The sequence below is a fragment of the Ischnura elegans genome, chromosome 3, assembly GCF_921293095.1.
Source record: "Ischnura elegans chromosome 3, ioIscEleg1.1, whole genome shotgun sequence".
Taxonomy (NCBI): domain Eukaryota; kingdom Metazoa; phylum Arthropoda; class Insecta; order Odonata; family Coenagrionidae; genus Ischnura; species Ischnura elegans.
The window spans coordinates 57,839,026-57,911,114 of record NC_060248.1 but is presented as its reverse complement, the minus strand read 5'-3'; the positions used below and the strand labels follow the sequence as shown (position 1 = coordinate 57,911,114).

The following is a 72,089-nucleotide window of genomic DNA, read 5'->3' as shown; positions in this document are numbered from 1 at the left end:
AATGGGTTTAAAATTAGCATAAATGCAGTGTCTCACCTTTGGGGGATCTTAAAGGAACTGGGGTTCAGTTTTCTTTTAACTAGAAGGCTTAACCTAGATGCCCCAGAGAACTACTTCAGCTCCCTAAGAAAAGTAAGTGGCAATGCTAGGAACCCAACACCAATCCAGGTGCAGCGGGGATTTAAAAAGCTGTTTGTTCTTTGCTTTTTTGAACAAATTCAAAACTCAAATTGTGAACCAGATATGGACACCTTATTGCAGCAAATAGATAGCTCATCCAGTGCCAAATTCCAATGTAACCTAGAAATGAAGGGAAAAGCAAATGCTCCTTTACTCGTGACGACCACCTCCTATAAAACTGAATTGCCTTCAGTTAATATTCTTAATTACGTAAGTGGTTACTTGGCAAAGGCATGCCTTACACACCACTGTTGCGATCAGTGGAAAAAGATGCTTAAGACTGAGAGTGAGTTGAATGATTACTTCTTGTTCACACATTTTAAGGCGTATAAAAATAGGCGTGGTGATGTCTATGGTAATTTGAAGGTACCTCATGTTCATTTTTAAAATTTTATATCCGCTTTAGAGGATTCTTTTGTGGATAATTTCGTAAAAATTAGTTTTGACACCATCAGTGGGGATGTCATTGGTGAATTTAATGACCAAAGAAATCTCTTTCTCAGTACCTTGTTCAAGTTTTGATGTTTTATTCCTTATAAAACTATTTGTAAGAATGAGGATTTTTTATACAATAAAATATGACAACAGAGACCTTCGCAGTTCTAGAGACCTTCGCAGTTCTCTGACTGTTAAAACTCAGAAACTGACATTTGTACAGACGTACAAAAATTCTGATTACTAGTAATGAATCGAAATTTTACCTTACTCACCCATTCCAAACCGTACGTATTGTTTGCATTCGGCTGGTTTACTGACGAATTTATGGAAAATTGAATGTATTTGTGTTGTTTGACTTTCTTTTCGTGTACCTCATGTTCATTTTTTTAAATTTTATATCCGCTTTAGAGGATTCTTTAGTGGATAATTTCGTAAAAATTAGTTTTGACACCATCAGTGGGGATGTCATTGGTGAATTTATTGGCCAAAGAAATCTCTTTCTCAGTACCTTGTTCAAGTTTTGGTGTTTTATTCCTTATAAAACTATTTGTAAGAATGAGGATTTTTTATACAATAAAATATGCCAACAGAGACCTTCGCAGTTCTCTGACTGTTAAAACTCAGAAACTGACATTTGTACAGACGTACAACAATTCTGATTACTAGTAATGAATCGAAATTTTACCTTACTCTCCCATTCCAAACCGTACGTATTGTTTGCATTCGGCTGGTTTACTGACGAATTTATGGAAAATTGAATGTATTTGTGTTGTTTGACTTTCTTTTCGTGTTGCCAGAGGATGCAATGAAAGTGGCGAAAGAGATGAGAACAGCGTTAACCAATCCTCGAAGAAGAAATATACTTTAGGTTCGAAGTGTAATTTCCTATACGTCGCATTGAGTACTCGAAATAATTTCTTGCTGTTATTTTCCGTCATTATTCATCATGAATGGGACGAAACGTGAAAATTATGAATGTGAGGAATGTTGATAAAAACATTATGAGATGCAAAAATGAGAAAACTGCCCAAGAAAGCAGCCTTTATGAGCCAAGACAAACTATTTTCGGTCAATGAGCTATCTATTAGTCGTCTGCTTTACTGTACCGGAATACGGCGGTCATAGTTCCTCCTCCACTCACTATGTGGAATCTTGGCCACATCAGTTTACGTATTATTTTCCGTAAGTGACCATTCTGATTCCGTAGGTCCCAAATCTGTGGCCATATCATGGTTCGGAAAAATGATGTCTAGAGATTGTTTTCAATTGCTCCTTAGATTTTTTTATCCCACTGACAATTCCAAACTTGTTTCACCTGGGAATGAAAAGTATTACCCTTGTGCTACAATTGTTGACCATGCTAATCGCTTATTTCGCCATTATTATGCACCACATGAACATCTTTGTATTGATGAAACTTTATTTGTTACCCAAAAGCCATTCACAGTTACCGCAATATTTACGACGTAAACATCATCACAAATGGGGCACCAAATTCTGGATGCTCTGCGATTCGGTAGCGAACTATTGTCTGGCATACTAAAGCTATCGTGGTGCGAAGAATAATAAAGATAGGAAAGAATTACAGGAACATGTACTGAGTTTTGTGGTTATGAAAAAGCTGTTGACTATAGGTAACTATCTTATGAAAGGCTACCATGTTGTTGTGGACAACTTCTTTTCGAGTGTTGACCAGGCTCGTGAATTATATAAAAATCAAACATATTTGACAGGGACATTGCGAAGAAATCGAAAGAATATTCCAATAGAATTGAAGGAAAAGTTTGGCGTTGGGGTAAAAAATATGTTACAAGTGACGCGATTCTTTTATTAGGGCAAAGGGAAAAAAATCCCCAAAAAATCCTGTTTCACTGATTTCCACGAAAGTTACAGCAAAAAGCACTAATACAAGTAAGAAGAGGCACGGCTATGTGGGTGCCATCAACACACCCTAAAACATCAGGCATCCCTGAATTTTGGTAGTTCCTGTAAATGTGGAAACCTTTTCATTGATGAATGCTCTTTTATCTTTTCAGGATAAAACAGCTTCTTGGGAAATAGATTACTTATTTTAACGTATCATTTGCTGAGGCAAGCACGCATTATTAATTTTAACGTATCATTTGCTCAAGTAAGCACTCATTATTTATTTTAACGTATCATTTGCTGAGGTAAGCAAGCATTATTTATTTTAACTTATTATTTGCTGATTAAAGCAAGTCTTTCTTAGTTTTAAAGTAATGTTTGCCAAAGTAAGCTAGTCATTTTTTCTTTTAAAGTAATATATGCTAAAATAAGCTAGTGAAATGAAATCAGGGAGGAGACTTGAGAATCAGTGTGCTGCTATTTGCTGATGACATAGCACTCATATACGAGACAGAGAAGGATTTGAAGAAGACTTTGACGAATATGGAAAGGAAACCTTTAAAAATTTTTAAATATTTAATCCATCAGGGGTAACCGGAGAGAAGAAGTCGTGATCAAACGCCTGAGGATAGGGCACAATACCCTCACACACTCATACCTCTTCACTGAAGAGAAGAACCCACCTTGGTGTGAAGAATGCGATTCACATTTGAGTGTGATGCACATCCTGACGGAGTGTGATAAATACCGATCCCCTCGAGACAAGCACAAAGTGAGCGGTACCCTAAATCGTAACCTCGGTGATTCTCCGGAACGTTTGTCACGAGTAAATTCCTTTTTGAAGGAAATCAACGTTTTCAACAAAATATAAATTGATTTAAAGAGATGCACGTAATTTTTTTATATTTAATACTAATTCCCTTGATAATGTGTATTAAACACTTAAAATTTGTTTTACATAAGGACTGTTGTGGTGCAAAATGACCTTTGCTGTCGACGCTACCAAAAAAACTAACCAACTAACAGACAAAAAAGCGGGAGATCGTCGGTAGGCGACACCATAACAACGACACCAAAAAGATGTCGGTACGGCCACCGACTTGCGGGTTTCATGAATTCCACCTTGCGCATTATACGTGTTTTTTTTATTTTCCACTCAACACCACTTGTCAACACTTCACGCATCTCGTCATTCACTAGCTGAGTATTGGCGTGCTACGTGTCTCTTCTATTCTATATTTACTGGATTTTGACAATTTGACATCTGCACCTCCTGGACTATCATACATCATCGACCGACGCACTCCCTGGAAAACCACCACGAACCCTGCATTGATCTCCCACCCTTCTTGATTTCTCTCCGGGAATTGATATCTTGACCACCTCTACCTTCATTGACTTCTGGTGAGTCACATTCAGTAAAAAACTCATTTTCACAGTGAAAATTTCGTTTTAAGGATTTAGTTATCAATAAATTTGGGAAGAATCGATGTCTTATACTGAAAGGTCTAAGTATTGGGTTGACCAGATAATGTCACTCATTAAATATCCAGTATATATCAACTTGGATCTTCCATCATAATAATTATGAGAATGTGGTACTTTCTGAGAATGATAAGAGATTTATTCAACGTTGTGCGTGGTTGACAACCAAAACTTTAGCCTGATGGACCCTGTGGGCGCTTTACGCGAAGAATCTCCGCAGATGGAGGAGAGAAAGGCGCCTTAGGCTTCTGAAGGATGTCCGCATCAACCTTAGGCACCTGCGGGATACCTCCGACCCTTTCCAAACTAGTGTGGAACTTTTTCGCAAATTATACCGCCTAACTCAGGACATGGCAAGAGTCCTCATTGAAGAATTGCGACCAGTCCTTGCTGCTGGTCAACGTGTGACCCATATCCCATTGGAAACCAAGGTAATATCATTTTATAGGTTATATAATTATTTAAGTTGGAAATATGCTACATTAATGCTAAATTACATTTATAGGTCCTGCGTGCCGTACATTTCTATGGGCAAGGCAGCTACCAGCGTTCAACTGGAAGCGATAGGAATGTATCCCAGAGCCAGCCAAGTGTAAGCACGGCAATTAAAGAAGTCACAGAATGGCTCAATTCCCCACGAATTCTGGGGAAATGGATTGTTTTCCCAAAGGGACCGAATGAGAGAACAGAGGCAATCCTAAGATAAAGAACTAACTACAGTAATAATATTAATAACTTTATTTCTTCTTATGCCAGCAAATAAGTGCTGGATAGTGCAAGTCAAATTACAATAAAATTTCAATTTATCCTTGTTCTATATCTATTTTCATTTATGTTGATATATATCTCAGGTAACTTGGCTATTGGCAACTGTTTTGTTTGTTATTCATCTGATTGTTATGCCAAGGAGGTTGATTTGTGTGTCATAATTAATATTTATACACAGTTGTAATTTAAAAATATGGAGTTGTCTCCATTACAGTAACTCAGATTCCTTGATATACAACAATCCTCAACTGATATTCTGAGAAATTCCTCAATTGAATATTACAGTTTGTACTATAGAAATTCTTTAGTCTTATTTTTAAAAGAAGTACTGAAATAACTTTGAATTTTGCGGGGGTTGGTTAAAAAGCCTCACACCAATTTGGTAAGGCCCTTCTGCAGTCCTTTTTACGAAGTAATAAAGATGAATATCATTTATACTTCTATTATCTTATTCTTTGAAATGAAAATTTTCGAACAATTTATCCATTTTTAACTAATTAGAGCAATGATAATGGCCCTTTTGAGGACCGACAGAACAACAGTAATTCATCAAATCCGACTCAAAAATCCAAAATACCTCCGATTTTTTCCAAAAGATCCGACACAATGGTCGATTAAACACAGCGCCATGTTCTCCGTGTGCAATAGCCCTCCTATAAGCCACTCTACTGGATCTCAGGTACGCATTCAGCCTCAATCTGCCGACTACAGAGCTTTAGTGCGTCTTTTCAGCGACAAAAGCTGGGAATTCTATTCCTATCAGTTACCCGACGATAGGGAGACTTATTTGATCATTCGTGGCTTATTTCACGATACAACTACTGAAGAAATCCGCGAATCTCTACGACAGGAAAAACTTAATGTTGACGACATCGTGCAACTTAAAACAATACGGCCCTTGAAATCCGAGCGTGAGCGTAGAGCGTACACTTGCAGAAAATCCTGATGCTACTCTTGATCCCCTGCCAACGCATCTGCTGCCGCTATTCTAAATCAAGCTTTCCTGCTCTGCCGACAAGGAAAATTTTCTTTGCGTTACTCATGTCTGCGGCCTTGCCGTGAAGATTGAAGTTTTCAAGCCATCTGCCGGACCACCCCAATGTACAAAATGCCAACGCTACGGCCACATAAATAAAAGCTGCGGCATGATGACAAGATGCGTACGCTGTGGAGGACCGCATTCACATACGGAATGCCAGCTGTTTAAACCCGAATTCGCTAAGTGCGCTAACTACTCTGGCTGCCACCCAGCAAATTACCGTAAGGGCCCCCGCGCACTGGCAACTTTAATCACCGGCAACTAAACAATTTAATCACCCAAGAGTTGCTCGCTACCGCGCACTGGCGATTAAATAGTTGCCTCTCAGCTCAGTTTACAATGGATCTCGTGGAAGCTAGTTGTGTTGTCGCGCTCATTCTGAGACAGCGAAAAAATAAGCAAAGGAACAAAAGGTTTTGGGTGCATCCAATAATTAGTTCCAGACTTCTTGATGAACAATTTTATAAGCTGTTTGACAGATTGAGAGAACACCCAAATAAGTTCTTTAATTATTTTCGAATGAGCATAGAAACTTTTGATCGACTGCTGATTAGCCTTGTACCTCGAATAACTTACCAAAATACATCATTTAGACAGGCTGTACCACCTCAAGAAAGATTGGCGGTGACTCTAAGGTAAAGACATTTTTAAATTAAAAACAATAAATAGTTCAAATATTTTAATGCCTAAGAAATGGAAATGCAACGCTTTTATTGATTTTTAATAGTAGTTTCTGAAGTAAAATAATTAATTTAAGTTCAAAATTGAGGACTTGTCGACGTATTTTCCCATACATTTTTGAGAAGTGATTGCAGCTGGTGGCAGAAGCTCTTGAAATTGCCCTCTTGGTACAAATGTTGAAAAATATTGAGATGTTGATGCCTGAGAATTGGTTTGCTCTAATACATACGGAGTCTGTATTTGATTTTGGCTCCCTGATTGTCGGACTCTCCTCATTATGTTCATGATTTCTGTCCGTGCATAAAATGTTTGGTCGTCATTAAATCGTCTGAAAGCTGGAAGCAGTGACAACAGAAAATACTTGTCTTCGTCAATGTCTTTTTCTTCGTCCCTCTTATCTTGTAGAATTTGCAGCCAAAGACTCTTCGAAACTTCTGCTTGTAGAATGTTTTCGACTATTCCTTGTCGAACCAGGTTTAGGAGGGCAGTCAGCTTTAGGTGAAGGCTCTACGTCATTGGGTGCATCCAGGGGGAGTGATCGCTCCCTGATCAGTGAGCGGACTGTGACGTCAGCGCTCACTGAGCGATCACATTCCCCCTGGATGGTGAATGCTCAGTGAGCGCTTTGGTGGGGAACTTGAAATGCAAAACATTCAATATGGCGCCCAGCGCTTGTGCATACTTTCGTGTAGCGGCTGCGAAATATCCTTTAATTCCTGTGATAAGTTCACACCTTGTGACTCTGTCCCGAATATATATCACTCTTAATGTACGGGCCTTAAGGATTTATCGCTAACAGTTCTTTACGAGTCGAGTGATATTTATTGGAAATGCCTTTTGTGTCAATCGTCCAAATATTTCGTTGGGAATCTGGCGCCTGACATTGAAGTCTTGAAAAAAGAGGTCTTTGCACTAAAATGGATGTCTTTCCCATGTTTAGAAAGCAATAGTTTCACATTTGCTAATTCCGTGAAATCCGCTTCGTCTTATAGTTTCTTGAATGAGATTTAATAATTGATCAAGGACGTCAGTAGACGTTGTTATTATTATCACAATAAACTGTTTGTGAACATCGGGTGACTAATGATGAAGTTATATTTCAGCATTACGGGACGTAGTGTGGCGGATGTTTTGAGGAAATGCTGGTAAACCGGTCAAATTAAAAAAAATGCCGGTGTTATCGTACTAACCAAATCTGACATTACTTTTGAAGTGAGCTATGTGTCACATGAGCTTCTAATTGAGGAATGGACTTGAATGTGCTCGGGTTAATGTTCATGTTCCTGCTGATGACAAACAAATTTTTGTTATATCTTCTTGTCGTTCGCCAGCGAGTAGTTTTAAGGGTTTTTAAAATCGCTGAACAGCAGCAGATTTTGAAGCAGGTTCTTAAGTTCTTATGACTTGTTGGTTTTGAATTTGTGGCTTCCAAATACAATCCAGAGCTTGTTCAATAAATTTAAGTACCGCAAATAATCCCAAAAAGGTAATGGGGCCAGAGCAACATTTGCAGTAAAATTGAGAATTAGGAAGAAAGAACGGGAGGAAAAAAGTAAAATAAATGGTGGCGTCGAGTGAAGGTGTAATGCACATACCGAAGCGGGAGGATACATCAACCTACCCAATGTGGTTTTTTTTAATAGGAATCCTATTTCAAACAGCAGAAATGATTGAAATAATTGAAGGTGACGTCTTCAACGAAGAAAAAGAAATGAATCAAGATCAGAAACATAGATGAAATGCAAGAAATTCCAAGGCCCAACATTATATAGTCTCTACAATAGAGATCCGTGGTCCACCATGTAATACGCTGTGAAGCAGTGGTAGCTGGATAACCAGAAAGAAGAAGTATAGGAAAGTGAAGAAAAGAATTTCGAAGAATCTCAAGAGTATGAAGAAAATGTAATGAAAGGAATCAAATGAAGGGAAGGTAAGTAAAACATTCTGAGTTAGTTGTTTATTTACATAATGCAAGTACTTAAGTGAATTTGTAAATATATGGCTTCCAAATACAATCCAGAGCATGTTCAGTAATTAATATTACCGTAAGTAACCCCAAAACTTAAAACTATGAGACCTTTGCAAAACGCGTCCAGCAAAACACTTTCCAAGATGCGCTCCGAACAAGGGCCGTCAAGCAACTGAAAAGTTGCCAGTGCGCGGGGTTGGGTAAGCATCCACGCGATCTATTCCTGCCGGCAACAATTTAATCACCCTCAGAATAGGTCCGGACGCAATTATTTAGTTGCGGCAACTAAAAAATCGCCCGTGCGCGGGGCCGCAGTCAATTTCGTGTGTTTCATTTGAACTTCCACAAAGCAACTAAATAGTTGCTTTGAAAAAGTTGCCAGTGCGCGGGGGCCCTAACTGTCCGGCCTACAAGTCGTTCGCAGAAAAGCTTCGTAGTAACCGTGCCACTGCTGTTCCAGCGTCACCTCCTCTCTCATCATTTCCTGCTCTTCCAACCAACCAATTTCGTTCCTGCTACTCCTCAACCTGCCCCTTAAGATTAAAACCTTTATTCCGTTATTTCCTCCTTCCTGACTCCAAATATCAATAAAAACTCTCTACCTGGCCATCAAACCTTATCAAGAAACTCATTGTCCCTTCCTCCACTCCAAAAACAGAAATCATTATCACTGAATTGATTCAAGGCGCTATTACCATTCTCAGTGATGGCTAATTCAGCAGCTTCACAGCTCCGGATTCTCCAGTGGAATATTTGCGGTATCGCGGAGAAAAAAGAAGAACTCCGTCATCTGCTCTGCACTCATCAAGTTCATGTAGCGCTGATTCAAGAAACAATGCTTAAACCCGATTAGTTCTTATTCATTCCCGGCTTTAACCAATATAGACTTGATCGCGTTGACACCGAAGGAGGCGGCGTACTTCTTCAAGCAAAAACATCTCTCCCTTCTACGCAATTATCCTATCAGCGTTCTTACAATCTAGAAGCAGTCGGTGTCAAAATCCGTTGCAAGATCGGCGACGTCAACATCTGGTCCGTCGACAGACCACCTAAACCTCCAACGAAAACAGATTTCGACCACCTTAATTCATTACTTTCTAGCCGTACAATTGCTGGAGGCGACATAAACGCCAAACATACAGAATGGGGCTGAAACGTCACCAAAAAGGCTGGCTCCATGCTTCTTCGCCTTCAAAGATCCAGAAACCTAGAGATTTTGGCACCTTCCTGTCCAACGCACACTGCTACTACGGGATCAACAGACATCCTGGATATCTCCCTGGCTCTAAACCGCCGACGACTCAACCAACAACATTAGATTCGTCGGATTCTGAACATGTTCCAGTCCTTTTCACCATCAACTGCTCTCCAGATCACCGGAATTGGCTCCTGATCCCAACGGAATCTCAAATCACCTGCTAAAGAAATTTCCCAAGCCTTTAATTCAAATTCTTACAGAATTCTACAATTTTTTACTGTCAATCTCTTATTTCCCTACTTCCTGGAAGCACGCCAAAGTCATCATACTCCCGAAACCAAATAAACCACCAACGCAACCGTCAGCATATCGCCCAATTAGCCTGCTGAATACTCTGGGAAAACTATTTGAAGCCGTCATTCATTATCGCCTAAAAGTCATTCTCCACGACGAGAAAATTATTCGCCCGGAGCAGACTGGTTTTTGTCCCAAGACTTCAACAGTTCATTAAATTCTCCGCCTCACAGAAGCTATCACCACTGGATTTAATGCAAAGCATGTTTCGCATGCAGTTTTCATTGATTTGGAAGCTGCCAAACCGGGGACGATAAAATATCAACCCTGAGTCAAATAGATCATTCAGTCCGGCAACTGGCGCAGTCGCAAAGGAACAGGAAAACTTCTTCACCAGCAGTCGACTTCGATAGCAAACAGGTAGTCACAGGCGCGCAAAAGGCGGAAAGTTCCCTGAACATCTTGCGAACACGCATTGAGATTCCGATAACTCGGTTGCAGCCGAATAATGTGACGAATCACACTTCGCAATTTTTCATGACCTAGCCCACCATTCCTCCCGATTTCTCAGTCGGAGCTCTCCTTAATCATCCAACGACTGCCGATTAAGAAAACTCCAAGCCCTAACGACATTTCAAAATATCTGCTAAGGCAACTAACTCCAAACTTCTACCTATTTCTACGCCACCTCTACAACACCTACAAGTTCTCAAATTTCCCTAAACCCTGGAGGTCAGCGAAGGTTATCCACGCACCGAAGCCAGGAACCAAACAACTTAGACCCATCAGTCTGCTGTCGAAATTCGGCAAAATATAGGAGAAAACCATTCTGAACCGACTGCTTCCAGAAATTTCGGACAGCAAACTCATCTGTGAAGAACAGGCCGGATTCAAATCCAGCCACTCCACAGCGTACAAGATTACCCGGATGGTCAAAAATATACAATTCAGCTTCAACATCAAAAAATACAACGTAAAAAAGCACTGAAAGACCTCAGAGGCGAAAATATTACCTTTCCTCCATCGTTGGGTTTCGTTTCTTGTTTTTTTGTCTGAGCAGCTAGGGTGATGGTGAAAGGTTTTCCCACCGGTACCAGCTGAATTCTATGAGTTATCCAAAGAGGAGATTGTGCGACGGGTTCGTAGGAAGGAGAGCAGAAATTAAGCGAGAAATAGCGGCATGTAGCTGCAGAGCAGGGCTTTCAGAGAAGTGTAAACACGTCCGAGCTGTTTTGTGGTACCTTATTTTGTGAGTACAAATTTAATTTCCATATATATATATATATATATATATATATATAGGGGAGAGTTACCTAAATCGCACCGCTTCCCAAGTCGTACTACCATCCTAGAAACAAATCTATTAAATACATACGCCATCAAATCGCTGCATTTGGAACTTCCTCCATCACCAAGCACACCACACTTAAATTGTGGTCACCAGTGTAGGGACAAATTTGGTGCGAAGGTAATAAAAAAGAAGTATCACTTCAGCTATTGCTTTCGTCTTTTCACAAGAATATTGAAAGCAAAATAAGTTTTATTTACATAGTTTTAGCTACATATCATAGTTTTGAAGTATATTGTGTTCCATTGAGTGTTATTTACAGCGTTATATAGTGACGTGTTTAGGCAGTGGAAATGATTTCATGTAACATGGCGGTCGCTCCCAAATCGCCCTTCTCCTAATATTGTAAATGTTGTCCTCAATGGACTTAAAGTGCATCTGGGCATAAGAAAAGAGGAACAACATGAAAATGGAGCATGAGGCCAAGAGGATGAAACACTTAAGTTGCGTGAAGCAAGGAAGCGCCGACCCCGCACCATCGCTACGGGCCGAATTCTTGAAAAGGGCACATGAAATGCTGCTCAGGGCAAGTCATGGATCTGCATTTCAGATATACAAGTAAGTATTTATTACATGTAACTAAATATTTGTTACCTATGTATCATCGCTATCATGCATGCTATCAAAGAGAAAAACCCGACGACATCATTGAACACAAAATTGAAGCCCCGGTGAACTTATGTGATATACTTCTCACTGGTGACTTTTGGCTCGATGATGTGTCTATAGGTAAATGTCAGGGTGCTGTTTCCATACTCAATTAAAACATTTTTGACAGACGTATTTCTGGTATTCAATGTGTTTTCCGTGTTTGGAGTGCATAATTCTGAATTTTTATCCTAATCCAAGAGCTGTTACTAGGCAACATCCCAGGAGCATTCTTTTATCCAGCTCAAAACCTCCGGAAACGAACCCCCTCCCCTTGGGTTGCAAAAATTTACGGTAGTTCTTCACTGCATACAGTAAAACCTTGGCGTTACTGACGGATAAAGGTTTCGTAATCTACTTGCAATCGTTCTTCGACTCCCTTTTGTCTAGATGACAGACAAATTAAAAAAGGCTCCAAGATATACATCACATTGTCGCTTGAAACAAATATTTCAGTTTCGAGTTGATCATGGTGTTACAATGTGGTGTTACACTGTGTCGTAACACCAAATTGTAACACCACACCACGTCGTATATTGTGTTTAACGAACATGCCGAGAACATGCAGCAATTCGATAGATATATTCTGCTACATATGTGGGCATTTGATTTTCAAGGAAAAAGTAGGCCATTGTTCACCGCTTCTGAAGACAGCCTACCATCTCTACTTCGGGTGTAAAATTGGCGACCAGGATCGCTTTTGGGCTCCGAAACAAAGTTGTAACTCTTTTTCGCGTTCTCTCACAAGATGGTTGAAAAGCACACATAAATCGATGCCGTTCGGCGTACCTATGGTTTGGCGCGAGCCCCGTGATCATGTTTCAGGCTGTTACTTCTGCCTGACTAATATAAAAGGTTTCTCAAAAAACATGAAGAATAAAATATGTTATCCTAACTTGGATTCCGCGAAGAGACCTGTAAAATATGATTTTTGTCAGCCTGTACCCGTACCACCAGACTCATACACCCTGCGAGGTGTTTCATCCGATGAAGAACCTGCTGCTTGTGAGGATGTCACACAATCTTCGAGGGCACAGTCAGACCCCAATTACGTTCCAGTGCCTGACATTCATGAACAACATGTGATAAGTCAGGAAGAGCTGAATGATCTGATCAGAGACTTAGACCTTCCCAAGTCTAAGGCTCTGTTGCTTGCATCACGACTTCAACAATGAAATCTACTAAATCAAAATGTCAATATATCGATGTACAGGAAAAGAGAGGTGAGCCTAGTTCCTAATTTTACGAAAGATGGATATTTGGTGTATTGCAGTGGCATTCCTTCGCCTATGGGACAACTGAAGTTGAACTACAACACTGAAGATTGAAGGCTATTCACAGATTCCTCTAGGATAAGTCTCAAGGCAGTGTTACTACACAATGGCAATGAAAAGCCATCCATCCCTATCGCTCATGCTGTACATATGGAAGAAACATACGAGAACATGCGAAACCTATTGCAGGCAATAAAGTACGAACAGTTCCAGTGGTCTGTATGCGCTGACCTCAAGGTTATTGCAATCCTCGCCGGTTTACAAGGTTACACAAAGCACTGCTGTTTCCTGTGTCACTGGGATAGTCGAGCCAAAGATCAGTACACCATCACAAAATGGCAACTGGTCCCAGGAGAGATGAACGTGGCAAATGAACGTCTTGTGGATCTAGAGAAAATATTCTTACCACCCCTTCACATCAAATAAGGGCTCATGAATGTCTTCGTTAAGGCCCTGAACTGGGATGGTGAAGCATCTAATTATCTCAGAAAACTATTCCCAAGACTCAGCGAGGTCAAGGTGAAAGAAGGTGTTATTACGGGACCTAAAATCAGAGACGTGTGTAAGGATACCACATTTGCTCCTAAGCTTAATGGAGTGGAAAGTGAGGCTTGAGAGGCCTTTCGAGAAGTGTACAGTAACTTTCTAGGGAATCATGTCACCTGATTACAAAAACATTGTGGACAGGTTAATTACTTCATTTCGTCATATGGGATGTAATATGACCCTTAAGTTACACTTGCCGCATTGCCACCTGGACTTCTTCCCTGGAATATACAGCTTGGGGGAGGCCTCTGACGAACACGGAGAAAGGTTTCACCAGCAAATAGCTACCACGGAGAGGCGCTATAGTGGTAAATGGAGTGAGAATATGTTGGCAGACTTCTGTTGGAATGTGACACGCGAGATACCCTGTAGTAATTACAAGAGGAGTAGGAACACCAAGTGACACGTAAGTTTTAAACTTTAACTTATTATGTAATTTTATTTGCATAATTTATATTGATTTTCCATTATAACATAAAAATTATAATGGATGGAGAATAGCATCTTTGGGCGGATATCGAAACACCCCCACCCTCCTCCCTGCAAACTGGTAAGTCCTGGAGAAAAACGGGTTACGGATTAAACTCAGGAGCTCGAAACCTATAGGAATCACCTATTTTCGTTCGTGAGAGCGAAAAAAAGTTTCATTTTGCCGACCAGGGTTATGCTTAGTTTTTCAAGTGCGACACGGGTTGTTTTTTATGTCGTAATAAACGTGTTCCGTTTATATTCAAAGCTCGGTTATTTTGCTCAACAAGATAACCTGTACACCTGGTAGACTCGAAAAGTTCTAAGATCAACGAATATATCATTGCTGCCTCATCCTCAAGGCAAAAAATTAAATGTGACGGTGTTATAGTTTATATTAGAAATGGACTAAATACGTCCATCTCCAAATAGCCATAGCTTTATGCTGCGATTTTGACTTTGATGAGGCCTGAATGTGAATGTTTTACAGAATAACAGTTTTTATTCTTGTCCCTCTTTCACAGACAAGAGTGAAATATCCTTGATTAACGCCCATTCCTTCACTGCGATGGTGAATAACGAAGCGTTGCAGCTCATTTTGAAGTTGGAGTGCAGTGTTCGGACGAATCTGGGGAAATTTTTCATATCTATGTAGGGGAGGGTGGGGCACAGTGAAACATGGGGCAGGGTGAAACAATTCAAATTTCCCTCCTCCTGACAATTCTATGAATTAGTGCTCTCTGTGTTATATTAAGGAACTAACACCACAACAGCTGCTGCAGTCTCATGGCTTGTGCTCTTCTAGTCTCCTGTTGATGGATCAAAACCTATTTTAAGGTGAGAAAAGTAAATAATTCCAAAGAATTATTTCACACTGACAAACTTTTCCTTTTCATGGGAAATCTTAACTTATCATTGTATTTACTGTTACCATTTCTTAAGTTTTGGAGACCACCAAACATATTTCTATATCTTCATTTGTTTTCATGCAGTAAGTTTATTTATTCAAGATGGCCTGGTGGGGCACACTGAAACAAGATAAATGGGGCACAGTGAAACATGTTTCACTGTGCCCCATGTCTCATTTAGGAAGAACTATTTGACTTGAAATATGCAGTGTGGATTACTATAGTAATTATTATTGTTATTCTGATGGAATTTCATTATTTTCAGAATAAAGATTCCAAAAATGAGGAATAGAATAAGAAAGAGCCATATTGGATCCTTCACAGATGGTGAAATGCGCGCTGCAGTTCATCTTGTTCTGCATGAAAACTATTCAATCAGGAAAGCAGCCAAAGAATGTAATGTCAATTATGTAACACTCAGTCGGTATGTTTATTTGTTTTTTGCATGTGAACATCTTGTAACATTGAAAGTTTTCTGAAAATTTTTTTAAATTTCAAATAAACAGTAAACGTAAACTGACATTCAAATTTTCCAAATAATAATTTTGAAAAGATTCTTTTCAGGTATGTGAGTAAGCAAAAAAAGGCTAGTGATGAAGGGACTGGTGAACATGTTCGCATGACACCAAAATATCAATCCAGATTGATTTTTACAGCTGAACAAGAAAAGTGCTTGGCTGACTATTTGATAACATGCTCAAAACTCTGTTATGGTCAGTCGACTCGTAACACTCGAGAGCTAGCTTATGAAATGGCAGTGGTGAACTCTATACAAGTGCCAAAAAACTGGCATGATGACTCTGCTGCAGGTTTAGACTGGCTACGATTGTTCTTGAAGCGAAATCCAAATTTAAGCATTCGGCAGCCTGAAAACTGTTCTCTTTCTCGTTGCACATCATTTAATGCACACACAGTGAAAACATTTTTTGACAATCTTGGTGCAGCCTTAAGACGTTCAGAATGTTTTGGTGATGGTTCCAGAATATGGAATCTAGATGAAACTGGTACCTCAACAGTCGTAAATAAGTCTGCCAAGGTGATTGCAGAAAAGGGATCCAAAGGGGTAAATAATGTAACAGCAGGTGAAAGGGGAACTCTAGTTACTACATGCTGTTTTGTGAGTGCATCCGGAAACACCATACCCCCTGCATTTGTTTTCCCAAGGGTCAAGTTCAGTGATCATATGTTGATCAATGCCCCTCCTGGCTCTCTTGGACTGACATCGAAAAGTGGTTGGATGACAGCAGAAATATTTCCTGAAGTTATTAAGCACTTCATCAAACATACAAAAACAAGTAAAGAAGACCCTACACTGCTAATAATGGATAATCACCAAAGCCATATTAGTATACAAGTAATAGATTTGGCAAAAGAGTATGGCATAATGATTGTGACTCTTCCACCTCATTGCAGTGCCAAATTACAGCCCTTGGATGTTTCCTGTTATGCTCCATTTAAGACCTATTATGCCGCAGCAGTTGATTCCTGGAACAAAAGCAATCCAGGTAAAGCTCTTTCCATCTACCATATTGCAGGATGCGTCAATTTTGCCCATCAAAAGGCTATGACTCCAGCTACTATTATTAATGGATTCAAAAAAACTGGAATATATCCATATAATAGGCACATTTTCACCGAGGCAGATTTCTTGAGTAGTTCTGTAACAGACCAGCCTTCTCCTGAAACTGAAGAGTGTGACTTATTGAGCCAAGAATTAAGAGCAACTGCAAGTACTTCCAGTTTAAACAATGGTCAAGGTGAAGATAAAAGAACTTTTCAAAGTCCTGCTCAGTTCAAGGGCTATCCTAAAGCCGCTCCAAGGAAAAATTCAACCAGGAAAAGAGAACCAGGCAAAAGTATGATCATAACAGACACACCAGAAAAAATCCGTATGATGGAAAAGAAAAATACAGCTATAGGAAAAAAAACTTCTGAGGCAACTAAATCATGCAGAAGTTTATTTAATGCCAATGTTGCCATTGATAACTGTGAGGGGCCCCATCAAAATTCAGACACCACGTCAGAGGGAGGACTTTCAAACCCCTTGGAAGGTAATGAGGATATTTTAGAAGGTTTTGGAAATAAAGTAGGTACAGTAAAAGTTGGTGATTATGTTTTGATTGAGTTTTCATCGAAGAAAAAATTCTACTATGTAGGTAGAATAATTAAAGAAGCAAGAAAACACAATGGCGCTGAAGTTACATATTTACGAAAAAGTTCCAAAGTGCCAAATTCATTTTTTTTCCCACATATTGAAGATATAGCATCTGTCAGCATGAAAGACATTAAATTAGTTTTACCACCTCCTTCTTATCGCAAAGGAACTGCAAGAATGAAAAGGTTTATTTCATTTAAAATTTCATTTGCCAATTTAGATGTTCGTTAAGCTTCTAATTATCACTGACTAAGGTGCAGTTTGTTTCATGTTTTTTAATCCATTACTGTATTCATGCATTGTGAGTTTCATTCTAGTGAAAATATTGCCAAAGGTAAAAATAAATGGTATTATAAAATCTGAAAAAATGTGTTTCACTGTGCCCCATAAGTAAAAAAGGCCCTGTTTCACTGTGCCCCACACATGGGGCACAGTGAAACAATTGACATATCACTACAAAAATTGATGTAAATCCATTGCTTTTTTAAATAATTCCATTTTTTAAAGTAGGAATAGTGAAGAAAATGACAAGCACCATTTATATATTTTCATTGTTATTTTATTTTCAAAAGCAATGTTTTTATAGGCAAAATAATAATTTTTGTTTCACTGTGCCCCACCCTCCCCTACTTGGTATTTATAGATCACCTTCCACCAGTTTTTCTGTATTTTTTTAATTATTTGGCTGTGGAGGAGAAATGTTTCCTTAAAAACCGCTATATTAAGCAATTTCACTTCTTATACGCCGCATCCCAAACAACCATATCATATCTTTTCCTTCATATAGAACCCATGCAGTAACAATTATGCATAACAAGATGACTAATCAAACTTCGTCAAACAAATGTGAAGGTGTTATAGTTTATATTAGAAATGGACTAAATAAGTCCATCTCCAAAATAGCCATAGCTTTATGCTGCGATTTGGACTTTGATGAGGCCTGAATGTGAATGCTTTACAGAATAACAGTTTTTACTCTTGTCCCTCTTTCACAGACAAGAGTGAAATATCCTTGATTAACGCGCATTCCTTCACTGCGATGGTGAATAACGAAGCGTTGCAGCTCATTTGGAAGTTGGAGTGCAGTGTTCGGAAGCTGGGGAAAATTTTCATATCTATGTACTTGGTATTAATAGATCACCTTCCAGCAGTTTTTCTGTATTTTTTTAATTATTTGGCTGTGGAGGAGAAATGTTTCCTTAAAAACCGCTATATTAAGCAATTTCACTTCTTATACGCCGCATCCCAAACAACCATATCATATCTTTTCCTTCATATAGAACCCAAGCAGTAACAATTATGCATAACAAGATGACTAATCAAACTTCGTCATGTTGCATGCAGCCAGGGGGTGTTCCTCAAGGCTCCATCCTTGGACCCATACTTTTTCAGCTAAACATAAATAATCTTCCCTACTCTGTGAATGGAATAATTTTCATGTATGCGTATAATACAAATCATCTAATCCTTAAATGATATCTTTATAACTTTTTAAAGTTTCATTATTGTTTTTTGTAGACAGTGAATATCTCATAAGTGGGTGAATATCCATTACAAATACATGTAATTTTTTTCATATTCTTGACAGTCCTATGTATGTACTGCATATCTATTAGCACCGATTCATCTATTATTATTTTCAATAACTCCAATTTACAAGCCATTTGGAAAAAAAGATGTCAAGACAAACTTTTGACGAAAAATTTGCATTCATACTTCAAATTGAAAACTTTGATTCATGCTCATGTGGTATTGTTTAGATTTTTCACTGTAGATGCCTTCATACTACAAGAAGCTGAGGAGACACTGAATAGATACATGGAAAGAGCTTTTGAAATTATAATGCGCACTGTTGTCTTGATTTTTGAACATTTAAAGGAAAAATATCTTTATAATATAATATAAACTTTGAATCGTGAAATCTTCATAACGGACATTTGGTTTTATCATATGAAGTAATATTTAATAGAATTGTAGTGTATTTGTAAGAAGCAAGAAGAGCTTCAGAAAGAACACGACCCGGGGGACAGGGTACTTGAGAGGCAGGAGAAGGGAGACAAGTTTGCCACCAATATTTCCCCCAGTCCTTTTCATGTGCTGTCAAAATACGGGAATACGGTTGTGATGAAGAGTCATGAAGGGAAGCAAGTCATGCACAATACATCCTTTGCGACACCAATACACTTGCCATCCCAACCTCCCAAAAATGAACCACAGAGCCAGCGACCAGATGCCATGGAGCAGACTCCTCAGCAGGGTGACAGTCAACCCTCGATGCGGACAAGAAGGTCATCTCATGAGCGGAGGCACCCTGCACCCTATTGTGATTTTATGTGACTATGAATTGATTATTATTTTATTTTAGCTTGAAAGTACAAGTGTTGCTTAAAATTTATTTTGTTATTGATATTATTATTGTTTTATGTGACATGGGAAAGCCAATTTAAAGGGTGGGGTAATGTAGTGTATTTGTAATTAACCACATGGCCAAGAGATGGCGCACATGACAATAAAAGGTGGGGGGGGGGGGGTGCACTGCAAGTGGCAGTTGCACGCCGACCATGGAGAGAGATAGATGTGTGTTCTTATATTCCGAGCCCCTCGCCGGATATTACAAGAATAGTAAAGCAATGCTAATATTACATGATACCCTAATTAGGTCTTAACTTGAATATGGAGTGTGGGCACTATTTGCAAAGAAATCGTAAAAACAATTTCCTACAGTTCTTTTCTACAGAGAATATGAAGTATATCCAATGTACAAAGATTTTATCTTATAAAAATCTGCAAAATTTTTTGTGGACTTATGCCACTTTCTGCAAGAAGGAAGAACATAGGATTTAAGTTTCTATATGAAACAATAAAGTATGGAAAAGACATCTATCCTCCACAAATTAAATTTTTATGATCCACAATTTAGCTAGAGGTACCAGCAAACCATCTTCGTTCGATTTGTAAAATCAAAATATTGCTGTAATTCACCACTCATACGTTTTTTGATATTTCTTTTGTAAATATGTTTTGTAATGTACATAGGTTTTTTGAAATGGTCATTGGAATTACAAATCTTTGTATTGAAAAAAGTTTTCCCTAACATGATTGGGAAAACATAAAAGTAAATAAATACAGTGTTTATGTATTCATCTTGGATTTTGAAATCTTCATATATTGAACATCATCTTGGAGACCATAGAGAAAATACTGATGTTGACTGGGATTAGATCCTCAAATTAAAATTGTCCTAAGAACTTTTGAATGTTTATGAGAGGTATGTACCTAGTGGATGTGAACAAATCATAGATGTTGACATCCATGAATTTCCATACTTGAGGTTAGCTCTATAAAACCCCATGGATAGTAATCATGCACCTCTCTATCATTTTTGTGGTGATAACTTCAATATGCCAGGTGATCAGACTTAACTCTCTTAAAAATACAAATATAGGTGATGACTTTCATTTATTCATCCTTTTCACAACCCAGTGTTTCCCATAATTCATACCCAAAAATACCATGGCCTGACCAGATGGTGAATATTTATCAGCCTCTAAGGATTCTACAGATTAATAATTTAACACTTCCCAAATACCTTCCCAGGAAGAATTCTAACTGGGCCCTCGGCATATTGGCCATACTATTAAGTACACATCAAAATGTACTTAACCTCCTGCCATTTTCCAACTGCAATCACAAATTGATAATTGAATTCTGAGAACAAAATCCACTGGTAAAACCGTAACTTGTAAGTTTCACCAGTCATTCAATCATAAACCCTATTAGTCGCCTCGTACGACAAGCAGGGATGCTTCGGGAGTATTCTTCAACCCCCTACCCGCAGGGGTGCACTAAACAGCATGAGCATGCCATCTTACCAACTGTGGACAGCTTCAGTCAAAAAACGAACACCATAGGCAACGACAACACATTCGCTTAAAGTGCCATCCTTGTCAAATATTAACATTTCAAATCGAATAGAAGAATGCAGCATACACATAACCAATATCTCATACAAAACCAACAACTTTGCCGTAACAATCGAAAAAAACTGTAACCAATCCTAGCTTAAAAGCTTTGCTCTAAATTTGACCGGGAGGTATTTGGAGAAAAAATCATATTAATAAGTAAAAAATACACCTACTGTAAATTTAAGGATAGCTCAATACTCCTGGGCATAACAAATTTAATTCTGCTGACGGTAAAAGAGATGGAGAGCATGACGACAGAAAATGAAACATGTAAAGAAAATGAATAACTTCAACCCACCCATGTGCAAATCAATGGAGAGTTATAAAATAAACACCCCACAGTATTACGTTTAGGTCTATGAAAATCAATTTTGCTAAATGTCAAAAAAGCTTCCCTATCCCTGCTAATCATAGAGAAAAAATAAAAGAAGGATCCATGAAAACATCTATAACATTACTTGAACAGCTAAAAATTATTATAAAATTTCATATTTTAAGAAACAACTTGGTAAAAAAGAATATGGAATGATATATATCGCCAGGCACAAAAATCTTGAGAAATGAGGATAAATAATCTTTGCTAAGCTGTATCAAATACACCTTAACTATGTTCAAGCGAAAAATGCCAATACTATGGCGGTACAACTTTGGGAGCACGCAACACGCAATCTCAAAGAATGGAGGTCTTTAGAGTGAAGATGATGACAAAATGAAAAGATCAGCAGAATGCATTCATAATTCAAGGGAATGACTGCTGACTAACGAGTATGGTTTAAAATATTTTCTAAGTCACTAGCATATGAGCACAAGGTTAAAAAATTCCAAAGGAAGTCATTCCCCATGACCAGGATTCAAACCCAACCGATATGCCTGTTCAGTGATGATTGATAATATTCCTGCAGATAAAATTAAAAATGCATGAGAGGACTTAAAATCAGCTGTAAAAACCATTCACAACAAACTCCAAAACAGATATACCAAGGGTTTTCAAGAAAACCATCCTCAAAGACAAAAGAGTGGAAAACTAAATATTTTAGGTCCATAAACTTGATGGCATATGCATGTAATGATAGTGATTATCTAATTGATAATTTAAATAATATAAAGCGGAGTTTCCTGATAAAGAAAATTATACATTCAAGTTAATTACAGGAAATGGAAGGAATATTGGCTCTAAAATAGCTCATAGAGAAGAACAAACCAATGTTCATAGCATTTGTATACTTCAAGTCTTCCGACAGATTGTATTAGAATTTAGCACCTGGAATTCTGCAAGAAACATAATGGTCATCAAATTATACGCAGATTATAGAAAGACCAAGTAGTGCTGACCATATACGAAGCCAGCAGGGAATAAACAAGATCTAGGAAAGAAGTGCAACAAATGTGTGCATTGCCTTGTATGCTTACATCAATAAAGCCGTCAAAGAGTCAAAGGACTTCAGGAGTACATTTCCACAGGGGAAAAATAGCATGCAGCAACTTCCTGACGACAAAGCTGTAATAAAAGGTAACTAGGATAGGACAAGATCTTAAGTAAATAATGGATTCCCTCTCACCTATATGCCATCCTACAAAAAGACATTGTCATGTTAATCTGCCACATTATGGGACCTAATGAAGGCAATATCCGAAGGAGAGGTGGATGGAGGGAAAGTATGACATATGCAGGTCAAGTGATGAAGATTGCATAGAGATTAACTGTATACATATGAAACAGCCAGCTGAGAGGTGAATTGAGAGTGGAGTTTGATAATCCCCTTATAATAACTGACAGATTTGACGATGTATATCTAATTCAACTGGGCACCAACAAACCCATTCAAAGTTTGCTTAGTTTTGGCATATAAGTATACCCTCTGGACTTATGAGCTGAAAAGAAAAAAAAATAAAACATTTATCAGGAAACACAATTTTGCAATAATGCAATAAAACCATCTTCTAACTCCCTGGAAAATGAAAAAATTACAACATTAAAACAAATATTTGCTCAACATTGCATAAAAATACTAAGTACACAAAAACTATGACAAACCATCAATGAGCATAACATATTCCTTCAGACAAAATCACTGCAAACATAAGATGAATAACTTAACTGATGAATATAATTCCTTCTTTTTAATCTTTGAGTACCAAAAACCGACAGAACAGGCAAAAAAATATAACAATAAAGAAATGGTAGATTGAAACACAACTGTCGGTCAAATATGTGAAAAAGAACAAAAGATTTAGTTTATTTCACAAAGAAAATTACAATACATTTTAAAAAAGAAATAACCACGAGACTTATTGGGCAGAAACAAAAATAATAAAATTCTCACTAACACATCATGAAAAGCATTATGCTTTTGTAACAAAACATTTTTTTGAATTATTAATTGTATCAGTGAGAATTACCTACATAGGAAAGTTGGGAGGATATTCATTTCCCATTTTGGTCAATCCTGAATAATTCGATATTAAAAATAAAACCAGCATAAATACAATGTTCTAATAAAATGTTGAGTTTGCTCTGAAAGAGTTTTATCTTCAAGTTTTAGCTGTCAAATAATATTGAAGAGACTTCAGGAAACATAAATGCATTCTCTTTACCCACACCAAAAAGATGAATGGTTTGAATAAACGTATGAATCACCATATACAAAAATTGAGATTACTACATCCGATAACTTAAGATGCATCAAGCAGTGCCCTTGCAAATCATAAGCAAGGTTCCTCTCCAATTCTTTTAATACTCATTTGTACAAAACTGCATTTACATGAACCAGATTCATGTAAACCTATTTGTTTCTTAAAGCATGATATAAAAATATTCCTAGAATTACAAAATTTTTCAAAGAAACTATTATTATATATATAATCAGAAAACACAATAGTCACAGCCATAAGGAGTAATGTGTATTTGATCACAGTAAAAATGCCCGATCGGATGTAATTCAACCATCAACTTCAGATTTCACTTCAGCATTTATAAGATGATTTATCAAGGACATTCTATTAAAAACCACTCTCTTCGCTGCCCCATCATCAACAGTAAAAACTGTATGTTTAATGGGAGGAACTAACATATTCTCCAACACATACAGGACTTCTCCAAGGACATGCTCCACAGAATTACTTGGTAACATTAGGTAGTATGGCACTGGGTCCTTCTCAGATTCTTCATCCAACTTCAATACAGCTTCCTGGTTATCCAGGTCAGGAAATTTCTGAAAATATTCAATTCAAGTTAAGCATTTACATACTACAGTAAAACCTCTTTATATCGTAACGGTGGGGACCAAAATTTGGGCATTATGATGTATAGAGGTTCACTATAGAGAGGTTTTAGTGATAGGCACCATTTTTTCATATCACTCAGAAACGAAAGGCACTACTGTCTATAAAACCATTATATGTATGTGTTTAGACAAACATGCATGGATTAGTGAACATATATTTATTACCTATATACATAATAATTACAGAAAGCGTGTGCTATCACATGATTTTTACTACGATTTGAGAGAAAATTATGAGATCTCTCTTAATTCAATAGTCATTTACAATGATTAGGATAGTTAGATACCTTTCTTCTTATTTACTGTTAGGTATGCTCTCATATGGAACAAAATGGCCACAACTAATGATTAATGTGAAAATTACAGCATGTTAAAGGTATATAAGAAACAAATAATAAGGGTGAAACATTTATCACTGAAAATGCCATTCCATGTACATAATCGCAGCTGCATTAACAGTGTTTAGTTGTCTCGGTTTGATTTGAAGAGGTAGTTAGGCCGTCTCGGGGGTATCTCCTTGGTATGATAAGTGGAGGTTTTACGATATAAAGAGGTTCACTAGAAAGAGGTTTGCCTATAAATTTACATGTAAATCTGACGGGACCGTAGGGATGGTATGATGTATGGAGGTTTATGATGTAAAGAGGTTCACTACATAGAGGTTTTACTGTACTAACAATCATGAGACAGCTATTCCAGCCAATGAAAATGGCATAACAAAGAAAAATTTTATAGCTGCAAATTTTTGCTTAGTGGTAGGGCTGAACCTCACGACTAACCCACTAAAACTCCTGACCCCTGGGGGGAGTGGGATCAGGCCCCCTCGCCTTAAGTTTGGCTTCTTTATGGTTTTCTGGTATAACTATATCATTCACTTTTCAATTAAGTAAAATATAAATTCTTAACATCCACAATTAATACCTCAGGAGAAAAATTTGTATTTTCCAACTCAAAATTCCAAAGAAATGAGGTCATCAACAGCATTGGAGCAACAATGATTTATCTCCAGGAAAGGGAAAAAAAATTCCCCAATGGAATTATTATAGCAAAAAAAAATATAAATACTCGCTAAGGATACCACTCAACAAGATTAATAGCACACATATTCAAGACACACTAAATATTCAGTACATATTAGATGCCAACTAGAGAAAATACCAGATATTCCAGGGATAAACTATAACGATTAATGCCAAATATGCAGGCTTACCTTAAGCAGTAAACTGACACAGAAGCCTGGCTCTTTATGTTTGGTTGGTTGGTGAACCAATAAGATTGGACCCCAAATTTGCAGGACACTGCTTAAAACCATAAAGATTTCTTCCTTCAGCCAGAAAGACTTGATCACAATTTCAGTGACCAACTCATTCTCCTATAGTTAATAATAAAGAATACACAAAATGTATAATTACATATTTGAATTCCATGGTCACTCATCAAAGGCCATAATCAATCACCAGAAATGTCATTTTTAATAGAGCATCAAATATCTAAACCTCATAAGCACCAAAGTCATTATTATAACTATAAGGCATAAACTATAAGGATTCTACAAACTCCCTCATGATGACTCATTGGTAAAAAAGGAATGACATTTATGTAACAGGTGAATGACCTCTTAGAGACAGAAATTTATCTCATATTGAGTGATACCTAAAATAAACTTTTAGTTGTATAATGAAGACACAAGGCCAAAAAATTTAAAAAAATATATAATTCTGGTTTACACATTAGACGGAGGAGAAAGCCTTCTTAACAGATGATCTTAATCAGCAAAAAGATCAAAATTAACTGAAAAAATATTTGATTTACCATAAAATATATTTTAATTCAAGCTGAAACAAATTAAGATGGACCATAAAATTTTCAGCATACAATTGACCACCCTGAGTTGGCACACAGTGAAAATAAGGCACTATTAAATTATCTGCATACAGGGAGTCCTCGTTCTACGTCACCCCATTTAACGTCATTTCGCGATAACGTCACGAAAATTTTGAGACCGTCATTTGTTTATCGCACCTACGCTTCGCGATAACGTCAAGTCTTTTAAATTTCGTGCGAAAAAAAGGCGACGCGGCGGGCGTTGCAGGTTGTTCGTTTTGTGGGCGGTAATACAGTCAGTCTAAGCAAAGTGTAAAACGGTGTGTTTATTCTTAATTGCGATTACGGTTTTAGCAAAAATTTCTGAAAAATGAATTCTTACGTAGTTGCACAAGGTTTTACTTGACATGTGGTTTTCAGGAATTTAAAAAGTGATTTCAAGGCATTTTTCCGTGTAGAACTCTGAGATTTTGTCATCACTTTTTTTGCCGAGTTCACAATAATTTTGGTTCCTGCAACTGCGACGATGTTTCAGCGATGATGATGCCCAGGCTCCCCCGGGCATCCACCATAGCGAAGCCGAAAAGCAAATGCCGGAAGATACAAAAATGGAGAAGGATTTACGTCACTGCTGCTATTGTCGACGATGAAGACAGGAACTCGTATTTATGCGATAGTTTGGCATTCCAACCGTAAAAAAATGCCCCAGATATGATATGCTAACATTTTTTTTCACGTAGGAATTGTGAGGTCTAGGAGCTGATATTCACTTTTTACATTGTTTCTTATGGGATATTATGCTTCGATTAACGTCATTTCGTTTATCTTCAGATTTTTCAGGAACGGTAAGTGACGCTAAACGAGGACTCACTTTAATTAGTAAAGATAGTGTTGTCAATTTTAAATCAATGTATGTCAACATAAAGTAAAATCATAGATCGAATCATTTTACCAAAATTAACTAAGTCGCACAGTATACCAACAAAACATTAAATTTTATGTGAATGATGCTTACACTGGAGCAATGAGACCTTGTTTAACAAAACATTATTATTATTACAATACAGAAATGAGTGAAAACATGAGTCAGAAGATATACTAATAAGAGCAGTGTGAAAGTTTTTCTTTAATTGACTTCATCAATTAAAATTATTTTCCCTGATACAGTGATTAGTGGCTATGTAAAGCCATGAAATATATGAAACAAGATCTTATGTTCAATTGAGTAAATAACACTAGGGTGAACATACATAATTTTTAGGACTTGAAGTTTAAATCTCACCTTCATTAATGGATAAATTCCATACTCGCACATCTTTTTAAAGATAGGTTTTGCCAAACCCTTAATATCTTCAGACACCATCCCACAAAGTAAGGCACGAAGGGTTAAAAATGGAAGAACTGGTTCATCATCAGGCACAGTTTCATATACTTCATATGCCAAGTTATAATAACCTGCATTGATTGCGCAAACGATGACTTTATTTGCATGTACAAGTAGGTCTGAAAATTCAAAACAAATAAGGTCATGAGCATGAACACAGCATAGAAAACAATGAACAGTAATAGTAAGAGGAGTACAGTATCTATAGCTTCATTTTGCAAATTACTTCTTCAGCCAAATATAACACTTGACAGCAGTTCCCCACCCAATTTCATATTATTCATTGATACATTTAATAATCAATTAATACCTTCTGCAAAAATCATAAATGTTAAGTTTCAAATTTTAAACTAAAAGAACAACAATATCAATTAAATGTTTCAATACATGAGATGATATAGTAAGAAAAGAAATGTCAGACATGATGAGAATTGCCTTAGAAAGATACAAGTGTTTGCCCGTATTTAGGCTTTAAAACTGCTCTAGTCAACCTTGCTAGCCATGAAATAAATTACCAATTATTTTTTAAGCCATTTTTTAAAAAGAAAATTGTAATTTTATATGACAAAATACAGTGAACTCTTGATTATACGAAGTCAGTGGAACCGGAAAATTGGCACTTCTTAGTATCAAGTTTTTTAAATTTCAATCCTTTTCGATAAGTCACCAAAAAAATGTTTGCTTTTTTTTCCACTGCTCCTTTTGTCTTCAGAGGCCTCGGCCCTCGGCACTCATCGTACATACCCCCCAGGCTAATGGGCCAGATTGCTGGCACTAAAAGCTAGGTTGAAAATTAACAATTTTTATAAGAACTCATACTACCATGCAATTATTTGAACATCAACTTAATACTTTGAGAGCCGACTGCTAACTTTAAAGCCCTACTGAAAAATCCAGCCATTTTTACTATATTCTTACATTTTTTAAAACATTAAAATCAAAAATATATTTATATCGATGTGCATTTCAATAAAAATGGACTTTGCTCTTCTTTATGAGTTGAAAGACATTTATTGCTAATATTTAAATATATAATTTAACAGTGAAAATCTACTGTTTTTTGAAAAAAGTTTCAACATATGATGTACCGCCATAACATGCATAATATTTTTTTTACTATGCTCAATTTGAACTATTTAATGCATGGAAATCATAAAAAGCATTGTTCCAAGCAAAGAATTATAAATCCTGGATGACAAAAAGGGTCAATGCACCCTCAACGAATGGTCCCATAGAAATTTCACACTAAGTGGCCAATGAGGATGCCGGTAGCTACAGAGGACTTTTCGTCCTCAAGACGTTAAGTGAACTCTTATCCCATCGAGCAGTTGATTTTTGAAACAACAGAACTACTAAGCAGTAAACTGGAAAAGTACCACGGGCGAAATATTACGGCTTCACACATACAAAGACAAATAAATGGAAAGACGTAATATTACGTCCATGGCAATCCTCAGAAGGATTAGCAGGACATAATATTACGTCCATGGCACGCAAAGTGTTAAGTCAACAAATAATTTGAAGAAACGTAATAGTAATAGCAAAGATTACTTACCAACAGATTCTGAAACACCTTTTTGACTCCTGTATATTTCAAGATAAGTCGTTGGTGCCAAATCAGAGTAACCTCCAAGGGCCATTTTGCAGATCAAGCTGGTTAAGATTGTAACTCTTGTTTCAAAATCTGAATCACAACTGTCATATTTCCACTGGCTAGGAATCTGACAGAATAAATTACCCACTAGATGAAGAGAAAATAAAAATATTGGAAAATGGTATGAATTGAGAGGTATTATAGAATGGTGAATTCAAATATCAGATTGTCACAGAGCCACAATTCAACTTCAATTATCAACAAGTCTACTTCAAATGTAATCAAATGATTGCTTCAAGTGCAAATTTTCTGTTGAACATTAGGATGTTCACCATAGGGTGAACACATTCTTAATCACATGCTATTTTTCACACAACAATTAAAAACTGGTGAATGGGACTTGGAACTCATCAGAAGCATCAACTGAAAGATCAATTTTATCTATAATGATTCCATGGTTTATTTACAGATTAAGGACATGTGCATGCTTAGGGTGGTTTTAGCTAGAGAGCTGACAATGGTTTTTAACGCTGAACCAAGTAGTCTAGCTCCAGTGTCCCCGGCCTTAAGGTTACAATTTGAAAGAGTACAATGGAACCCCGATCTATTGTTCCCGCATTCATCGTTCACTGTTCCTGGTCCCAAATAAAGTTCCATAAAGACAATGTAATTTTTTCCCGCATCCATCGTTCCCCAAAGTATCATTTTCCTGCATTGATCGTTTGAAGATCGCGGTCCTGTCGTATAATTTTCCCGCATCCATCGTTTGACGGAAATGAGACGAAGTGTTTACAACATGTTATTTGTGGCTAATAAAGACAGACACCCCCAGGAGATTGAACTACTATCACCCTCCATTCAGCACTCGCCTTCCCCCATCTGAAGCTTTCCTCGTCTCCAAAATAAAAAAAGGTCCCAGCTCGCACAGGGATCGTATTACGAAGACCTTAGCTTCGAAAAATATATCAAGTTACCCGAGAACATTAGATATGTGTTCCGCACCCCCTCTTTTCTCACCCACTGACCTTTTTCAGCCTACCTGCTTCAAAGTTCCCAGTTTCTGGAGGTCAACTGCTGCATGAATCACCTATTGGCCCAAAAGGTGTCTTAACAATGAATTTCGGCAATTGGCATTATACTTTGATTAGATTGAAATATTTGTAAAGTGCACTTAATTCAAAAAAGAATGAGACCAAACACAACATATTTCTAGCGTTATTTAAGCAGTTAAAACGAGGAAATAGTTGTAAAAATACAATGGTGATTTCTGGCGAAACTCATAAATGGTTCACGCTTTACACATTGCCTAAATTACATGAAAAATATATTTATTAGACGGGAACATTACAAATAATTGACTATTTTTAGCCTATATGATCCATTTCACAACCAATCACTGCGCCGGTGAAAGCGGTTGTTTTAGGCATAACATGCACATTGATCTCGTGAATACGTGTACTGGAAATGGTGTTTCATGGATTTTTACATCAGAGAAAAATCCATAATAGCAGGGTAAATGCCGAGCGGAGAGCAAACATTTATTAGCGAGGTGGCTTGTTCCTTTAGGATATTTGAAAGAGATGTTGTTCGAATCAACAATATGACCTAAGTGTCTCGATAAGTATTAGTATTCCTGTAATTGGCTAAAATCTTGTTTGAATCCTTTAACGAAAATCATAATTATGCACCAAAATCCTGCTTTTCCTGGGACATAGGCAACCTAGTCAAACATTCCCGCATCAATCGTTTTCCCGCATTCGTTTTTTTTTCGTTTATCCCCCTGAAAAACGATAGATCGAGGTTCCACTGTATTTATCTTTACACTGAACCCAGGCACTCTTTTCAAGTTGTGATTGTTTCCATGGTTTCCCTTTCCTTACTTTGATAAACAGAGTAGACTACTAGGCAAATAGTCTAGTGCTAATCAAATGATTTTGAGAAAAACGTCTGGATCATCCTTCTTGTAGGGTAGTCTTTAGTTCTCTAGAAACAGAATATCCCAGATTTTGCTACGGGTCCCTCACACCACCTCAATGATGATGTGACTTTCGCTCCCCAAACCATCCAAACCTATCCAAACCCAGAGAAATTTGTTACAACAAGACTTCCTCTGATCCTCTGATTCCAGCCCAAATATCCAATTTCAGATGATGCAAGGTAAAAATCTCTCTACCTGTAGACTTAGCTTCTGGGATATTACCCCATGAGGTCAAAAGACTTTCTGATTACAATGCTCATCAAATAAGGTTTACCCCAGGCCCCCAACTTTGTCATCCGTACAAAACTAACTATCCTTAAATGCTTATATTTCAGAAAGAGATTCAATGAGCAGAGGCAGTTATCATAAACTCATTACTTGATCTAATCTTATCGCATAAAAATTGAAAACTAGAAGGGAGGTTAAAGAAGTATGCAGTTAGCAATAAGGCGAATAGAGAATTTATTTTACATTTGTACCTTACCAATAAATAGAATCAAAATCAAAGTTCTCCCAAAAACATGCTAGTTTGCCATTAATGAGATGTGCTTCCAAGGCACTGTTGGTACTCTTTCCCTGTGAGCATAAGATTTTAACATCATCAGGATTAATCCAACTATCAAAACCACTACAAGCAAGCACTGTTTGACCCTTCTTCCTTTCCTTAAAGAAAGCAGCTTATGTATGAGGGGAGCTACTACGCCTCAGTCTAGAATAAGCAACAATAAATGAAATCACTAGGGAATCTAGAATTTATGAACATAGTAATAATTTTGATATCATATAAAATCCTAAATCAGCAAAAAAAATATAAAATATCCTTCACATGAAAAAAAATCTGACTTTTGTGTCAGTGTGAAAACATCTAGTAATAGGAAAAAAAATTATTGGGGTAGACTACTGACTCAGAAGACGAACAACAACAAAAAATACTAACTGTATCCATACTTCCTAGAGCTGACACAATTAAAATAGCCCCATAGCCATAATCCCAACTTAAAAGGTGTAAAGGAAATACAGGAAACCAACTCATTATGCCTTCTTTTAAATGTCATTTATACAATTGGTCACCAATAATATATTTTTTTAACGAGCCCATTTAGAACTTACTTCTAAGCAAATGCAGAGCTTCTTTCATTTGTTCACAACGGAAACAGATCTCTGACAGAAATAATATTTTTCCTGTTGTACTCATCACCAGTAAGTATGTCTGAAATAGAAACAAAGATATTAGGCAAAATACACGACTAATAAAATAACACAGTTTAGTTTAATTAATGACTAACACATCCTTTTCCTGAATTCTCATTCATTGTACAATCTTCAAAGCACTGAAGGAACAAGTGACTTTGTACGCAGTCACGCGCACGGGTGCAAAGTTAAATACACCAAAGGATGAAGTTCGCCATGAAAAAATATTTGACTTAGCCGGGATTCGAACCCGGATCTCCCGATTGCCGGTCAGGCGTGCTACCAGTTACACCACCAAGCCATCTTCTCAGAGCGAACTTCGGGGTGGGTTTTACCGAACAAGATGTTGACGTCACAAGTCCACACTGTGGCACATGTGGCGAGGGTCGTGCTTACTAAGCCACTGTCGGGGAGAAAAACCCTTATTTTCCGCTGGTCTGCGGGACGATTTTCAAAGCACTGAAGGAACAAGTGACTTTGTACGCAGTCACGCGCACGGGTGCAAAGTTAAATACACCAAAGGATGAAGTTCGCCATGAAAAAATATTTGACTTAGCCGGGATTCGAACCCGGATCTCCCGATTGCCGGTCAGGCGTGCTACCAGTTACACCACCAAGCCATCTTCTCAGAGCGAACTTCGGGGTGGGTTTTACCGAACAAGATGTTGACGTCACAAGTCCACACTGTGGCACATGTGGCGAGGGTCGTGCTTACTAAGCCACTGTCGGGGAGAAAAACCCTTATTTTCCGCTGGTCTGCGGGACGATTTTCAAAGCACTGAAGGAACAAGTGACTTTGTACGCAGTCACGCGCACGGGTGCAAAGTTAAATACACCAAAGGATGAAGTTCGCCATGAAAAAATATTTGACTGGCCATACCGGCCAGTTCGCCATACCCGGATCTCCCGATCGCCTGACCGGCAATCGGGAGATCCGGGTTCGAATCCCGGCTAAGTCCTCGTTTAACGTTGTTGATTCGTTCCTGAAAAAGTCGACGTTAAGCGAAACAATGTTAAACGATGCAGCGTTTCCCAAAAGAAACAATGTAAAAAATTTAAATTGGTTCCTAGCCATGCTCCTAACAATCCATTTCTTCGTGAAGAATCCAGAATTTCCCGGGCGAGAATCCAAGGAGGCCAATTATCGGAGCCGTAACTTTAAGCAGACTTCGTGACCAATCGGGAGACACCTGAATCAGGCCAAAATGAAAAAAATCAGTATCTGACACTCGGAAGCACGAGGATGATTTTCGCGATGATATGAATTCTTTAACGCGGCGGAAATCGCGAGAAAAAATCATTACCGATTATTGACTTCAGCATGATAACGATTCATTCGAAACGAAACAAATTTTCATAACGAAAAGGTTGGGAAGAAGGCGTTATTAAATGAAATATAAAAACTAAAAAGAAAGTATTTTAATGGCGAAACATCGATATTTTCAGTAAAAGAAGAAATTTTTATTGTAAATACTCGACCTGCAAACCTAAAACTCGACCAATCTCTCCAGCAGTTGCATCTTCTTCAATTCTTTTAATAATACCAAGTTTTTGTCCTAATGTCGCCGTTTTTTCTTCATGTCTGAAGAACCACCAGGATAGCCACTCTTCTTTGTGGACATTGTTTTCGGTTGGCATCAGAAAAATATACAAATAATGGGTAAAGGAGGCGATAATTATTCGCTCAGATGCATATTTAACATACGCTACCCACGCCAACCTTTTCTGTCGAACGAAAATTACCAATCGCATTAATATAGTAATATTTACTATACATCAGATGCGCTTGCGTCCTATTCGCCATTCATTTTTTTTTCGCCGCGCATAATTTGAACAACGTTATCGCGAAGCAATAGCGACGTTAAATGATCAAGCGTTTCAATTTTTGGGCAACGTTATCGTGAAACAACGTTAAACGGGATGACGTTAAACGAGGACACACTGTACTTGAAAAAATATTTCTTATCTATGCACTGAAGTGATGCTATACCAAGTTTACTAGCATTCCTTGATCCCGCATGATAATGGACCAGCCACTTTTCTAAACAATAGCAGTTTTTAAAACAAAAGTTTGTATGCCCCGAAGTAGAAGACTAATAGAATTCCATCATAGAAATAACTATTGAACTTGATTTTGAAACAAAAATTGAAAGTGTTTATGGGCTTAAAACTTAAGGATTGAGAAATATATACTTGGCTTCATTTCATTATAAAAATGGCACACAAAAACACCAAAATTTAGCATTAGTTTTATGCTGGATTTGGATAAAAATTACATTCACAACATCCTAACTTAGGGTTCAAACCATCCATGCAATAAATAATTAATAAATTTAACAATATTCTCAAGTTATTTCTTAAACTACATGTGAATAAAATCATAGGAAATGTAGACGAAAGTGCTAAGACTAGCAATACCTCAGCCTCAAGCAATGGAAGAGAAGCATCATTGGCCAGATTCATCAACTTATAGCCTTCACTCCACATATCACAGAGGATCATTTTCAGCATTACATTTAAAACCATAGTGTTGACGACTTTCTTTATCCACATGCGTTTATTGCAGTTGCTTGTCTCCATGAATTCCTTGGAGGCTGAAAATTAAACAGAAGGAAGTGTTTAAGTCAGGAAAAAAGGCATGTCAACAATTCAGGGAACTTAGGCCAACTACTTAAAGAATGTACTCAAACTAAAGACCCAGGTATTGGTATCACCGGCGATATACACCACACCAAAATCAAAATCATGAGTTTTCAATATGACATCTTTTGTAAAAGATATGAGTAAAATATCTAACAATATGAAAGGATATACATCAAATTAAATTAATTATGAAAGTAAAAGAGATTACAGTGAAACCTCGATATAACGACACCCCACGGTGCACTAATAAACACTCGCTATAGCGAATTGTCGCTTAACCGGAGGTGGAGCAAATAATAGCCAATATACCTGTTGCGAACAGATATACAGGAACAGGAGTGGTGCGGCGACAGATAAACATCTATCCGATAAACGTAAGCATAAATCCAGACGAAAGGCGATGTTTTTTTGCATCACTAAATTTCCTTACTCAAATAACGACTAACTATTCAAACAATTTATAAGCGCCGCACTGAATGAAAATCATGCAAAGCATTGTTTCGTCATCATTATATTTATCGAACGACAGTTTACCACATAAATTTGAGACTGAGCACTCCATTAACTTCATTTCTAACAGATCGCTAGCAATTACAGAGGTTAAGGAGTCTTCATGAAAGTCTTCCGGCGGTAAAACCCTCGCTATGGCGAGAGCCAGCACCGAAAGGGTCTCGTAAAAACGAATTCTTTAACACGCTTATTATAGGGTCAATTGACGGTGCATCGGCTATCTCTCGTAATAACGGGGGTGTCGCTATAGCCCGTACTCGCTTTAACGAGGTTCCACTGTAATACATTTAACATCACTGGCAACATTGAGTGTCAGTCATTCCAAGGAGAATGGGCAACTGTAACAGGAACTATGTGATTTCATACCAATCTTATTTCTAAGACAACCCTTGATAAAATAAATATCAAATAAATCGACATAGTGTAATTCCTAATATTTTTAAGTTGTAACATTTAAAAAATGCTAATTAACTTTCCTCTAATACAGAACTCAAGATGATAAAACAATGCCATTCTGTCATTAGAATTCGCGAAGAAATGCGGAAAGTTTAAATAGCACAAAGCAAGCTTTTCATGAACAGAAAATGGCATACATATACATATTTAGAGCAGAAAAAAATGTATCCGATCCTTGCTGATTATGTTGCATATAGGTATACAGCCTCTATTGACTTGATTCAGGGTCAGCCTCCATCTCATTCATATACTGCACCTTAGACTGTTATGCAATAAAGAGCACATTGTTTTCAAAACCCATGGAGAGCTAGCCAAACTAAAACTGCCCATCAAAATCTATGTAGTCCCAAGACTTAGACATTTTGTGAAACAGTTAGTCATTTATCCTTGAGAAATGGTGATTGGGAAGCTCAAGTTATTGTCTTTCCCAGCAGACTCAATTGGTAATACGCTCCGCATCAGTACAAGTAGAGGGATGACTTTAATCTAAACTTAGCCCAGAGAAAAGGTAAGGGTAATATGATTAAAATAAAACTTAAGTATCCTCTTGCAATAGGCAGTGCCTATGTCCATTCTCCAAATCGATAGTATCTTCATCATGGAGGATAGCAATTAGCAACAAATAGTACAAAATACAAGCAAAAAAGCAAACAAAGTAGAAATGAACTTTCTGGTAAAGATGTAGTTCTACTATGTATACACAAAGCCCATATGGACGAATGTACAATGTAACCCAAAACAAAAAACATTCATGAGCCTTGCAAGGAATGACAATCATAAAATCTCAGCAAGGAAATGACCCTTAGACAATAAGCAACAACTGGCCCCCAGTCACCACTTAACTAAAGCTCAACATCTCCCATCCCCATCATTGTAGGGCTACAATTACTTGCTCCACTATCACCAGACAAGGTTATTTTCAAACATTTATTTTAATTTTGTTGAAAGTACATACTATAAATCAATTATTTCCATTTTATCATTATAGCACAGTTTGGAAGTAAACCTGGAATTAAATTACATCAAGGAATGTAATTTTGCTAAAAAATATATCATTGAATATATAATTCCAACTCCAGACTTCGGTGTCCTCACAGCTCTCGTTACTGCAATTCAGATATTACCACATGATAATTTATCCTTGAATGCTATTCAACTCATAATCTATGATGCATTGCTAGGATTAACAGAAAAATATGAATTTATACAGTATAAAGGGCTCTCCCTAGATTAAAACATGCATCCCTTTGCGCTATTCTTCCTCTTCTGTATTGTGTTCACTGTCACGCTACGGAGAGAGAAAAATCAATAGCAAGTGTACGATACCACTTAAAGTTATGCACCTGCAATGTCATCCACATACGCACTTCCTTTAGAAGGCCTAACCAGTTAAAACGTTTTCTCCCCAATAATACATTACGAATTTCTTGCCCTTGTGCAAGTGCTAACAAGAGTCCACTAGCAGCTCCTTTAGGTCACTTCTTCCACAAAACACAAACAAACTCTTAGCTGCTCCCCTACTGATCCAACCCCCACCACAGGACTACAAACGATTTATAATTTACAAGTTTTTCAATGGCAGAATCATTGAAATTTATCAAGAAGTTTCACAGAATGCGTAAAACCAGTGACGTCATGCCAAAATTAGCAGTGCCGGAACACACCTTCCTTAACTTTTTTTTAAAGTGAAATATTACTCTGTGCTTTTTTTACTACAAGTTATTATTTACATTTTATAACATTTTTTTCTTTTTGTTACCAATGTACATATGTATGAGAAATTTTGAGGCAGCAAAATTGATAAAGGTGTTATTTAACTGTCATGTCTTTTGCTAACAAGTGCCGGAACGTAGTTGACCATGACACCACTGGTGTAAACATTAAAATTCATGGAATCAACTCAAATCTCAAGGCTCACTCTGCTTAGATTTTTGACCAAGCTCACTTTAACAGCTCTCCAATCAATTATTGTAACTTTATCATTCACAAAAAAAATTAATTAAACCATCACATTGAGAGGCTAAGATTTTTTGAACTCCATAATGCAAATCAATAAATCAATCACAAAATAATTAGGAAAGATTACATACCCAGACAGTTCACCATGGCCACCACCACCGGAAATGCTGCAGTCATATCTTTTTCCAACAAATTGACTACTTGGAAAACAAAATCCTTCTCCTTCTCTGCAGAACCAAGACATGGGTTGAAAAACTTGAACATCAGAACGGGAGTCCATTTCCTTTTCTTTATCACTTCCTCCAATGTTAAACTACTGGAAGGGCAAGATAGCAAAGAGTCTGGAGTAGGCAGCAAAGGAATTTTGTACTTCTGTTTGAAGACTTCACTGTAAGTGAGAGGCTGACTAGATCTCTCCGTCGGCAGTTTTTCCGACTCCTGCACTGGATAGCTTTGAATTTCCTCATAATGATCACTGTCTTTATCTTCTTCCTCTGAAAAAATCCCACCTTGATCTTTTTCATCATCCAAAGAACTAGGAAAATTTTTCACCTGTCCCTTAGTATCCATTTCCCCACAAGAATGGCCCAAGCTATTTACAGGTGGCAACACGCTAGGATTACTTGCCATTTGCCCAAAAGAATCACTTCTCCCCATTCTGTTTACACCAGCAGAGATACTGGAACTAGGGATAGAGTTGGAGCTCATTCCAAAATTGTCACACAATACATCCCTTCTTTGCAATGGCATAGCACCTGAATTAGGTTTATACACAGATTGAGTATGAGATAAAAATGAGGTAGACACTTCAGCAACACTGAACTCAGCCACACCACAATAAGGGTTGACACTTTTAGGGATCAAGTTTGGTAGTAGGGGCATTATTGGTGGCTGGTTCCCTGGGTAATTAGAGTTAGGCCACTCCATTTTCTTTTGCACTGTTTCCAACACACCACTACTCTGCTCTTCCATTGATGTCACATATGATACACTTTCACTTGGTCCTTCCATTGAATAGCTACCGCCTTCAATGATGGATTTAGGTACATTGTCATCTAAAATCTGTGCACGGATATTTGATGCTGATAAATCGTCATTATTTTTTTCAAGGATTTTGATTAATTCCTGGAGCAGTGATATGACAGATGGCTCAGCATCGGAGAGGCTACCCAATCGAATGATAAATTTTGCAAACAAGAAGCAAAGCTCCAATCCAACATCGGTTGATGCCTCATCCACACAACGCTGAAGCAATTGCTCAAAAGTACGTTTTGAAAACCAAAACTCTTGTCTAACTAGCACCTCCAAAACTTCATGCAAAAAACTAGTGCTTCGGAAATTACAACTAATACTTGTCACTTTATCAACCAATTCATCATATGTACTTCTGTTTGTTTCTTGACTGAAGTTTTTTTGTTTATGCAGATGATTGATAATAAAATATCTTAAAATTTGTACAACACAATGTTCATCGGAGGTATCATGGGTTTCTACGCATTTCAAAACCTCCAACCACCTTTTGTTATTCAATTTCGTACAGCAGTAAACAAACAGCACTCCATATAGGTATTTTCCCTCACGGCGGCAAGCTAGAAGATTTAGTATGCCAACACCAAACTCATCCCAGAAGTGAACGAATTCTCTTCTCAGAGAATATTGTAAGGAAACATATATATCCCATGAATCCATCTTCTCCAATGACTGCAACACATGAGGTCGAAACTGCAAGTAATATTTTTAAGAACAATAAATACTTGCCCAAATAGTTTAAAAGGAATTCACAGTCCACAGTCCGGCCACCGAGAGTTGTTAGATGACAGGCAAAAGGGGTAGGGTGGCAAGGTTGCCAGGTAAGAAAAGGAAATGCCCACGTCACATGCAAACAAAAGGCTTCCATTAGAAAGGAGCCAGAAGGGACGACAAGCGTGAAGGACCAAGAGGAAGAATCCCTTGATTTGGTGATTCGAAGAATGGGCTTGTTTTGGTGGTTCAGTCTTGTTCGGGTGCTTCATATGCATGTGACAATGTTTTATGACTAGGCAAGGGCGTGAGGTGCGTTTGGAGGACAGCAATAGGGTAGTTTCCTTCATCAAAGAAAACGAAATGCATTGATTGCGATTCGTTACCCACCATTAGTGTATTCATGATACACAAATTATTTGGTTTTTGAAATACCGGTTTAGACGAATGGCAAGGGTCAAATTTTATCCTCATTTGAAAAAGGCCAGATTGGCGCCCATGCGATTCCACTCCACGTGACGTCACAGGGACCTAGTTTCTACACGAGAGGATAGGAGTTATACATCGTCTGAGGTTACCAATGCATGCATGAGGCACAGAGCTCAGGGAAACATGTCTTAATAATCACCTAATAAAACTGGCTAAGGTCGGAAAGTTTTCTTCGTTTGATAAGGTATTAATAAACCTTTTTTAAGCCAAGCGCTACCATTCAGCAAGGTACTCAGCTACCCGCTGGCAGCCTGCGACGTATCAGCGCTAAGCCTCGACTCAAGGTCACCTCACCGGGCGGGAGGGGGAACCAGAAATACGACGTACGGAGAGATTTAAATTTTCACTATTCATTTAATAGTGAAAAATAGATATAGTCATTTAAAAATCTAAAAGCGTGAAATACGTACTCCAGGAGTAATAATCTTTCGATTTAGGCAATAAAAAAATAATAGGAAACCACCCTATTGGCTGAAAACCATGCAGACACGGGGTTCTCCACCCCTACTTTTGAACTATCATCAGACAACTCTCGCCAGCTGTACTGTAAGCATGACAAATTAAAGCACAGCACTTAACGAATGAATCTGTTTGCAGTCATGCAAAAGGGTTCAAATTGACACCAAGGGTGAAATACGCAATGAAAAATCATTTGGGTTACTCAGGATTCAAACCCATATATCCTGATTGCTGGTCAGATATGCTAACGGTTACACCGCCCAGCCATATTCCTGTGGGCAAATTTTAGGTGGCAATTAGGATATCCAGGTTTGAAGCAGGGCTATGCCAAATGATTTTTTTCTTGGCTAATTTGAGCCTTAGTGACAAATTACAAGGTGTTCTTTCAATCAAAGCAGAAATATTCTTGCATAATTCTAGGTTTTCCAAACTTTTCCAAATTTCACAAAATTCCAGGTTAATCTTACGAGATTACTGATATGGACAAGAATTTTAAAACACCCAAAATTACTTCAATACTTTAAAAAAATATTATATTCTACTAGGCTACTGCACTTAACATTATGCCTAACATATTTTATGCCAGAAAATGGGTGTTGAACCACCAAAATTATATGTGAAATGAATCTGAAACAAAAGATATTGAAATTCCAAGGTGGAGCAAATTCTAGCGACTAAAAATTCACGCAAAATTCCTGATTCTCCCGCTCACCAGACATGCTGAATTAATAATCCAGCATCATTTCTGACAAGTTTTTTATGCAACCCAACCCTTGGTAATAATCTGTAAACTAGACTAGAACTCCCAGCGACAATACCATTCAGTATTAAAGACCTAAGTTGGCATTTGAATATTGTGAAGTAGCGTAGTTTAACTGATATTCCATATTAACCCTTTCACTCCTAATGAAATTTTAACAAGGTGTACATTTTTCTACCCAATTGAACAAAGGACATTTTTAAGTGACGTCCATTTTTCTAAATGAGTTCCATCTCAATTTACATGGCAGCATCATTTTAAGATACATAATTGCATCACCGAAAACTCCATTTGAACAAATTGCAGACTTACCGTAATTAATGAAATGCTGCAATTAATTAGGCAATATTCCATGCATTTTCCCATGGATTAATGCTTTTCTTCAAATCGGTTAATAAATTCTTTTGAAAATGAATAGTCAACGACTTGTCTCCCAGTTTCTCAGGAGTTGAAAACACTAGCAGGCTTAAGGTATGTCCTCAGCCAAGAAAAGCTAAATTCATTAGAGCACTTCATATTTGTGTGTTAGAAGTGCTTCTTCCTAACAGTGTTTTACTGTTTGAGTGCTGTTTGACTCACGTACGACAATTAAACCTTCAGCAACGATATTTTACGAAATACCCTAATTCCGTATGCCTTTTGTCTTTTTTGAATAAAATGCGAAATATTCGCAATCCCGAGATGCGCTGTGACGAGATGTCACCCACCGAGGAAAACGAGGTGTAAAAATTTAAAGGTGTCTAGAGTGAGGGTTCAACAATTGCATTTCGCTATGCTTTTTCTAAGTCTTTTTATTTATAATGGACATTATAATTGGAATATCAACTAAAACACCAAGAGAAAGATTCACCTGGTACCCACGATCAAATTCTTGTTTTTTTAACTTTAATTTACATTTTCTGCATATTTTCGAGAGACATTATGTATTTTGAGGAATTTTATTAATTTATTATTAATCATTAGTTAATTAAAATAAAATCTGGGCAGAAAATAAGGTTTCAGTATGCATATTTCACTCTTTTGGAACGTAACCCTTAATAAATATGGAATTCAATGGTTCAGCTTTCATACATTCGCCTTTTGTACACATTATCAGTAACACATTGTGCATGAAAGTCGAGGACCGCCTGTACTATGACTGACATTTGATTATCTGTAAGATACTTTTACTTGTCATCACTTTGCTCTGAATGGTAATGTCAATGGTCTTGAGTACAGATAAATACAGTAAAACCTCTTTACATCGTAATGGAAGGGACCTAAATTTGGGCATTTTGATGTATGGAGGTTCACTATAGAGAGGTTTTAGTGGTAGGCACCATTTTTTCATATCCTTTGGAAATGAAAGGCACTACTGTACTTAAAACCATTGTATTTATGTGTTTAAACACACATGCATGCATCAGTGAACATATATTTATTATTTAATAATAACAGACAGCGAACGATATCGCATGATTAGGGGCACCGAATTTTCGCGAACCGCGAAACGCGAATTATAACGCGAAATTTCCAAGGCTGCGCGAAATTCACTTGGTTCCACGAAATTTCGCGTTTAAGCACTTTTTCTGCGAATTTGGCGCGATATTTTGTACCATTGCCGATAAAAAATACCACGTCACTTCAAGGTCTATTTATAAACCGGTATCAAGAACCGATCGCATAAAGTAGGTGCTTTGCAACCGGCTCGGAACGTAGCGAGGATTTGAATTTGGCGCCCAAATCCAAAATGGTCTGCAGCGTATTCATGGCCAAAAAGTGAAAAAAAGTCTTAAAAACGCATACATATATTACTTTCCGATTTTATGGCGTCCATGTTTTTTTTTCTTTTGCGAGTTGCTTGCTAACTCGCGCATTTAAAGGTTTGTCAGTTTGTCGCTCTCGCCAACATTGTAACATTCTGTAGCTGCGGCCACGTAGGCCGCTTTTAAACAATCTGACTTATCGCCTGCCGCCGTCCTCAGCACGGTGACGTTCTCTCAATTGACTATAGGCCTCTATGGATGTCTCCAAACGAGTCGAATCGCGCCGTCAACGGCACGGCGCCCATTTCAATCCGGCCCGGTGATGCGCCGTTTACGAGGTGAAATATACACTATGCTACATTGAGGCCGCTTTCAGACGAAACGACCTTTCGCCGGCCACCGTTCACGTGAAATTCAGGCGGCTTTCTGACGAGACGACTCTCTGCAACGCCGTGTGCCATGCCATGGACGGCGCCCGAGGAAAAGCGTTTCGTCTGAGAGTGGTCTTAAGATTGATTCATGTATATATACAGTAATTCTTCAACATACGAGCAAAATGCGTTTCGAGAGCCAACTCGTAATTTGATAAACCTATGCAAGGCGTCGAAAAGGGTGGTTATCCTGCATAATGCAACACCGCATTACAATTTTGCGTTAATTCATGGCCGCTCAGTTTATCCAGTGTCGCTGTACCGGCGTGTTGAGCAGTTTATTGTTTAGGTTATAAAAACTGTGACAGTGAAGCATGCAAATAAGTTGTCAATTAAAGTAACAATTTAAGCTAGCCACATCACAGAATGTATTTTGATCTGACTTACAAGTTACAACAAAAAACCTGGTGAAAGAACCAGTGGCTGCCTGATGTAATGAGACACATTGGTCGATCATGCATTCTTAACAACGTGTTATTTTACTTGGCAAATAAAATTATGGAGGCATTTTTTTACAGAGCTTTCCTGCTGATTAACATCTTTCGTGAAATTATTTTCATTCACTTCTTGAGGTTGTTCATTTAAATTTGCCATTAATTCAGATAATTAGAACTAAGTATCGAGAATCAGTGGGGGAGAACCAGACCTGTATCTATCGAGAATTGAATTCCTTTACCCTAGTCAGCAATGCACAGTTTGGAAAAGAAAATGAATCTTCTCTTAATAGCCTCAACATAATCTGTGCAACTTTTCATGTGTGAGGTCCTGAAGCAAATAGGTTTAAAGACTAATATGAAGTTGTCATTCCTTGTATACAGTGACCCAGGGAGGAACATTATTACAGCCATGGGAAGATTATTCAACACAAGGTGTATATCGACAGCTGATGTGATGGACTTACGCACACTCGTTGCTAATGTCCCCATATTATCATTAACAGAAACTCATGAACTTCTTGGCTATTCTACTTTGAAGGATTCTGTTAGATCAGTTCAGGAAGAAGGAAAAGAATTTTCAGTACTTCCACTAATTCTTGCCCTTTAAAATGATTTTCCCCATTTTGTAGAAAATTGTGTGAAAACCCTGTGGATACCTGTGGCAAATGTAGATGCAGAAAGTGGTTTTTCCATGTATGGAAATATAAATAAAAGAACCACTGAACTTCCAAAAAATTCAGAATTAAAGTCAAGTTTGACCAATGGATCTCAATTCCAGTAAAAGAAGGATTCAGCCAATTTTAAATTCCAGAGTGTGCATAATTTCAGATGGCATATTCCAAAAAACTTTTATAGATAGAAGCAACCCATTAGTAGATAAATACACATTTGCAAGTATTGATATAATTTTTTTGTGTTAGACCTTAAAGACATTTGTTATCAATGTAATAAGTGAAAACCATAGGCGGATCCAGAGGGGGGGAGGGGGGGCACAGGGGCACGTGCTCCCCCCCAGACCCTCAAAAATGTGCAAGATTGTAATATGGTCATTATCATTACCATTATCATTGCGTTGTTGTTGTAATTATTGTTGAAATTATTGTTCTTGGGATAAAGAAGAATATTTATGACGAGTGAATTTTTATAACGAAACTGTATTTTTTGTGACGAAATGGTATTTTTTTGTGACGAAATTGAAATTTTATGACAAAATTTTAAACCGAAATTGACAGATTTTTATGACGAAATTCACAGTTTTTATTCACCGATAATCTTTGCCTCTACGCATGATTTTTACCATGATTTTAGAGAAAATGATGTGATCTCTCAATTCAACAGTCACTTTAAATGATTGGGATATTTGGATACCTTTTTTCTTATTTACTGTTAGGTATGGTCTCATATTGAACAAAATGGCCACAACTTATGATTAATGTGAAAATGACAGCATAATAAGGTGTATAAGAAAAAAAAGAGAGAAACATGTATTGCTGAAAGTATCATTCCATGTATGTAATCATGGCTGCGTTAATGGTCTCTTGTTGTCTCGGTACGATTTGCGGAGGTAGTTAGGCCATCTCGGGGGTGTCTCCTTGGCATGATAAGTGGAGGTTTTACGATATAAAGAGGTTCACTATAGAGAGGTTTGCCTATAAATATGCATGTAAATCAGACAGGACCGTAGGGGTGGTATGATGTATGGAGGTTTGTGATGTAAAGAGGTTTACTACATAGAGGTTTTACTGTAGCATACTTCATATTGCAAATGCCCAGTTATTGCCATGGCCTCACATTCAGTAGGTAACGGGAGATTTCGTCACTTTGGACATACGTATTTACGCCAAGACTATTCAAGATCAAACTGGAGAGGAAGGGAATATTAGAAGTGAAGGCAGCGGGAGAAGTGGAAGTAGACCAGGTTTTCGCCGCTAAAAAGATTGCAGTCAGGAAAAGATTCGCATAAAATTACAGAAAATGTGCATAAATAATAATACATTGTGGGTCATTCCACGTCAAATCACCCAGAAATTTTCAAAATGACACCCACCGACTCGGATTTTAATGAAATTTTTGTCACTAGCTGCTATCACCTATCTAATGACCCATGTAAAATATTTCCTCTCTCACTCTCATAGTTTGCAAGATATGAGGAGTCGAAGTTTGAGATGTTTGCTCAGAAGTGGCGCTAGTGGGAGTCAAATTCCAGAGTGCAGGGCACAGGGTAAAAAGTCATAACTCAGAAACCACATGATATATTTGAATGAAATTTTGACCCCTTGTCTATCCAAGTACATAGCTTCCATAGTAATGTCTTTTATCCCCCTTGCGTTGTTATGTTAGCCAAAATGATGTCAACAGTTGTTAATTAACCGATTTTTTTAGCTCAAAAACATTACTTCATATTTTCAGAATTATCACCAAAAGGCAGAGCAGTTAACTCATCCAATTTTTTTTTAAATTGAAGGTTAATATGTGCTCCAATATACTGTGAAATAAAAATGGTGGTGTTTTGACTGCCACCATGAGTATTTCAGGTTTTACTTTTTTTTCTGCCCCCGTGAGAGGGATTTTGGACACGTACTGTAAGATAATAAGTATAAGTGTATCCATACCTTCATGAGGATATATTTGAAATATTGGTCAGTAAATCTAAGACCAAACATGTAGTCTAGTGAATGTGGCTCTTGTTCATACAATTGTTTTTAATAACAATACATACTTGGCTTGTGGCAGCTGAGGGGAAAAGAGTCCAAATGGCTCAGAAATGTGAAATGATGCTTTTTTCCTGGGATTTACCCATTTTTCTAGTGTTTAGTTTATGGAAAAATTGGTATCAAAATACATTAGACTCTTACTGTGCATTAGAGGATAAATGGAAATACTAATTTAAATAAAATTATTTAAATAATACACTTCAATGTGTTTAAGGCATCTCCCGAACATCTCTGGAGGCTCTCTCGGGCAACTAAACGCTTAACAGTACCACCAATTCCATCACATGGGGATTTTCCATATGGGTGCATAAATTTCACTTTCACATCATGTTCTTCCTCGTGTTTAGAAATCACTAATCCAAAAAACCAGTGGTCATCATAAGCACATGCAATGTACAAGTTTGTTAAGATCTGTGAAAAAGTGATTAAATGAGTCCCGCTGAACTGGAGTTGTACTAAGTTAGCCTCACTTTCACAGAAGAAGTGCGGTCTTCCAGACCCTTGGTGATGGAAGAGCTGGCAGACGAAATGGTATTACTTATAGACATGCAGCAGGTTGTCACCAGTATCCACATTCCTTGATGGCAACTTGAGTATTAAATTTCTATTTCACTGGGAGAGATAATGCTGACATTATGTGCCCTTCTCCCCTGCCTCACATATGATTGAATTACATGGCAAACTTGAGAAGGTAATACAATCCCACCTATTCAGCCTCACTTTCCAGTGTTATTCCATCTCCCCAAGGAATAAGAGAATTAAGTGTAACCTTTACATTAGGAAGAATAAAATGTTTCAATGTATCACAGTGAGGGCATGATAAATCAAAATAGATTCTAGGGCATGATAAATCAAAATAGATTCTAATACCTTTTTTTAATCTTCTGCCAAGTCTTCTTGTGTGAAGATGCTCCATGGGTGTCCAAGTTTATTCTGTGTGTACGATCATTGTATATTTACCAGTACATTACAGTGTGTGCTATGAGTTAGGCGAAGCTGCTCATCGTGAACTACGACATTAAAAAAGGTTAGTGTCTCCACTATGCTTCAAAATGAGCAAATTTTTGAACTGTGCAGCATTGGAAAAGTAACTGCATCTGATTGCCTCAAAAAAAGCTACACACCAGTGGTGCAACTGAACAAAATTGAGATCATGAGTATGCTTCAAAAACAGCTGTTATCTCTCAGAAGTGGTGTACCTGGGGAAGTCCTATCCAATGTCTGCGAACATCACAGAATATACTATTTGAAAAAGTATGAAACCTACCAAATATATTGCCTTGATCCTTTTAAGAGCCACAAGAAGAAAATATCAAAATCACTGAGAAATGCAAGTCTTGAATTTGCAGAAAAGGCCTGTAAAATCCCAACTCTTCGGAAATTAGTGCCAGGAATGAAAATATGCCAGCCATGTAGGGAGGAAGTACAGAAACACTCCAGGTTTGGAAATGAGCTTTCTGATGTTGAAGCAGTAGATAGTGACAGCAATGATAGTATTTTGAATTTTGAAACAACAGTATCCCAAGAAAAATCAACTGAGCTACTTAACAGAACGCTGCAAGATATAGAGGATTCACCTTTAAAATTTTATGGCATATCATCTCACAGAAGGTCAACCTACGCTAAAAGGAAAGTAGAGTCAGCATGCAGTTATTTTAAAAGGAAAGTTAAAAGACTTCTTGATAAAGAATTATCTCCAGAAAAGGATGACCCAAAACTCCCAAAAGAACTACTTCAGAAAGTTCATGATATGGATGTGCTCATAGACTTAATCAAACAAAAAGTTGACACATCAAGCACTCATCAAGGAAAGGTACATCTGTTATCATTGATACCAACTTCATGGAGCAGGAAGAAAGTAATGGAAGAGTTTCATGTGAGTGAGTACACTGCCTGCCAAGCAAGAGAACTTTTCAGAGACAATGGAAAATTAGCTGCACCTGAATTGAGAAAAGGGAAGGCAAAAATAAAACATTACAATTAGTTAGGACTTTCTATGAAAGTGATGAGTACTCAAGAATGATGCCTGGAAAGAAAGATTCCATAAGTATCTCCAAAAATGTACATGTTCAGAAGAGATTATTACTTGCTAACTTGAAGGAATTGTATTCCACTTTTAAATTTGACTTCCCCAGAATTAAAATTGGCTTTTCTAAATTCTGCAACCTAGGTCCAAAATGGTTTGTGGTAGCAGGATCTCCTGGAACGCATTCAATGTGTGTTTGCACAATTCATTAAAATGTCAACCTACTGCTTAATGCCTGTAATATAGAGGAAACAAGCCAGGACCTAATTGGTTATTTCGTGTGCTCTAGAAATAATAGGGACTGTATACTGCGACATTGCTCTAAGAGTCCTTCACATGAAAAATTGAAAAGCTTACTGCTGAAAAAGTTTGAACAAGGTGACCCCAGAGATGAAGTTTCATACAGTCAGTGGGTTTCCAGTGACAGATATCAACTGGTGAACTTCACGGTGACATTTGATGAGTACCTATCAATTTAATTCAAAGAGTGGAAAAACTGGTGCACCATTCATTTATTACGAAGGTACAGGCAAACTACCTTAAGCAAATGAAAGAAAATCTTGGACCCCATGAAGCAGCTGTTCTCTTTGACTTCAGTGAGAACTACTCATATATTATCCAGGATGAGGCACAAGGGTATCACTGGACAAGTGATAGTTGTACGGTACACCCTGTTGTGATTTATACTCTAGATCACCTGACTAAACAGCTTATTATTTCCAGTTTATGCATCTTGTCAGATGATTTGGATCATGATGTAGCTTTTGTTTATGAAACCCAAAGAATAATATTTAGCATTGTCAAAGAAAATTTTACTTTGGTCAAAAAATTGAGTTACTTCAGTGATGGTTGTGCAGGACGGTACAAGAACTGCAAAAAATTTCTCAATCTTTGCAAGCATTACCAGGATTTCTCCTTAATGGCATCACGGACATTCTTTGCTACAAGCCATGGAAAATCCCCATGTGATGGAATTGGTGGTATTGTTAAGCATTTAGTTGCCCGTGAGAGCCTCCAGAGATGTTCGGGAGATGCCTTAAACACATTGAAGTGTATTATTTAAATAATTTTATTTAAATTAGTATTTCCATTTATCCTCTAATGCACAGTAAGAGTCTAATGTATTTTGATACCAATTTTTCCATAAACTAAACACTAGAAAAATGGGTAAATCCCAGGAAAAAAGCATCATTTCACATTTCTGAGCCATTTGGACTCTTTTCCCCTCAGCTGCCACAAGCCAAGTATTGTTATTAAAAACAATTGTATGAACAAGAGCCACATTCACTAGACTACATGTTTGGTCTTAGATTTACTGACCAATATTTCAAATATATCCTCATGAAGGTATGGATACACTTATACTTATTAACTTACAGTACGTGTCCAAAATCCCTCTCACGGGGGCAGAAAAAAAAGTAAAACCTGAAATACTCATGGTGGCAGTCAAAACACCACCATTTTTATTTCACAGTATATTGGAGCACATATTAACCTTCAATTTAAAAAAAAATTGGATGAGTTAACTGCTCTGCCTTTTGGTGATAATTCTGAAAATATGAAGTAATGTTTTTGAGCTAAAAAAATCGGTTAATTAACAACTGTTGACATCATTTTGGCTAACATAACAATGCAAGGGGAATAAAAGACATTACTATGGAAGCTATGTACTTGGATAGACAAGGGGTCAAAATTTCATTCAAATATATCATGTGGTTTCTGAGTTATGACTTTTTACCCTGTGCCCTGCACTCTGGAATTTGACTCCCACTAGCGCCACTTCTGAGCAAACATCTCAAACTTCGACTCCTCATATCTTGCAAACTATGAGAGTGAGAGAGGAAATATTTTACATGGGTCATTAGATAGGTGATAGCAGCTAGTGACAAAAATTTCATTAAAATCCGAGTCGGTGGGTGCCATGCCTGGGTGAACTGACATGGAATGACCCTTGTTTGATTTAGATGAATTATGAAAAATAAATTAAATTAATGAGTTTTCCCATTATTCGTGAGATTATTCCTGCCGCCCCTCTCCACCATTAGCCCAGATAATCTGGAGTATCTTCTTCAAGTGTTGGAAGACAGGTGAAAGGAAAAGAAGTGGTGCACCTTGAGCTAAACTGCATCAGCATCAGATTTTATGTTTGTGAAAATTATATGCAGTAAGTCAATAGGAATACATAAATTATAGAGCTACATAATGACTCTTTCTACATTCTATTTCATAGATACATGAAACGCTTACCTCATGCTTGAATCTTCCACACTTGCATTTTCCTTTCCTCAAATACGCGAAACACATTCCTTTGAAGATAGTATTTCCATTACGCAACACGGTGTCAGCTTTAGCTTTAAAAAGAATAAATAATCTATTTATTACAAATTATAATCGCATTGATCACTTTTCTTCAAACTTTTAAACCACTGTTTTCCCTTCGTTAAAATGTATTGAAAGCTTCACTTACAGAAAAAACCAACTTCAGCAGAATACTAAGCAAAACAAAAAAATACGTATAAAAATGTACTTTCAGGGTTCCCACTCTAACTGAATTATAAAATTCACGGTTTTTCCCAGGTTTTCACGGTCTAAATATCGGTCAGGGTCTGTTGATTAGCCATTTTAAGCAGAAATATTGACGACGTAACAATCACCGCCCATACGTTAACTAAAAATTTATCACCAGCGACAGGAGCCGTGAATTCAAACGTAGCAATGAAAGTGCTATTTCTCATGACGTCACCTATCGATATCCAAATTTAGGCGAAGCTTACGGTTGTGAGTGGCAAAATGGAGGGAGCAGTGAGGTAGGGAAGTAAAGAGGTGTCTGATTTTTCGCCATTTTTAATGAACACTTTGCTTAACGGTCTCCCAATCACAGGCTCAAGATCAACGTGTCGTCATGGCACAAGGCACCAATAATTGATTGCACTTCGAATATACGTGTGGAGATAAATGAGTCTCTATGTGGCTCGGCATTGAAACATGATTTAAATATCTTTTTTTCTTTTGATCTGTCAACTGTAGTTCTTTTTCTATACGTTTGTGAGATTTTTAAGGTTTTATGATGAAATTCACGGCTACTTCCAGGTTTTTTCACGGTAGACAAAATTCACGGCTTATTCACGGTTTTAAGGTTTTCACGGTTGAGTGGGAACCCCGACTTTCAAAGCAATCTGCTTTTGCATAAAAGGTGGTTTCAAATTTAAAAAAAAAAAAATTTTAGCAAATTTTTCCACACTTCCTCCACAGAGTCCATCACAAAGAATTAAAAACTCGCCTTGAGAACCAAAAATAGTGTTCATTTGAAATTATATTCATACCAAAAGACCTTAAAAATAAACTTACCCGTAATTTTTCTTATCGCTGCAGGAGGTTTAAATTTATATGTTTTCTGGGAGGCAGGAACATGACTTGGAGTACTTGCATTTACATCCTACACAAAGAAAGCGATACATTAAAAAGGAATCTATAATCCCATGAATCATTCTATGATTACTAAAAAAAAAATACTGCAAAATTAAGGCTTACCATCTGAGATTCACTAATAAAATTACACAGAAGTGAAGCATTTATACATTCAATGCAAACAACACTGATTTGATGAATAGAGTTATAATACCTGATAATGTGACCTGCAAAACATTTTCCACTATCTAACAAAAATTATTTCTTCAAATGAGTGACAATTATATGTAGCTGCATACAGAGAAGTCAATTACAACCATCTGGGCCTATAGCTAAAGTAGCCCAATTGCTGGCTAACTGATCAGCTGAGAAAATCAGAAATGTAGTTCAAAAGATATATGATACGTAGAGGACTAGAACCAGGACTTCATGAACCAGAAAAGCAACTAGCTTAATACATTTTTGGTTGATAACAGTATGAGTTTGCAGTGTCAACAGAAATATGCCAAGTGAAAGCAAGAGAATAAGGTGTTGCTCCAGCAGACTTAGAGGTGAGCAGAGGCAGGTTGCAACAATTGTACACCACAAATGACTTTCAATCAGGAGCAGTGGCGGATACAGATGGGGGTGCAGGGGGCGCGCGCCCCCCCCTTGCGGGTCCGCCTGTATTGCCGAACATTGCAAAACCACAATTGTAGCTTTTTTATATCATAAGATGGCATTGTCTTTTACATGTTTATAATCACTTTAAATAAATTTTCATATACTTTGCCGGTGACTTGATCATCTTTTATTACGATAAAAGTATAGACAACTCAAGATATGTTGCCCCCCCCCTTGAGTTTTTTCTGTATCCGCCACTGATCAGGAGGACGACAATTTCCCAGCGCTTACCTGATGCATATGAAGATAAGCTGGAGAACTTTCATAAGTATAAAATTCAGCTGGGAAAATAATCCTACATAATAGGACAAATTGGAAATGCAGACCAAACATCAGCATACTTTGTAATCCCATTAGGAACAACAGTGAACGAAATTGGGCACAAGTCTGTGCCTGTATAAAGTAGTGATTATGAAAAACAGCATTGATGACGTTGACAATAGTGGCAGACATTAAAAACTCCAACCTTGTATTATTTTTAAATAAAAAACTTTGCCCAAAAAAGAGACCTTTCCAGCCAATATAGTAGTATGGGCAAAAGAAAATGCTTGCATGGACCACAACATGATCTTACAAGGGGAGTGTCACAAAAGTGGGTCTCAGATTTCAATCAAACTTTGTGGTGTTGTAGTCCATCGGGAGCTGACCACGAATCACCCCCCTTATGGGGTTATATAGCCAATAGTTTAAACAAAAAACGCAGTTAAACATTTGCAGGTGAAATGTATTCCTTTGAGATCGCGCTCCCATCATCGCCAGGTGTAGTCTAGTGGATACGGTATCGGACTACTGCGCCGGAGGTCCTAGGATCGAGTCTTCGTAGCGGCTAATTTTTTTCAGCTGTTATTTTTTATTTTTCTTTAACAAAAGTCTGCAATTGAACATTATTTTATCGATTTTCCCCGTAAATTTTATTTTCATGCAAGGAATTTTTTTATCCACATGCTTTATACCTAAAGTCATGTTATTTCCGTGTCGCAACACAAAGCATTTTTTTACGATACACATTCACTTGGTTTCCTTTTATGTTGAAATATCATATTAAGGACTCATATTTTAAAATTGTCAAGTTTATTTCAAGAATCCAATTGCTTTCATTAGCTGAAATTTCAGCACAGCGGGGTAGGAAAGTAATAATTTAGCCGGGAAGCTAGGCGTATGTGATATCCATAAGAATCGATCATTCTCTTGCCGTAATAGTAAAAGCAAAATTAACCAACGCTATAATATTCGGGAGCCCCTAGTCACAGATGGCTTGCATGCAGTTGAGTGACCGCTCGCTGAAAAGATGGTTTACCGACCCCATCTCCGAAGGAACCCTTACCTCCCCGGCTCGCCCTCTCCGGAACACAACGGTTCTTTTTAAAAATGTCTATTGTTGTCTGTTAAATTCGTCCGCATGCATTTTTCCAACTATCACCTCGTCGCTTTTTAACCGCAACTTTGGGAAATAGGAAGTGTATTTTCAATGATAGAAGCGTTTTTGCGCATTAGTTTAATAACCTTTTCAATATAAATTGCCATTAAAGTCATGAATGGTTTTTTTCCCGGAGGAAAATGGCAGCGGAGATTTCTCGAATCTCACACGGGTAAAGTCCATCATGTCTCCTTCCGACGTTCCGATTACCGAATCTCTGAGGACGATGGTCGTGTTGCACATCGAAACATCGGAAGGAGATATGGGGGACATTACCCGGTGTGAAACCCAACGAATCGTCACTGTTATTTATTGACAAATTTATTTTGTACAATTTTTTGGATGGTACTCATCAAAATAACATTTAAAACAAAACACATTATAGCACCACGAACATCGAGCGAAGCAAGCTTCTCCACAGTTGCATTTTGATTTTAAAATGTCTTCAGGAAAAACAATTTGTTTTACATTTAAAAAAACCTGGCGTTCAGTGGACAGTCCAGATGCATACCATGCATACAGAATCATGGGGCGAAATGCTGGTGCTAACAATTGTGCATGAATGAGCGCATGTATTTTAATCATGTCTCTACGACTGGTTAAATCGCGTTTTTCTTTTAGGAGAGTGGTAGCATTCTGAATGCGAGAAATAAATATTTTCACTTGCCTATAAAAGTACACATCACATGGTTGGCAAATAGGGGTACATTTCGGCGGGATTACTTTCACTGTGCACGTGGGTTCATTTTTACCATCCACAAACCGTTCATCGTACAGTGACTGATTAGTCTGTCCCGACCAGGAATCGATAAAAAGAAGAAATTTGTCTTCCTTGACGTATGACTTCAAAACATTGTCCAAGTAAAGTTCGAAGGAACTTGTATAAAGTTTACCTGATTTTGTACATGTAACATAAACATTTTCATATTGTTCCATCGCTTCTTCCACCTCGAGTTTCACTCTCGGGCCAAACTTCCCCGATACCTCCTGTAGGCATATAAAAACTTTAGGAAGCAGTTCGCCAGAGAGCGTCAAACTATACTGTGCGGTGTATGAGTGAGTCATTTTATTTAATTGACTCACACAAACTTCAGTCGATTTTTCTCCCTGATGCGATAGGGTCCGTCTAATTTGTGCGCGGTACTCACACCCCGTCTGATCGGTATTTATAACAAGGGAAGGGTTAAACAGCGGTATTGCTTTTCGGCATTGCTCCAGGAAGAGAAGAGCGGCCTTTATAATATCCTCTGTGGAGGCCTTTTCTCTCCTGCTCACGTATCTTGTGACCTTCCTCTGACGAATTTTATGTTTCCTTTTAAAACGGTTGGTCCATGCCAATGACGCGCTGAATTTAAAGTCTCCATCAAAAAATTGAAATGCTGCCGCCACCGCCCACTGCTGCAGCATTCTCGTGGTGACATGATCGCCATTTGCCCTGCACTCGCGGAACCGGTCGTAGGTCCATCTGTCGATCATATCCGCTTTGTCCCTTCTGGTTCCACCGGAACTAATGTCTCTTTCCCAAATGCGCAAATGTTCTCGGCGTTTCAAGCGATGGGTCACGCGGGAGCGAAGTGATTTAATGGACCACGATGGATTCAGTTTAGCCGCTGACACCGCCTTCACTTTGGTTTCTAAGGGGACCCTAATTATTTTCTTTGGGGAAGGTTCAATGTTCACTTCACTCGAGGATGACTTTCCCTCAACACTTCCATCGTCATCACTAGTAGAGGAGACCTCCAAATACAAATCTCTGCAACACGGATCATTTTCCTCCACCAAATCATCGGCCAACTCGAATTCCATTTCGTCCATCATCTCCGTAATTCGAGAGAACATCTCCTGGCCTACTGCAACGGCACGTGAGGTGGGCTCTTCATCGGTTGGCGCCGTAATGAACGCACCTTCACGCAAAAGAGCCGCACAATGATAAAAGGCTGTCGTGAATAACCGTGCCTTTTCCGCGGCATCTTCAATTGGAGGAGTGTTACTCCTATCCGAAGAAATCCCCGGAAGAGGTTCCATTGGAGTAGTCCAAACTCTCTCTGAAAGTTTGCAAAAATATTTTTAACCTATGTAAACGATAACGAACGAGAGATACTTTAAATTTAAATAATATCATTTTTATCAAAATATACTTACTAGAGGAAACGTAAATATATATCACTCCTGACGGATGCACGACTCCAATACACGAACACCAGCAAACACCTATAATGATATAGCTTCACTCAAAACTCAAAACTTGCGCACGATTCAAAAGACAGCAGAGAACTAACTCTCGTTTCCTTCCATCCCCCGCGCTACAAACGCAAAAAGGGTCATAAAATTTTTTGGAAAAGAACCGTTGTGTTCCGGAGAGGGCGAGCCGGGGAGGTAAGGGTTCCTTCGGAGATGGGGTCGGTAAACCATCTTTTCAGCGAGCGGTCACTCAACTGCATGCAAGCCATCTGTGACTAGGGGCTCCCGAATATTATAGCGTTGGTTAATTTTGCTTTTACTATTACGGCAAGAGAATGATCGATTCTTATGGATATCACATACGCCTAGCTTCCCGGCTAAATTATTACTTTCCTACCCCGCTGTGCTGAAATTTCAGCTAATGAAAGCAATTGGATTCTTGAAATAAACTTGACAATTTTAAAATATGAGTCCTTAATATGATATTTCAACATAAAAGGAAACCAAGTGAATGTGTATCGTAAAAAAATGCTTTGTGTTGCGACACGGAAATAACATGACTTTAGGTATAAAGCATGTGGATAAAAAAATTCCTTGCATGAAAATAAAATTTACGGGGAAAATCGATAAAATAATGTTCAATTGCAGACTTTTGTTAAAGAAAAATAAAAAATAACAGCTGAAAAAAATTAGCCGCTACGAAGACTCGATCCTAGGACCTCCGGCGCAGTAGTCCGATACCGTATCCACTAGACTACACCTGGCGATGATGGGAGCGCGATCTCAAAGGAATACATTTCACCTGCAAATGTTTAACTGCGTTTTTTGTTTAAACTATTGGCTATATAACCCCATAAGGGGGGTGATTCGTGGTCAGCTCCCGATGGACTACAACACCACAAAGTTTGATTGAAATCTGAGACCCACTTTTGTGACACTCCCCTTGTTAGACTGAATTAAGTGTTAATGAGAATCCCATCCTGGTGCCTTAATATGACTGCAGAGCATATACAGTAGACTCTCGTTATTACGAAGTTCACGGGGCCGAAAAATTGGAGGTTCGTAATAACGAAGTTCGTAAGAACGTTTCTTTTAAGAATCGTCGAAAGAAATAGTGTATTATAAACGCTATTAAATTACGCGGAAATATATATAAACAAGAAAATTCGTTTCAGTTTTTCAACAGAAGACTGCGCCATGACGCAATCGATGGTTGATATCTTCCCGAACACATGAACTCCGATGTTCAAACCAGATGCGTCCCAAGACCTTGTTCCAAGGTTGATAAAATTACAGTCCGGCCACCGAGAGTTGTCCAGTAACAGACAATGGGCTGGGTAGGGGGTATGGGAGCCAGGTAAGAAAGGGAAACGCTCGCAAATTGTTCCATGAAGAAAATAACCGGAAGGGACGACGAGCGTGAAGGACCTAGAGGGATAATTACTTGTTCTTGTGATTCGAAGAATGGGCTTATTTTGGTTGGTCAGGCTTATTTCGGTGCTCGCATGTGCATTTGACAACGTTGTATGACTAGACGAGGGTGTGAGGTGCGTTTGGGGGACAGCGATTGGCTTTAAACCGTGCTGACGCAGGATTATCCACCCCTCCGTATTACATTGTGCCGTAATCGGACACCCCTCGCCAACCGGACTGCATGTAAGTTATCGAGGAGTACGGTTATCCTGCGGGATGCAACACTGCATTACACGTATGCGCTAACTCACGATTGTGGCGACCTGATCCATCGGGGCCTGCGATGCATCCGGAGCCGAAAAAATGTCTCCCCGCGGTAACGAAGAACGGGCGAAACGCTGAACAGTTCCTAAATTCACACCAGATTCAATGATACCTTATTCAGATGGTGATTACAGTGAGTTTCACAGCGCCAAACCGCGTAGTATCGGCCAAATCGAAAGGCGCCAAATTTGAAATTTGAAAGTTTTGAATGCTCGTATCTCTGAAAATTCGTACATCGAATGTGCATAGGAAGAGGATTGACAGTACATCCAATTTACTAATGGTTATGAGTGGGTCACCACGACTTCACAGTAATGAAGGCTGTTATATGATGTAACGCGTAAACTGAATAAAGAACCATAATTGACGCTCTTAGGCACAGTACACGAGAATAACTTTAACGTGGCGCGATTATTAAAACTTAAGTGCATTGAATATCCACCTAAATGCCGTGATTTGTGCGTCTAACTTCGTAATAAAATTCATATTGTAACCGCCGGGACCGGGACTTAGGTTCGTAATTTCGTAAAAACGAAAAATACGTAATAACGTTTCTTTTACTATAGCTTGGATAGGCCTTTTCGACAGGACCAACGATTTGCTTCGTAATAACGAGAACTTCGTAACAACGTTGTTCGTATTAACGAGAGTCTACTGTACTAAGTACTCAACCATTTTTGTCGGCATCTTAAACAACCTGAGAAACAAAGGCTGCAACAGGGATAAATTGACCAGGTGGCAATTACAGATGGCATGGCATCTATGTTGTAGTCATAAGATGTTTGTTTAAATACACTGTTCTAAGTAAAGACGAAGAGCTTGGTCAGAAAATAGATGGCAAGCACTATACATGAAGAAACTCCCACAGGAAAAATAAAAAAAAAACAAGAGTTGACACAGATTTTCAATAGATATTGGCATCATGGAAGATGATTCCAGAGGATTTATTCATCAAAAGCTTTAAGAAAAGTCGCATTTCAAATGACAAGGAATGCATCGAAGACAGTAAGGAGTGGGACAGTGAAAGTAAGGACGAGAGAGAGATATTAGCAGCAGTAATGAAAACTAGACATGAGAAATGCTGTAGTAGTAGTAGTAGTATTTTTGTTTCAATGGTGTGCCGAGATCTAAGGTCATTTTGCAATGCACCATCTCTTATGTTAAAATTTAGAGTACATTACCTCAAAAAAATGGGGAAATCTCAATATTCTTGATTTTCTTAAAATAGAAATGCGTAAAAGAAAAATTTATGCACAGCGAATTGCATACTTAGATTTTGTTATGAGGACCAGTTATTTTCAAAAATGTTTTGTTAAGAGAAATGTTATGATGTCAATAATCATTAGAGATTCAAGATTCTATATCCACGAATTCATAGATCTTTATGTAGAGTTCAGCTTTTCCCATTGTTCCATTGATGTTACGTTGTTGCTAAATCATGCCAGCCTACAATTATTGCAAGAGGCAGGCTATTTTCGTAATTGCAAAATTGCAGAAAGTAGTTCAAAAAACTGAGATGCCATTTGTAGATGCATTACCACTATAGAAAGTGTAATGCTAAGCATTCTGTTTTTGCGAAATCCATACAAATATTTCTTTAAATCAATAATAATTCACAAAATCCGCAGCAAAATTAACATGTTTCATCGCAAAATTTTGCCAAACGCAACACACAGAAGTCACACATCAGCAGTAGATGTTTTGTAGATTTTTAAGATGCCACGAAAAGATCACATAATGACATTAACTTTTTCGAAGCTTATATTTTATTTTTTAAACTGAGACCATAAGTATCCAGTAAACCTCCAGAAAATTCATCTCACACTCTAAGAAGTTGGCACACTGTACTGAAAAAAATGAATTCAAGAACGTTGAACAATTTATGGGATGATAAAGCAATAATATTATATTACCTTCTTATTTTCGAGTACCTATCTATGCAAAAGAAAAAGCCATTTCTATTAATCTATTCCACCATATTACCAAAAAATGGATTATGCTCCATAACTGCAGGGACAAGTATTCACAGGAAATACAGATTTGTGCAGAAATATTTTTCATTTTGAGATCCGACACTAGCCTGAAACTATTTACGTATTACACTTTTGGAAAAGGATAATGGGGAACTTGCATGGGTCATCGATTGCTATAAAAACTATGTGGAACATGTAAAATGGATATATTATCTCGAAAAAATATTTAAAGTTTTTCCAGTCATCAACAAAAGAAATAAATACATTTACTTTAAAAATCGAGCAAAATTTCTCTGAGCCGACCACTGTGCAAAGACACCCAAGCTCTGCTGAGGCCAGGCGTGACATCATAAGTGCCTAAACTGCAGTCGGGAAATAAACTGAGTGCATGCTGTAAAGATGGTTTTGAGGGAGGATGTAGCCACTCATCGTCACTTGATTATGTACCTATATTCTTGAGTAAGTTTGGCTATTGCTATTGTGCCACAATAGGGTAGTTTTCTTCATCAAAGAAAACAAAATGCATTGATTGCGATTCGTTACCCACCATTAGGGCTTTCATAATAACAAATTATTTGGTTTTAGAAATACCAGTTTAAACGAATGGCTATGGCCCATTTTTATCCTCATTTGAAAAGGGCCAGATTGGCGCCCATGCGATGCCACTCCACGTGACGTCACAGGGACCTAGTTTCTATACGAGTAGATAGGAGTTTTACATCGTCTGAGATTACCAATGCATGCATGAGACACAGAGCTCAGGGAAACATCTCTTAATAATCACCCATTAAAATTACCTAAGTTCAGAAAGTTTCCTTCGTTTGATAGGGGAATAATAATCCTTATTTAAGCCAAGCTACTAGCAGGGTACTCAGCTACCTGCTAGCAGCCTGCGTCGTATCAGCGCTCAAGCCTTGCCCCAAGGTCACCTCACACGCAGACAGCTGGAACCAGAACGACGTCACACGGAGTTTTCCCATCAATCCTACTTAGCCATCGCGTTTTCGCGAGCTTCAAAATTTTCACTTTTCATCTGATCGCGAAAAATAGATACGGTCATTCGAAAATTTAAGAGAATGAAATTGGTACTCCAGGAGTAATTATCTTTCAATTTAAGCAATAAAAAAATAATAGGAAACCACCCTATTATTACTTGGGACATTAATAATGACAAAAAGATCTTGAAATACAAGCTTTTCACCTTGTATATTTCAGTTATCATAAAAATGGATGATAACACTGCTACTTGTTCAGATAGCATACCTGCAATTGATGCCACGACCCTCATGGAATTTGTTATGCAAAATTATTGTTATATGTCGGCGGAAAATCGAGACGTAAAAAAAACTTGTAATACTGGAGGATAATGATCGGTTAAAGCATGCATGAATGCATCAATTTTCCCTGTTGGAGGGAGTCTGCATATGCAAAAATGCATCATTGATTGTACGGCTACTGGTGAGGTTGACCTAATGGCTCGTTTTGAGTCTAAGATCTAACTATCTTAAATAGGGTGAGCTTTCTAATGTGTAAGAATTCCTGCCTCTAATATTGACTGCAAGAAAGCAGTCTGAGCACACAGCAATATATCCTGAATAGGAAATTACCACAAACAGAGAATATGGAGACACTGCAACTATATTTTTTCAAATGAAGTCAATTTTACTTATTGGCATAATTGTGGATTTGAAAGAACCAATAATTAATTTTCTTATTTTCATAAATTCTATAGTTGAACTACCTAAATAAGCCTCAATGACCTAATCTTCAATATTAAATAAAGATTTGCATAAATATCACTTAATGTGGGTGTTAAAACATGCATTAAATTATTGCTGAATAAACCTTATTAGCAAAAATTTCATTATAAATGCGATGGTGTTTGGCGTAACATGGTGAAACTCCTTCATGATGCACAAAGGTTAAGAAAAGTCTTAGCTGTTTCACAAAATAAAATATATTTGCGACCGGTTTCGATACAGCGTATCATCATCTGGCATCATCCAGATGATGATACGCTGTATCGAAACCGGTCGCAAATATATTTTATTTTGTGAAACAGCTAAGACTTTTCTTAACCTTTGTGCAAAAATTTCATTTGTTCATCTCTTTTTCGCGATAAAATCCACCAAATAGGGCTAACAGTTTCCCACTGTTCGCCCACACACCCAACCTAAAAGAGGGGTCACTCACTCAGTTACTCATCCCAAAATTTTGTTATATAAATTAGGGTAGATCCTAGCCATGATTACACACAAAATTCACATATTAAGGGTAAGGGAGCGAGTTACTTTCCTTAGCCCACCTCACACATTGAGCATTTTTATTTTGAGGAGTTGAAGATATTACCTGGGATTTGATCCCAGGACCCTCCAATCTGCAAGCCCAACACCCTTACCCAAAGAGCCATCATAATTTCCGTAACACCAGGTGAGGCATTTGGACACCCCTATTAAAATCCTTAACTGTGAGGCGACCCCGGACAAGGAGGGAGTACTCCCTACCTTGAATGTGTGGAATTCGTGACCAGCGACTAAGTCTAATTGTAAGACCCACACCTATCCAAATCATCCAGTGAAAAGAGGGGTGTAAAATAAAACATTCTACTCACATGATATGCTACTATACGTAGGTCACAAGAATTTGCTCCATCGCTGGTGTTTGCATCAATAAAACCCCCAGAAACAATGCTTTGAACATCCTCAGCTGGATAAAGAGTACCACCTTGGTCCATCCTTGAAGCTTGCTCAGCAGGTAATGACCCTGTATCAGCCGGATAAGGAGTACCACCTTGGTCCATCCTTGAAGCTTGCTCACCAGGTAATGACCCTGTATCATTGATAGGATGCACTTCCTCGGCTGCAGTGACCTTATGAGGCGATAACCTCACATCGCCTGCAGGAGCACTGTCGTCGAGAGTTGGGTCAGATGTTTTACTAGGAATATCATCATCCAATAATGAACCATGCTGGCTGGATTCAGGAATTTCTGGTTCATTCTCAGCAACCTTGTCACTGATGGGACTGGGAACATCACTAGATATCCTTGAAACTGGAATTGCATCTTGAGGTGTAAATGAAGATGAATTTTCTTCCTCAATGGTATCAAATGTGACTTCAGGACATTGACTACCCATACCACTTAGCAGCTGATCATAGTCACTAAAAAATAGAGCAGATGTATGCATAACTAAATGAGGGAAATTCCTCCACTAAAATTTGAAGGAAGGAAAAGGAATTAATGGTTGACTAAGTGTAGAAAACTACCCAAAATATTGATTCATAGCAGCAAAAGGGAATATAGCCATTAGGATGGAGATTACCGTATTTCTCCCAATATAATCCCCCTCTGAATATAGTCCCCCCTGATTTTGAGACTTCAGTCTCAGGAAATGATTTAAAAAATGCGTTTGAATACAGCCCCCTTTACTTTTACCACGGAAATTTTTGGAAAAAAAATGGGGGGACTATATTCAGACAAATACGGTAATTTTCTGAAATATCCAAGACAGAGCAACATTGCTTCCATAATATCAATTTTGCGTGATTTCCCAGATTTTCAACACAATACCATTTAAGGCTTCATCAACAGCAATAATTTAGCAGGTAACTCTTTAAAAACTTTCTACGCAATTAATTAATTTTGTACTAAGGCATACTTATTGAAGGAGGATATTTTAATTACCAGTTTTCATACATACCTCTCACCATAAATTGAGATTACATCAGAGTCAGCATCATCACCAACCGAATCCTGATCATCTTCCTCACGCTTCAATGCTTCGTTGATGTCATCATTCAATGCAGACGGCCCCACTTCTTTAACATCACAAATACTTTTGGGCAAAGACAGGGTGATTGACTCTGGGCCCTTTCGAACCTTTTTTAAAGGCGTTGGACCACTATTCACCATAAACTTATCTTTCCCAACTGATCGCCTTCTCCTTTTTTCTTGGACAGTAATCACATCAGAAATATTACAGCATTTTCTGGGAAGGGGAAGCTCATTATCCTTCTCAACTGGGTCTAAATTAGGTCCAGGTATCTTCCAATCATCAGCTTTGGGTATGGGCTGACTAACAGGAGATTTCAATACCTTAATGACCTCAATTGACCTATCAATTTTACCTTCTGATTCATCCCCAACTGCCAAGGATGACGAATCTATTTTTCTATTTGGGAAAAGCTTTGTTCTTAAATTATGCCCACCTGCTTGTTTGCAGGAATCAGATTTAGGGATATTAGTTCTCACTTTCTCACTTTCCTTTGCAACTTGGCCTGATTTAAGCTCACCGATAACCTTACAATCACCTTCAGGTATGGGTAGACTATCAGGTGATCTCACCACCTTAATGACCTCAATTGAACTATCAATGGGAGAACTTTTACTCCCAGACCCATCCTCAACTACCAAGGATGACGATTCTTTCTTCCTTTTCAGAAAACGCTTTCCTCTCAAATCATGCCCTCCTGATGATTTGGAGGGATCAGATTTTGAAATATTAGTTTTCACTGTCTCACTTCCCTTCTCAACTAGGACTGATTTAGGCTCAGGCGTAACCTCACCATCGCCTTCAGGTATGGGTGTACTATCAGGTGATTTCAACACCTTAATGACCTCAACTGAACTATCAATGGGAGAACTTTTACTCCCTGACCCATCCTCAACTACCAAGGATGACGATTCTTTCTTCCTTTTCAGCAAACGCTTTCCTCTCAAATCATGCCCTCCTGATGGTTTGGAGGGATCAGATTTTGAAATATTAGTTTTCACTGTCTCACTTCCCTTCTCAACTAGGACTGATTTAAGCTCAGGCGTAACCTCACCATCGCCTTCAGGTATGGGTGTACTATGAGGTGATTTCACCACCTTAATAACCTCAATTGAATTATCAATGGGACAACTTTTACTTCCTGACCCATCCTCAACTACCAAGGATGATGGTTCTTTTTTTATTTTCAGGAAACGCTTTGTTCTCAAAGTATGCCCTTCTGATGTTTTAGAGGGATCACATTTAGGGTTATTAGTTCTTGCTATCTCGTTTTCCTTCTCAACTAGTGATGAATAAAGCTCTGGTGTGTTCACACCAACATCTTCAGGTACGGGCTGATTCACTGGTGATTTCACTTCCTTGATGACCTCAATCATGTTATCGTTCGAACAACTATCAAAAACTTTATTCATCCTTGATCTTTGAATTTTCTTTGGTGCTTTACCAGATTTGGTGGACCACACTACACTTACATCCCCATCCGATGACATGTCACTGACACCATTTTCCAAACACTTGTAAGAGCTATCAATTCTTACACAAGCATCTTCCTTTCCTGAAACTTTAAATGGGACACTTGGGAATGAACTGTCTTTCCCACTACCTACACCTACTGCTGAATCATTTTTCCCATGCTCTTCCAATACACACACATCGCTAACTGACACAGCATTGATGTCTTCTCTAACTCGATCTGAATTTGTGACAGAACATTTCAACCTTCTGTGGTCCTGTGTTCTATCGACAGTATTTGAACTTCGTATCTTGGATAATGAAATAGTTTTCTGGGGAGGTTTTTTCAGACTAATGTCACCTGAGTCCGTTTCACCATGCTGAAAGTCACTCTGGGCCGAATTACACTCAACAATTTCTGGGACCAAACCAGACGTTTTTGTCCCATGCTTTTGCTTGTTCACCTTATTCAGGGACCCCTTTCTCACCAGATCTAAGCCCTGCAAAAAACTAGACAGTGTGCTACCACTTGTTTCTGGGGAACTTCTTTCTCTTTCACTGCCAGGAAGTTTGTCTCTACTTTCTGAGCCACTTTCAATTTCCAAGAGTGGAGACTTCGTTTTTCTCTTCAGGATAAATTTTGAGCTCAAATTATGCCCATCGGATGGTTGGGAGGGGTGCGATTTTGGGATATTATTTTTCAAACAGCTCTCAGAATCATCGAGTAAAACTTGTGGTGCCAGACTAGTTGAGCCCACACATGGCTCATTTGCTCTTTTCAGTTGACTTAACATCAGCATCATTAACTTGGGGAGGTTTTCTCCACCAAAGAGCCCTGAATTTCCTAATGCTTCTGCTGATAACATCTCTGCAACAGGTTCTGTTTGAGTTTCCCGATTGGTCATGACAATGTTTTCCTGTACCCCAACACTAACCTGAGACGACTTTTCCTTGACTAGGACATCATTTCCAGTGGTGCCGAATGAAGTTTGAGTAGACTTCGAAGCTATTGAAACACCTTTTTCCCTAATTTTTAGCAAATTTTGCAATCCATCAGCACAGTTAATGTCATTATTATTTCTCAAGCATTTCTCTTGGTATAAATCCTGACTTAATACAGCATCAGCAGATGTTGTAGAGACTGAACTGCAAGGTTCATCATTTCTTAAATTAGCTGATGCCAAACGACCTTTCCGTGTCCTCATTTCTGAGCTAACAACTGCATTCGACGAAAAATTCACAATTTTATCCGAGTCACTGTCACTCTTGATTCTATATCTCAGCCTGTTCCCTGGTATTATGCCCAAATTCTCACATTCTTCATTATCTGAAGAAGGGCCCGACCTAATACTCATTCCTGATGTTCCTACCACATTTGATGTATCACACTGAGACAGAGAATCGACTCCCGATATTGAGGCATGTATACCAGCTATGGAGGAAGTAGATGTTCCAGAATGCATCAAATTAACAAGCATGAACTCAGAACTGCTTACTTCTGGACTGCTACTTTTAACCCGGCAATTTCGCCAAAGAGTTGCTTTACTTTTTAGGCGCACGGGTGATGCTTTCTGTTTTTCCCTCTCGGCCCCAACAACTGATCTGTTAGTGATAGCTTGGGCCTTCTCGGTATCAACAGTTTTGGTAAAACCTTCATTTTGAGGCAAAGTTTCATCAGAAGTATCACTCCCAAGTCGCACCACGCGGCTTAACGCTTTCCTTCTCTTCGCAGGAGTGCAAACAGACTTCCTTCGTCCACCCACAGCTCCCCGCACATATTCCTCATCTACCGATAGTATGTCTGAGTCTAAACTACTCGATCCTTCAGTAGCAACAAGATGACAATCATCAGTCGGAAGCACTGATTTACCAGCAGCAATCGGGACAGGACTGTCGGTTTCATCAGAAAACGTAACTATGCCTGTATCAATTACATCAGCACTAGATAGCTCAGAACTACTTACTTCTGGAGTGCTACTTTTAATGCGTCGGGTTCGTTTCATGGTAGTTGTAATGGACGTAAGAAAAATATTTGCTTCATCTGAAGTGTCACTTAACCTTCGTGATTGTTTCACCAAGGATTTCCTAGCTTTTCCTTTCGATGAGGCAGTCATTTTTTGGCTATTAAGAATTTCCTTGGAATTTTTTTCTTTGCCAGAGAGTCTACCTTTAGTCTCATAATCATTACTCTCAACATCATCATTTTCCACACTTTCCTGAGAATCCATATTTTCGACTGACGATTCACTTTTCACAGAGCTGACCCGTTTTCCCCTTTTTTTCGCGCTCGGCTTTGCACTAACTGACCTGGTGCTACCTCCGGCATCGTCCGTATTTTTAGAGAGTTTCCCAGATCCGCGAACTCGAAGAACCCTATCAGATGAATTAAAAGGCAACTCAGTCCTTGTAATCAGAACTCTCAGTTCACGTTGTATACGCGAATCGCGCTTGCCGCTTGACACTGAAGCATGGCAAGATAAGGACACAGAGCTAATGCCTTTCAAATCACTGTCTTCCTTTCTGTCCTCAAGTTTGCAAGATTTTTCACTCATTTCAACAAAAGCACCACTTTCATCGCCAATCGATGATTTTCCACCAACATCGTCATTCACATCGGGAGTAACGACCTGAGAAGTCTTACTAGAATTTGGGTTTGATTTGCCACACTCACGAATCTTATTAGAATGAGTTACTAATAAGGAATTCTTCTCGGAAGAACCTAATAGTGGTGTGGAACCAACAATTAAGCACTGTGACGCATTAACGTTCTCATAGCCTTCAACCGACAGCTTGCACTCATCTGAATTTCTTTCAACACTTTCATCATTGCTGTCTATCAGATTTGCATGCACCGCGGGATTCGAGGGCCCACTGACTATCGACAATCGGCACTTTCGCACGGGTCTTCGTCCACTCTCACGATGATCAATCGCGACATCGTCACTGGCAGAGGGAGAATCTTCGTCAAGCGGCGAGGGATAATTTCTTTCAACTTCCCTTTCCACCGCTGACGAATCTTCTGTCAGAATGCGATGCAAATCCTCTTTGGGAAACACACCGCCACTCCTCTTAAGCTTCCTTTTGCCGCAGCCATTTGATTTACCTTTTCCTTTCCTTCGCCGAAAAACCATTCTTGACCAATTACTTTGACACCGCTTACATTGCTGCACAGATTTGACGTCGGATGGGCTTTAAACCTTCCCAGGCTGCAAGGAAAAAGGAATATTTCAGTACCTCATTTGATATTTGCCACCTATCACCTAAATCTTATGAGGAGGCATCAAGAACAATGGAAATATGCAGCAAGATTACTTTCAGACACATTTACTTCGATTGAAAAGATGAAAGCCATCGAAAATTGTAGATCTATCACGAGATGATTAAAATAATGCATTGCATCTAGAAGAATACCCACAATAATGTAAATGGATACTTACAATCAATGTTCGAATGAAATAGATCATTTCACGAGGTATTTGGGTGAACGGCACTGGGTAAAACTACTTGGAGTCACGAACACACTCACTAACCCCACACGTAATAAAATATTATAAATAAATACACCTTCCCAACATTCTAACTAAAAAATTGTGTCAACTTGTCTGTCACCTCATTCCATGCTCATTGCCCTCTGAAAATACGTCATTGTAATGAAGACAACAACAATATCTTCAATTTTAGCCAAAGTATTTCAACACAGAAGGACCTCCCTGCCCACAACAAAATGCTTTGTCTACAAGAAAACCACAGGAATGTCGACAGCAATGACTAAATAGTTAAATAATACAGTTTCCAGAAAAAGCTGAACTGAAATCACCACATGATTCAAAAACGGAAACAATAACACACATAAGCATGAAAATTTTCAAGTAAAATCAGAAATAAAAACTCCAAATGTCACTGAAATAATATATCATAATATTGTGCTTGAACGCAGCATGGCAGCTCACATGGCAGTCCAAACAAACAGCACGGCTCGAGATCAATAAGTGCACGCAGAGAGTAATACTAACACAAAATAGAAAACCCACTAAAAATAATAAGTACGCGGAGGACTTTACACCGAGAGACACCAAATAACAAACCTTAAATGCTGAAATTCAGCGGAAACTCTCATGCATCAATCGTTTACATTCCCACTTGTTAGCAACCACACCAATAAGAATTCGCAGTTCCTATTCGCACTTCTTTTTAGGCGCCACCGTCCATCGCGAAAAACATCAACGAAGCGTATACAAAACCATTCAAGAAAGCCCGCGAAAGCGGGGATGAAACGAAAAATGATTCCATATCCTTGTGGTTCGCAGGCGGAGATTAAAGATTACGGTATTTTAGATTTGTATGGTATAATTCATGATTTCTCCTCATCAATATCATTATTATTTATTTTATATTTTCCCAATAACCCAAGGAAATCAAAACACCATACATTATCAATTACATACATTAATTATTTCAAAACTTAATCACAATACAATATTTTTACAAAATAATCACCAAGAAAGCATTACAAATATATAAACGCACACCTGTTTCAAATTAACCACTGGAATAATTCACGCACATTATCTATATAAACCGTCTTCACGAAATCCTCTGGCCAACATCCCTCCTCATAGATCCTGCGAACTAGCTCGAAAAACCTTTTCTTACTATCCTTCCATAGATTCTTCAGAAGCTCACACGGGATATTGTCCACGCCTACTGCTTTCCTAGCCTTCATATCACGAAGTGCTTTCTCTATTTCCGAATCTAATATCCCCGGCCCAAGATTATCCTCCTCCACTGCACTTCACTAGAGTCAATCTCTCCGGCCTGTTTCTTATGTCATACAGATCCTCCTATATTCCTTCCATCTACTCTGTACCTCTTCTCGCTCGTTTAGCATCCTCCCATTTTTAGCCTTAATTTTAGACATAACTTGTCCTCTTTTGCCGCCCGATAGCGACTTAACTTTGGCATACAACACACCTACTTCTCCATCCTTCTGGAACTTTTCCATTTCCTCACACTGTCTTTTCCACCAAGCCTCCCTTGCCCTCTTAGTTTCACGTTGTAATCGATTATTTAGTTCCTTGACAATGGCACAAGTTGCCGAAACCATGGTCGGTGAAAATAAAATAGTGTGGAAACAGACAAGTTGTTTTAATAAGCTGAATATTTAGTTCCCTATACATTATTTTGCCCTGCTCTTTTCCCCGTGTATTTCTCAGCTTCTTTTCTGAACTCTCATGAAAATAGCATTGAGCCTGTTAAATTAATAGATGAAGGTGTTACTTCATGGAATTTCCATACATGGTCAGCACAGAGTGAGCTCTTAAAATTTGACTATTGTAAGATTCATCGATGGGCTACTCATGAATAATTTGACCTCAAAATCTTACACAACAACAAATTTAGTCTCATTACAGCCATTAAAGACTCCAATCGTGGCACCATAGTTACAGTATTTCTCCGAATATAGTCCCCACCCTAATTTTGAGGCTTCAGTTTCGGGAAAAGTTAAAGGAATGCATTAGAATATAGTCCCCCCCTTTACTGAAGCCACAGGCATTTTTGAAAAAAAGGGGGGACTACATTCAGACATATACGGTATTTCTCCCCAGAGAAGCTTATAAGCCTAAGATTAGGCAGCAATGGAAAAACCCTCAACAGAGTTACGCAGATCCCAGTTTATTTGATATTTACGTTTACCGTAGACGTAGGCTCACCCAAAAGGTACCATGTTGGGAGGTATTTTGCAAAAAAATATTGTTGAAGAGCGCTCCATTATGAAATTGTAAACGTAAGTATAAACTTATATTTTTAAGTAGTAGGTACAGGTTACGTTCTGAAAGTAATGCAATTATTTTTTTAAAGAAACTTATTAAATACATTTGCACAAATGCTAAAAATTCTTCAAACTACTTCCCTTGAGATTCTACATATTTCTTCTAGCAAATCTGCCATAACCGGTACATGCCTAGGTAGGCTTCTTCAGGGATCTCTCACAAGGTCCTCTTCACGACTTATTGTCTCTCCTCTAAAGAAGAAAATTGGGTTCACTTCAGTGTTTCCTTAATCTTAGGTAAAAGAAAAAAGTCTGCTGGAGTGACTTCTGGACGATAGGGGTGTGGGGCAGCATTTGAACCTCGTGTTTTGCCAGGAATTTGCGGACTTGTCGAGTGCTATGGCGAGGCGCTTTGTCAAGATGGAGTGGCCAGTTAGTGGAGATGTCTTTCCTTGTCCTGATGACCCTTTTTCGGAGTCATTCCAGCATTTACATGTATAGTCAGCATTGATAATCTTTCCGTAAGAAATAAATGCCTCATGGACCATTCCTTTGCTGTCTAAAAAGTCCATGAGCACTGATTTAACTTTTGATTTGCTCATTCTCGTCATTTTGGGGATTCACCTCTTCCCGGCCCTTGTTAAAGGCCTTAAACCACCTCAAAACTATGATTAGGACAGAGCATAGTCACTGTAAGCCTCATAAATCACTTTGTTCGTCTACTCAAGAGATTTTTCAGTTTAGCACAAAACTTTTAACTTTGTTTGATTGTCGATTTCATTTTTTTCCTGACACGGTTGGTGCACAGAGGTTTACAATAACTGACTTCCTCCTGCTTCCACAGCTTGGAGAGCACCGAAAC

At 38.2% G+C, this 72,089-nt stretch overlaps 2 protein-coding genes across 4 annotated transcripts; one reads left to right on the top strand and one right to left on the bottom strand.

Moving 5' to 3' along the window:
• The first annotated feature begins 14,847 nt into the window (after window positions 1–14,847).
• LOC124155853 lies at window positions 14,848–17,615 on the top strand. 2 transcript variants are annotated; one of them, XM_046530005.1, is made up of 3 exons: window positions 14,848–15,039; window positions 15,376–15,534; window positions 15,675–17,615. In XM_046530005.1, exons 2-3 carry the CDS (start codon window positions 15,392–15,394, stop codon window positions 17,494–17,496), a joined length of 1,965 nt encoding a protein of 654 aa, XP_046385961.1. In that variant the 5' UTR covers window positions 14,848–15,039; window positions 15,376–15,391; the 3' UTR covers window positions 17,497–17,615. The 2 variants fall into 2 exon arrangements, with proteins under 2 accessions (XP_046385961.1, XP_046385962.1); XM_046530006.1 differs by lacking the exon at window positions 14,848–15,039 and having other exon boundaries at window positions 15,444–15,534; window positions 15,664–17,615.
• A 2,667-nt stretch (window positions 17,616–20,282) lies between these two features.
• On the bottom strand, window positions 20,283–69,627 carry LOC124155852. 2 transcript variants are annotated; one of them, XM_046530002.1, is made up of 12 exons: window positions 69,543–69,627; window positions 63,934–68,663; window positions 62,845–63,394; window positions 52,203–52,290; window positions 51,102–51,205; window positions 38,185–39,775; window positions 34,904–35,079; window positions 32,405–32,504; window positions 29,278–29,463; window positions 27,621–27,841; window positions 25,725–25,886; window positions 20,283–24,442 (listed from the first exon to the last, which is right to left on the bottom strand). In XM_046530002.1, the coding sequence occupies exons 2-12, from the start codon at window positions 68,586–68,588 to the stop codon at window positions 24,170–24,172; spliced, it is 8,106 nt and encodes a 2,701-aa protein (XP_046385958.1). In that variant the 5' UTR covers window positions 68,589–68,663; window positions 69,543–69,627; the 3' UTR covers window positions 20,283–24,169. The 2 variants fall into 2 exon arrangements, with proteins under 2 accessions (XP_046385958.1, XP_046385959.1); XM_046530003.1 differs by lacking the exon at window positions 69,543–69,627 and adding an exon at window positions 68,895–68,989.
• Between the last annotated feature and the right edge of the window lie 2,462 nt (window positions 69,628–72,089).

What these genes read in the sequence shown, in the direction of transcription:
- LOC124155853 (XM_046530005.1), top strand. Translation starts at nt 15,392, where the DNA reads ATGAGGAATAGAATAAGAAAGAGCCATATTGGATCCTTCACAGATGGT. An exon ending in AATTATGTAACACTCAGTCG is followed by an intron (nt 15,535 to 15,674) that starts GTATGTTTATTT and finishes GATTCTTTTCAG; the next exon opens with GTATGTGAGTAAGCAAAAAA.
- LOC124155852 (XM_046530002.1), bottom strand. Translation starts at nt 68,588, where the DNA reads ATGGTTTTTCGGCGAAGGAAAGGAAAAGGTAAATCAAATGGCTGCGGC. An exon ending in GTGGAAGATTCAAGCATGAG is followed by an intron (nt 39,776 to 51,101) that starts GTAAGCGTTTCA and finishes TATTACTTGCAG; the next exon opens with TTTCGACCTCATGTGTTGCA. An exon ending in GGCCATGGTGAACTGTCTGG is followed by an intron (nt 35,080 to 38,184) that starts GTATGTAATCTT and finishes TTTAATTTTCAG; the next exon opens with CCTCCAAGGAATTCATGGAG.